The following is a 60,948-nucleotide window of genomic DNA, read 5'->3' as shown; positions in this document are numbered from 1 at the left end:
GAAAAGGCCAGCTCAAAAACACTATTTGTGGCTCTCGGCTAACATAATTTGTAACATAATTCAACTATTATTCAATGATATATATTTTTTCAATAAAATTTCATATATATGTTTTATTAATATTTAACATTTATTAATATTTACTCATCAACTTATTATTATCTATTACTCAATTTTATAATTATTTTCACAACACACAAGTGTATAAATGAGATATTTAAAATATAAGGATATAGAATGCTTATACAATTATTTTATAATATCCATTTTAATATAGACTTTTAGATCTACCATTCAACAATGTCAATGGATTATATTAACTAAAATACTGATGTTCAAATTTATTTACTGGAACATTTTAGATGCAACCAAAATTAATAGCGGTGAGGTTCATGTTGGTGGAAAAGTATTTAATTCATTTTGTGAAAATACCAAAATATGCTTATAGTAAACTTTTCTTTTAAGAATAATTTGGTTTAATTGTATTATAAACTAAAAATTTAAAAACAAAACGACTAATATACCCTTTAGTTGATTATTACACTAAAATGCTCCTTAAAACATTAACTTTAAAAATGCTATATTAGTATTTCTAAAATTAAATTCAAGTTAATTTAGAATAAAAATGAAACAACTTTAATCTTATAAGGTATATTTTAGTATTTTAAAATGAAACTCAAATTTTCGGTTAATAATTCAACTAAACAACATTAATCTTAAAAAGACATTTTAATTTTTTTAAGATTAACTAACCTTTTAGTGTTGACTTTTTAAGTTCAAATTGAAATGTCTGTCTAGTTTAGTTAAACAATCCTAACCCTAAAAGGTCATCGTTGTCTTTCTAAAATAACTAAAAAGATATTTTAATTTTCTCAATGCTAAATTCTAAATTCTAATTTTTAATACAAATTAAACGGTCTTTGTTCTAAAAATTATTATAATCTTCTTATAATTAATATTAAAATGAATTTTTGTCTTTCATAATCATCAGAAATGCTATTTTGGTTTTTTTATAATCAAATTTTAATTACTAATACAATTAACGAATCGTAATATTAAAAAAGATATTTTAGTCTTTTATAATTAACAAAAAAAGTATATTGGTCTTTCAAAAATGTTCTGACCTTTTAATTACCAATACAATTAAAGAATCTTAATAATTAAAAAGATATATTAGTCTTTTAAAATTTTATCGAATTCATCCTAACCCACCTTGTAATATTCACTTGCTAATTAGTATTAGTTGGAAGTCTAATAATTATAAACTATAATAATAAAAAACAAACAAGTTTATAAAATTAAACAAATAATAATGTGTATAAAATAAAATAAAAATAGAAGCTGAAGAAGGATAATTGAAAAATAAAATGAAGATAGCTTTGCATATAAAAAAGTTGACAATAAAAAGATTTGTTAAAAATAAAAATAACCGTGTACGTAGAAAAGAAAAAAAATGAAAAAGAATAATTGAGAGAACAAGTTTTTTAATCAATTCTCAACTGTAAAAATTGAAAGCAAAAGCTACAAATGTTACTTCTTGCTTTAAATAAATCTACTTTTGAAGATAAAAATCATGTTTAAAAAAAATCATTTAAACAAGTTTGGTCTAGCATTCAAGATTTGTTCATGCTCTAAACCAAACATAAACTACACTTCAGCAGTTAAGATGTTATCATCTGAAGATCAGCAATCTCCAGCATAGAATCGCTTACATGAACTATCTAATCTAATTAAAAAATGAAAAAATAAAAAGACAAGTTTTCTATATTTGTCTGCTGAAGACAAAAACAACAATTTGGTACACATTCCTAGTCATTTCATACCCAACCGTGGAGTAAGAAAAAGACAAGATTTAACGACCGTTGTTCTCTTTTTCCAGTGCTCTTTTCTGTTGGATTGGACTTCTGGCATCAAAAGCTTCAGCCTCCTTCTTACTGACAGATTCATCTTGCTTACTAGCATTCCTGTCACCCAATGGAATGCTGCCACCAATCGAAGGTGCTTGTTTTCGCATGGCCCGTGGTATTCTCAAAGGGATATCTGTCTCAATGAAGTTATTCTCTACCTTGGGGATCACTAAAGCATTTTCAGATCTGACTGAGTGCACTTTCTGGGGTATGTTGTTGGATACAATAGCTTCAATAATTACATTATTTTCTTTCTTAATGGCTTCAGAATTATCCGGTTGCGAGGATGTTGCCGGAACTGGAACAAGCTGTATTTTGGATTTCCGCCATTTCTTTCTCTGGGTATCCTTTTGTATGTTTGATTTGGCCTGCAAAAGTAACACAGTATTAATTTGTTAATAAGACTATCATTATCATAACCTTTTAGATTCAACAAAAGCGCAAGTAATGGCAGCTATACCAAGAAAACAAAATACTGAAACTAGTGGCAGTTTGAAGCAATTTTTACATTAAATTACAATCTAATTAATCGGGGAAAAAGAATTAAATGAATTTCCAATGTTGAGAGATTTTAAAAACATAAATCAAGCACCTGTGTGTTTCCAATGTCAGAGAGAGCCTTTCTTGAACCATGACCATTGTTGTTGGTCTCAGTAGGCCCATCAGTCAGTGCACCCTGCAGCAATTCAGCACCTTGAGTAGCAAGAATGCGGTCTTTCTCGGATTCCTCAGTACTAGAATCATTTCCAGTCCCTTGAACCAATCCCAAGTATGCCGGTTCTTCCGATGCAACTCTGTTGGCACACTTGCTTGCACGGCAACCACAAGAGCTCCCACAAGAGCTTCCCAGAGTTCTACACTTGCATTTTGATGTCTTGCAAAGTGAATTTTTACTGCACGAGCAGCAAACTTCCGGTGCAATGTTGCCAGATGCACCAGATCCTTCTATTGAATCATCTTTAACATCTTCTTGACTGGTATTTGATGGATTGCTTTCCACACTTCTTTTAGATTTTCTTTTTCTAACATGTAATTTTCCTGACTCTACCCATTCATCATCAGTTGCCTCTACCTCATAGCCATCTGATTCTGATTCTGATATATCCATGTCCTCAAATAAAAAGGTAGATCGTCGATTTTCCTAAATGATAACCAATTGATTAATAATTAAAAACATCCCCATAAAAAATAAATCAGACAACATATAATCCTTTGGAGGTGTCATCGCAGGAGAGCCAAATATGTGAAACTTACCGGCTTGCGCAGGTCATACTTATGCGCTCCAACACCTATGTCAGCATATTCTGACTCTCCTATGGATTCAGAATATCTCTTTGCACTCTGCATAAAGTTAAATTATTATTCATTTGAGAATGGAGAGACAAAGTAACATTAATAGATATATTTCTCCATTTGTTTTTGGTGCATCAAGGAAAATCAACATCCACATCAAACATTTTTTATAAAGTACGGTTAAATTTGGAAAAGAAAAAGGTTTCTTATTAGAAAGGAAAATACATGAGACACCTCAATTATACTAACCAACAAATTCAACCGATGAATGAGCTCAGCCTTCTGCATTTCCATCTGTCTAAGGGAACAACTTAGTCTTACTACTTTTTCTTTCAAGTCTCTTATCTCGATCTCCTTCTCTCTACAGGCAACTTCTTTATCTCTCACTACACATCTGATATAAAGAAAATCAATGAATAAGTCCACTAATATCCTCATTAAATAATTAAGGAAAGTTCAGATAACGCATTTCAGCAAAATGTCCCAAATTTTACTTCTCTAAAAGACATCTTCATCAGACTAAAAATGAGTAAATGACAAATTCCCTCAGAAGATGAGATAAGCTACCTTGACGAAGATGCTATATTGAACAGAAAATTCATTAAATTCTTGGCATCAGCAAGGGTTCGGACATGGTTCCAACGTCCCTTGCCACTAAATACCCGTTCACGCTCTTCGGCCTCTGATAACTGAGATGCCATAGTCACCAGGGTTGTAGAAGACGTTGAAAGCATATTTTCGAGAGCAAAAATCCTAGAATTTCTTGCACCAGGAGACATCGAGATGAGACCATCGCTGCATTAAATACCAGCCAATTAGTTTGCAAAGAAATAAGGAAAAGATGGTTTGTTAATTACATCCAGTATATAACTGAAGCCTTTTTCACCTTGTATTGTTTTGCTTCATCATCTCTGCCTCTTCTCTTAACCTGCTGATCTCCTTTGCCATTTTAGCCCTCCTGAATCAACCATTCAAAGAGTTTGTAAGCAAAGCTCTAATATGAGTAACAAACAGTGTGTGAGCTTGAGAAATATTTCAAACCCTCCAAGTGGCAAAGCTTTTCAAATTGTCATCCATGCATGCTCTTAAATACTCCCAAAATTCAAGCTAATATATGCACCAGAAGTTATTCTTAAAATATTTATGCATAACATGATAATTTGTAGAATGATCCAGATTTCTCATATTTTCAGTTCAATTCATACAGAGAAATGTAATCAAAATCTTCTTACATAATAAATAGAAGCTTGGACTTTGTACACTCTGTCTATTTCATGCATCATTTCTCTATTTAAAAATGGTGAATAAAATGAACTGAAAATTTTTAGAGTCGCTTCACATACAACCATTAACATGGTATCTACACTTCTGGATTTTAGAAGACACTATAAATAGAAATAACACATACTCTTCTATTTGACGCTCATATTCTGATCGTACTTCGTGTACTCGGACAGTGACTTCCAACTCATGTTCAATTGCCTGCATCAAAGCCTTCAAAGAGAAATAGATATGTTAGAGCAATAATTACACTGGAAGTCAAGTTAAATAGCCAGCAAAAGAAAGCAATAATTGGTGTTAGGGAGGAACAAAATAAATGAAACATAAACTTGGAACTGGGGAGTACCTGAATTCCAGGACCATTACCACCTGCGGCTTCACGCATGGACGTTTTTCGAGATTCCAAAAGTTCTTTTAGCCTTTTTGTAGCCAAGGAAGCTTCTTCTGTCTTTCTTTGCAATACCTGCACGTGAACACAAAATTAGTGGGAATAAACAGCATCCAAATTAGATTACGGCAGCAATTTGAACTGCAACATACCATCTTTTGCCTTTGATTCAATGCCAACAGCTTGTGCATCTCATATTCATTTCTCCTCCCTTCTTTTTTCAGCTGGTCATTTAGGAATTTTTGTATTAGAAGATTCACTTTCATAACTAATTCATTTGTTAAAACTAAAGTATAAACAAAGATAAAACTTTAATACCATTACTAAATTCTCCCGTATTACATTACCTGCATAACTTCTTTTTCACGGTTAGCTTTCCATAACCTAAATTGTTCAGATTCTTGTTTAATCTTATGCTGCAGTTGGACCTAAAGAAGAAATAAGCAATCAGTAATGACCTTTAAGAGGGTGGGGGTAAAACAAAACTGAATCGCTCTACTTCAAACTAAAAATACAAGTTTCATAAACAACCAACACCATTGCACCTTTTGAGATTTGATTCTATGGATCTCATCCTGAAGTCGTTTTGCAGCCTCATCACTTTTCTGTTTTTGCCTCAATAGTTGAGCCTGGGCATCTTGTTTCTTCTTCAGCTCAGAGACCTAAATGCCAAACAATCAGTTCAACGCATTGGATAACAATTAAGAATTATACATTGAAATAATAATTTCACCTGTGCTTCAAGAGCATTCAACTTTTGGAGATAATCTGCCTTTAACTTTTGAGCACCTTCATCCGAGGTGGATGAAATATTTGCAAGATTGCACCTAAGTTCCTCAATTTCTCTCTACGATAACATAGAAAAGGAATGGAATTATGCAGTAAGTTTCAAATGCAATACAACTAAAATATAATAACAAAAAACAATTACCTGCAGAACTTTCTTCTCTTGCTCCAACTCGAGTACTTTCTTTTCATAATGATGCTTAAGGACCGATGTATCAGCATTATTATAAAGTTTCATTTCAGCCTGCAACAGCGGGAAAAAATTACCCAGTCAAACATCTTACAAGATCAGAATGAAACATGTACTAATTGCATATCACACCTCACATGTGTTCTGAATCAGCTAATTCTAGTAAAGATACTAGCATACAAAAGACAAAATATTTAGTCTATATAGGATAAAAACTATATCCAGCAATTTTACCTCCTTTTGTTCAAGTTTCTTATCCAATTCTTTGAGTTCCCTATCAAATTTCTCTTGAAGAGAAGAGTGTTCTATCTCCTTAGCATGATCTTCCACATCATCTGCATTACCTGTACATGTACCATTTTAGAAACCATCTATTGATATATTTAGGATCAGATATGAATTCAAAATTAAAATGAAACTGCAAATGCAAATTTATAATCAATTTTTTTAAAGTGGTATTAAAAGATCAAAATGCATTGCAAGTCTAGCATTAACAATCAATTGTAATCTTTTAAACTTCAAATGCAGATTTGCCATCCGTGAGTATTAAAATATAAAAATTCTACTGTAAATCTAGCATTAACAATCAATTGTAATATTAAAGATTTGGTGCAACCCTAAACCCAAGATCAATTAAAAATACACTGCATACTGCACAATAATATTTCCATAGTCATTGCTACCTGTTATGTCCGCAGATTTGGCATCATCAGATGAGAACTCATTACCACAAGCAAACGAATTTTTTGAAGGGAAACCACTGTCAACCGAATCAACCCACTCAACCAAATGGTTTGGTGTTTTGCTTGAATTTTTCAAACGCAACAATTCACCTTCCAGATCTTGAATCTTTGACACATAAGATTTCACTAGGTCATAGTCCTACGAATAAGTTCAAACCATGAGTGAGTGATGGCTCTACTTCATTAGAAAAGAATAATTGTGCCTCAACAATGACTTGATTTATCGAAGTTCAAACCTGATTTGAATTTGAATCTATCTCATCCCAAGATTTACCATTTCGAAATGATTCTATTTTCATGACCAACTGGTCTTTTTCCACCTAAAAGCATTCACCACCTTGAGTGAGACCCAACAGCTTGATGCAAAATAAAATACAGTATCGTAATTGTAATATTTTATATGATACAAATAAGTATAGGAAAGTAGAAAGACCTGAGCAAGGCAAGCACGTTCAGCTAAACTCTCACAAGTTACTCGACGTTCTTGAAGCTCACGCTGTAGCTCTTTATTGCTTGCTTCAAGGATGGATATCTTGTGTTTAAGAATCTGGGAAGAAAACGACATTGGAACCTATAACTGACATATAAGGGTTCAACCATTTATGCTTTCTAAGATTAGTGAAGTACCTGAAGTTCCTCAAATGGTCTACCAGCATCACCTCGATAAAACAGCAGCTCAGCCTGCAATTGCTCAATCTGACTTCGCATTGTCTGTAATTGAGCTCCAACTGGATCACGATTAACCTAAAATACAAGAAAATTTCAAAAACACCAAAATATAAGAAATGTGATACAACACCACCCATATGAAAGTAAAAATTATACTATATTCATATTAGACAATAATTTAAATCACTTACAACTGCCTTATTTTGAATATTGCGAGCACGGTTTGCATACTTTAAAGTGTTCAATGTCTCTTCGGCATTGGTGTCAGCAGGACTAACACATGCTGCAACATTTCCAACCAAGTTAATTCATACATGTCTTAAGGAAAAGAATTTCAAACTGCAGTCATAACACACTAAGCATGAAGACTTTACCTATCATCACTGTTTTGCTGTTTCCCCCAAGAGAATCCTACATATTTATCGACCAATTACTTATCATGATAATATATTATACATTCATGGCATATGCACTTTAGCAGTATTGTTTAAAAGTTAAAATAATGTTGTACAAACCTGAAGTAACCGAGTTAATTTGCTATCACGATATGGTACGTGACCTCCTTCTTTTCGCTTTCTTTCATCTCCTAATGCACTTATTACATTCCCAAGAGCCAATAAACCCTTGTTGATATGAATACCTAAACCATGAAATGCCATAATTAATTAGTAAATAACATAATTCACAACTTACATTTATAGAAATCATCAAGCAGAAACAGAAAGAATTAGCTCAAATTTTGAAATTTTGTTACAGTTTGAGATAAGTTTAACATAATTATATTTTTTGTATAATTGCATATACTGTTAGTAGCAAATGAAAAAAATACCTTCTTTCAAGCGCATGCCATCTGCACCAGTTCTTTTTGCACGTTCAGAGCCAGCAAGGTCCACTAAATGGAGTTTGGCGCATAAGACATCATCGCCACTTTTTTGCTCCATTGTGATTGTGAAAATGGCATGCGATCGACTAGACAAAACACATAAAACCACATTGTCATCATCATCATACTATAATAATATGTTGGATTCAATTTTTATCAAATAAAAGAAACTAGCTTATTCATAAGAAAATCATTTTATGGCCGGTTACCTTGACTGACTGTTCATGTTTGTGCTTCCAGTAGCACGTGACAATGAACCACGTGAGAGATAAGATGACATCTCCTCTTTTGTCTTAACCTCAGCTTCAGTAACACCCGCCAGTGTAATTCCTCCATTCACTGTTTCTCTAATTTGTATGGGAACTCTAGCTGGCACGGTGACCTTGGCAGTGGATGCCACTTCTCCTCTAGATGAATTAATGTCAAGTAAATCAAACACCTCTTCTTTGAATATCTATCATTGTAAACAGTTTAAGTTTTAAAGTTAATTTCTCTTCAGTTAGAAAAATACATTTAAAGTAGAAAACAATAATTTTGTTACCTCAATAAATGACACTCGAATCAAAAACTCGGTTGATTCTTTCATCGTATGAACCCTCTTGAAAATCGTCCCCATCACCTTAGGGATAATTCCACCAGCGCTCTCTTCCCCTGTGTAATTGGTGCCCATTGTATATGTCTTTCCGGATCCAGTCTGAGAACCAAAAAAACCCAATGACAAACTATCAAAAAGTATATTAAAGTATAAAATGAAATAAAAACATGAATCATAAAAGCTTGAGTATCGTATTAGATACTAAACAATGGTTATGTATTTAGCATGCCACTTTGCTAAAGAGAGGGCTTGAAGCATAAATTATGCCCAGGTCTATTTTTGAAAATTCTATTCATATTTAGAAAAAATAGGATGATAAGAATCAAATCCTAACAGAAACAAGCTTCTAAATCATCATAGCCACTAATTCAAAACCATCTAATAATGAAAATTATACCTGACCGTATGCAAGAACTGTTGCATTGTATCCATGGAAGAGGGCATCAACAAGTGGAGCTACACAATCATCATATATTGAAGACGAGGGTGAACCATTGCTACCGTAAACATAATCATAGGTGAAAGCATGAGATCCAATTTGCACCTATCAGTTACAACCATTCCAATCAATTTCGATAGAAGATTTCATACCATTTCGCCATATATACATTAACATGAATTCAACATTGTTTAACAAGACACAGTAAACAACATATAAAGATAGATCATTTATACATATATATCTTCACAGATTCGTAAGCTTTCAATCGTAAAGTAAACTAATTATGAATTAAGAATTAAAAATTATAACCCAGCTTCCGAACATTCACCAAACAAAATGGTAAAGCTTCAAATTAGTGAGTATAATACAAATGTTCATAAGAAATCAGTAATTAATCAAATTATCAAATTAATTAGAACTAACAGCAAAAGGACCATCGGCTTTCCATATACCTGAGGCTCTCCGGGAACGACAGTGATGCAATCGGTGCATCCGAGAAGAAGCTCCGACGTGATCAGAGGGCGGATATTTACTGCTACTCTCACACACTGTGTTGAATCTGAATGCTCCATTCCGTAGTAGATAGATAGGTCAAAAATCAATGTTCAAAAGGAAATCAGAAAAAATAAGAACCCTAGAACCCAATATAAAACACTAGTGTCAACGACTCAGTGAAATTGGTCTTCAGATTCATTCCAATTTCGATCTATTACTGAACGTACTTAACGCAGGAGCTTGGAAGTTTCAAAACAGAATTTTTCGAACGATGTGAGAGAGAGAAAGAGAAAAAGGGGAAGAAGATGAAGAAGGAGGAAAAGAAAATGGAGGAACGAAAGGGTTCTGACTTCTGAAGTTTGGTGTGTGATTTGAAGAAACAAAGAGAGGGTGCGATTTTTTGAATGCGGACTTGAGGAGTTTGGATTAAACTGGATTTAAGAGAAAAGGCGCTCATGTCCGATTTCAAATGAAGGGTATGTCACGGGCGAGTCACGTGCAACAACGAATATTAGTGAAGTTATAACGGTACACTAGGCACATATGAGGAAAAAATTTGTCCCCACATGGAAACCCCACCAAAGCTAGCTTAGTTTGATTTCATCATTGCTTTTAAAATTTTAATTTAGAATTTCCGCTGATAAACTGGTAAACTTATATTTTTATGCCTATGTTTTACTTTGATAAACTTTTTTTTGGTTGTCTAAAAAATTAACAATTTTGATAAACTTTTGATGTAACCTGCAAGCTTTTTCTTATATATGTTAAATTAATTTATTTTGATGAACTTATGATGTAGATATACGTTTTTATTTCTTAGTTTTTTTTATTAGGCCTTTATTTCTTTGTTAAACAACATTTTTTGATAAAATATTATTTTGATTCTTAAAAGAATCGATTTTTTATATCCAAAAAAAAAAAATAATAACATTTTGGCTCCTTGATGAACTTGTGTTGTGGATATATATCTTTGTTTTCTTTGTTAAACTGTATTTTTATAATAATTTATTATTTTGATATTTAAAAGATTCAATTTTTGGAACAATGCAAAATGCACCAAATAAAAAACACATTTTAAAAAGTTTCTACAAATCAAAATTTGACAATTTATGTTATGAATGTAGCAAAAATTAAAAGGAAACTAAAAAGAGTCTAGAATCTAGATGTCGAATTTTATTTCAATTTTTTGATACATACCTTTTAAATAATTGTACGAATATTTTCATAAAATTTTGAATTAAATAAATAAGATATTTGCTACTTATAAAAAAGTACCTATGAAAATAGTTATTTTGTTTAATTTAAATCATCTTTTATTAGTCAAGATAGTGTTTTTCTTTTAAAAATTATTTTATCCAAAATGAAATATTTCGATCTCAAAATAATTATTTACTTTTGTCTTTTTTTAAGTATCTCAAGAGTATCTTTGATTATACCTATTTAATTCAATCAAACGCAAGACATATTATATTAAGGAATAGAAAAAAATTAAATAGAAATTTAGAGAGAAATTAGACTTTTTAATTATATCATGTATACTCATACTATTACATGATATTGTTATTTATAGTATAATTCTCTAATTGGATTATAAGTACAATACTAATTTTAAGGGCAATTTACATATTTAAATAAAATCATTGAATCCTTTATCCAAATACACAAAACAGATAGTTGTTATGTGCTTGTGCAAATTACATTATTAGGTAAACCGTGGGAGCCAACCACGATTTTTGAATTGTACATAAACCGTGGCTGGTAGGGACATTTTATACAGAGAAAAATATGGTTGTAAACCGTGGCCACCAACCACGGATTAGGAAGGAATAGTTTTAGGTATAAACCGTGGGTGGCTACCACGGTTTATGAGGATTTTGGCATTAAACGTAAAACCTCCTAGGCTCCCACGATTTACGTTTATATTAGTATATATACATAATCCGTTGATGCTCAACACGGATCATTTGGAAGGAAACAAAAATTTTGCAACCTTCATAGTTGAGAGAGTTTGAGAGAGAGGGTGGGAGGATTTGGTGAGGTTTGGGTGGTGGAGTCATGGAGGATGAAGCTCGCTTGTACCGACTAAATGGCGTTGCTCATGTGGCTGGATCCATCGATAATAAGGTTAGTCATTATTATTAATATAAGAGCAATGCTAGGGGGCCAGCAATATTTGTGATTGGTAGCCATCAACTAGCCATCAATGATGATTTGATGGTGTGAGATTGGTGTGAGATTTCATCCAATGACTCACTTTTCTCTGCTGGTTACATGCTGACCAAAATACAATAAAATTGTTGGCCCCTTAGACTTTTCATTAATGTTATTCTCATTATTTATATAATTAATATTATTTTATAATTATTAATGTAGTCAGTTTATTTTATTAGCATTATTTATATAATTAATTTATTATTTATATTATTATTTTTGTTACTATTATGATAGTCATAGTTATCAGTATTACCTTTATTTTTGTTAGTACCTGTAGCTGTTAGTATCATAAATGTTGTTATTCTTAGTGGAGTTATTATTGTTGGTATTGTTATAATTATTTTTCCCTTCGTGATCTTTCTTACTATAATCTAAAAGAAAATAGAAAACATATGTATGTATGTAATTAATTTTTTTTTAAATTTAATATGATTTGTTTAGTATTGGTCGTACGTTAAGGGGTTTCTTTACCTATATTTTGCAGTCCACTAGGGTTATTAGTGGCGTGAAGAGGCAACAGAATATGCCTTTACACGAGCGGATCATACTGTACCTGGAGACCGCGGGGTTGTATCATTTGGCTAGGCTGAACAGTCACTGGTTCTGGGTTGACGAGCCTCTACTTAGCGCATTTATTGAGCGGTGATGTCTTGAGACCCACACCTTCCACATGCCCTTTGGTGAGTGCACTATCACGTTGCAAGATGTGGCATATCAGCTTGGTTTGCCGATCGATGGGCAGCCTGTCAGTGGGTGCCTGACTGACTTTGAGAATCTGATGGAACACGGTAGACCGGCATGGGTCTAGTTTTGTGAGTTATTTGGGGAGTTACCTGCGCAGAATAAGGTAAAGCAGATGACAGTGTGCTACACATGGTTCCATGAGAGGTTCCGGGTTCTCCCAGCAGATGCTAGTGAAGAGACCGTGCGTATATACGCGCGTGCTTATATTCTGATGATGTTGTCCTCTCAGCTGTTCGCGGACAAGAACGCGAACCGGGTCCACCTTCGCTGGTTGCCTTATTTGGCATCGTTGGACGAGTTGAGGAGATATAGCTGGGGTTCGGCAGCACTGGCCTGGTTGTATAGATGTCTCTGTCGTGGGACAAACAGAACTTGAAGAAGAGCCCCCAACTGTGGGACCACCTTCCGCCTTGTCACCCAAAGCCTCCAAGTTTAAAGTCGAGAAGTGTGGAGGGTACTGCTAAGTGCCAGAACTTGAAGGCCCATGCTGTGTAGGTGGACTGGCAGCTATGTCACGCTGTCCCCAATGATATCTACAGGCTCCTGGTCAGACTCATCATCATACATTGCATTCTCTACTCGATCAGGTTCTCTAAATCCTTGCACATCAGGAATTAAGCCACCACCGGTGCCCACCTCATATGCCAGCCCACAGACCCCTGGATTCTGCAAAGGTGCAGAACCAACAGCCTCCGTTCGATCTAAATCAGCCGCGAATGATGGGTATGTGACCAGCGGAACGGATGGTGCTATCACAGGCATCAAACAAGATGAACCTCCCACGCCAGTCGAGTTATGAAATGGAGCTGATGCCCCAGAACTATCCACCCCAACATCCAACTTTGTGAATAACTCGTGTATTCTGACCTCTGGAAAACTTCTGACACAATGGAACAGAACCCTAATGTCTTCATCAGCCGCTAGCACAAAGGTATCATACTGAACCCGGGTCGAGACAACTGTGATGGGAATCTTGTAGAATAACTTCTTCACCCACTTGCTACCAGAAATCCCAAGCTTCTGCAAGATGCTGTTCTTTAGATCTGACAAAGTGCTTGATGAACTGATGAAAACACTCACCGGTTCTCTGTCAGTGAACTTCACACCATATCTTTTACTTTTTTGAATTTTTCCAGAGCAATGCACTAGGACAAGAACACTCTCTTCCTCAGTTGCCATTATGATAATGATCTCTCTCATGCAACTTGAATCTCACCCACATATATATAGATTTTCACTCCTCATAAACCGTTGGAGGCTACAAGGGTTTATGCCAATTCTCACTCCTTCATAAACCATTGCTGGTAGCAAGGTTTTATGAAGATTCTCTTGCATTCATAAACCGTGGTAGCCTCCCACAGTTTATGGTCATTTTCTTTCAACACGTAATCCGCCCCTGCCAGCCACAGTTTATGTACAATTCAGAAACCGTGGTTGGCTCCCACGGTTTACCTAATAATGTAATTTACACAAATACGTAACAACTTTCTGTTTTGTGTATTTGGGTAAAGGATTCAATGGTTTTATTTAAATATGTAAATTGTCCTAATTTTAACATTATATTTCCCTTCAAAACAACTTTACCCTCAAAGTTACAGAAAAAATTATAAATTCAAATTAAAATTGTAAATGCGAATTATAATAAATAAAAAAATAATTAATTCTAAAATAATATTTTTTATTCTACTGCTTAAAATAAAAATATGCCACCGTCTTATTATTTAAAATAATATCCACGAATTAAAAGATAACAAGCTTATTGAATCTTATCCAAAAACTTAAATAGATAACCCCTTAACAAACTTCAATATACCTTCAACAAAAATTGTCATTGAGTTTTGATCCATTAACAAAAACATTGTGCTGCCTTTAAGCTGATAGAATTGGGCTTGCCGTTGGCCCATTACAGACAACAAGGGTCTTCAATGCATATCCTCATTTATCACCTTTTAGAATTGCAACTTTTTCCTAACAAGTTATAACTCAAATTCAAATGCACAAAATCAAAATTACCTATATATAATTTCAACCCTTCAATATCGTTTTGCTCTTCACATCTCAACAAATCGGGAGTAGACAAACACTTTCCAACAACAAAATTCTCAATTAAAAATTCTAACAAACAATCCTCTTCCTCACTTCTCTCACTGGCCTCAAGAATTTGTAAGGGTTCCGAGCATCAATACAAAAGAAATTTTTCTATCATCTCACATCCAAATAAAAAGGATACACAGACTCCAAAGACCGGACCTTTACAAACATCGACTTAAAATTTTTAAAAGAAAATTTGTATAACAAAAATAGAGAGCGACCAGGGAAGTTACTAAAAAAAATTCACAGTCCTTTACGAACCCCCTTAGACTGAAATAAAGAAAAGAAAACATTTAACGAAGGAGAAAAATTCAAAAAACCCATCAAAACCTCAAACGCACACAAAAAGGCCCATGAATTTGGATGCAACTGTGACGGAGCACAGTTCAATTGGGTCAACACTTTGAACTCAAAATCTGAAAATAGAAACCTCACATGTCAAACAGAGAACGTACATGTAAAAATAATTCCAATCCCCCTCTCACAAACCCTCTCCTCACTAGAATAAGGGAGAAACTCAATTCGCAAACCAGAACCACTCTTAAACAAACATTGGGGGCTCTAAAACATGAAGCGACTCCTGATCACAATACGACGAAGCACGAGTTTTCACATCATTATGAACCCAATGATAGGGGTTCTCCTTATTTTCTTCGATAGATTTAACCTTTTCTTTCTCTTTTACCATTTTTACAGAAAACAGCAGAGGAAAAGAACTAAAAAAAATGCTAAGCAGATGAAAAGAGATACAAGGTGAGAAGACTAACCTTTGGAAGACATGTGTTCTCACTTATCAAAACCTTTTTGCAAAACTGAAGTCTTGTTTCATAAACGGCACAAGTTTAATTACAACTCACTATTTTAGTAGGAAGTTGAAATAGCAAAAATTACGCGTCCAAATGCAAAATGGTCCGGCTCTACACAGCTAAGTGTGACATTTATTACAGCCCAATTTGCAAAGCAAAAACTCCTTTTTCAAAAAACATAATTTTTACTTCTACCTTTATTTTGCAAAACCCATTTTTATTTTTGTTGTTTTAGCCCAAGCTTGAACCGCGCGTTGAGCTTGGGAGCTCCAGTACTTTACCTAAAAAACGCCGAGGTATAATCTCAGCAAAAAAGCTCAACTTGCTATAACAACATCAAGTCAAGCTTGGGGGCTGTATACTGTACCCCCAAAATCTCGGATTAAACCGAAGTATACCTCGGCGTAACGGCATAATTCCAACAATCCACTCACCAAAATCTTGAAACCGGTTTACTAACTAAAATCTTGGAGCCAGTTTTCTCACCAAAATCTCGGAAATAACTGACCATTAAGCCACAAACCAAGCTATAAAACAGATGAGGTCACCAAGAAAAACACACGAGACAAAAAGAATACTTCATCCTGAAAACAGCATACTTCGAAGATACATTTCAGTCCCATATATCCTTTGTACACCCTTATTTATTTATTTTATCTCCTTACTGACTTGGGCATTGGAGTCCTTTTTGCAGGTACCACGCTCGGGTCCTAGTTCGCAAGGATGTCATCAGCTCGGTCAAAGCTACCAGACAGCGAGATTGACAAGAGAGCCGACGTATAAATCAGACGAAGTATCCTTGCAAGAACACCTTTTAAATAATTGTAAGAATATTTTCATAAAACTTTGAATTAAATAAATGAGATATTTACTACTTATAAAAAAATACCAAGAAAAATAGTTATTTTGTCAAATTTAAATCATCTTTTATCAGTCAAGAAAGTTTTTTTTTTAAAACTATTTAATCCAAAATGAAATATTTCGATTTCAAAATAATGATGTAGATTAAATGCCCAAATTAGTTCATAAAAGATTACTCATTCTTTAAATTGGTCCCCAAAAGATTTTTTTAATCAAATTCATCTTTTAAAAATTTTAAATTAGTCATGTTAGTCCTTTTGTCACTTTATTTATTGATAGTGTCAAAATTTGCTAATGTACCATATTAAGTGACATCCCAATATACATCTAGGAGTCTTAATTGACTATCAATATGATTAGTTTATGAAATTAAATCAAATCAAAACCTAATTGAAGAGAAAACTTGAGGCATTGAAATTCCCTAATTTGTAGTTGATTTAATCTAATTTTATAAATTAATCATGTTAATAGTCAATTAAGATTCCTAGGTGTATATTAGAGTGTTATTTAACACGTTACATTAGCAAATTTTGACATTATCAACAAAGAAAGTGACGCAAAATGATATATATATATATATATATATATATATATATATATATATATAAATAAGTGACCAATAACTTTTAGCAAACATGTAGCTAATGATTTCATTTTCAATTAAAAAAATGATATTTATATCACCTTTTTGTATAGATATTTTTTCTACACTTTTTTTAAAAGAGAAAATTTTACTATATAGAATAATACAATCTTCAATCAAAAGAGTTTGTCTTTTTATTAAAGAAGTTGATTTTTTAGCAAAACTACGTTTTATGTAAAAAAGATGTGTAAAACAGTTTACACAAAAAGTAACCTAAATATATATTTTTTTTCACTTTCTACTTTCCATCCTTCAAAAACCGAGAACGATGATACTCATTGGTTTCCTTATGTTAGCTACAAAATTGTCTTATAACGATTCAGATTCCAGTCTTTGTGTGTTATGGGTGTCGAGAATCTAAAGAAACAAAGGAATCAATTAGCACAATAGCTCGTCCAAAATAATAGCATTCTCCATTAGGATGTGATAACAAACAATCCCGACTATAGTTACATGAATTCACCAATTAGATAGCATACTGAGCATCAATTTGCGCGTTTCATGTATCAGTTTATCTGCGTACCAAAACTTAATGTGTATATTTTTCACGTAACTCGTGGGTTACTGTAACTATGATCCCGACTGAACATTTGCTCGCGGTCGTTGTGACCTTGAGCTCCAAGCTGACCACCTTGTAGCAACCCCGACAGAGTGTTGATTGCCATCTTCTTTTCCTTTGCTTCCTCCTAAGAACCTGCTCATTCCCGTAACCTCTGAAAAACTCCTCAAATTCTTCAAACCGCCATTATTCTTATTCTCATTGCTAACGATGTGGTTATGAGTTGCTCTTCTTTCCCCAGGTACAGAAGAAGCAGCATCATTGATTATCATCTCAGAAGTCAAGTACAAAAGATCCGATTGTGGAACTTCACTCCATCTATGATGCGGATGTGATGATGATGACTCTCCTTTACCGTTAGAACTAACGAAAGAGGCCACTGGTGAATCAATAATAATTTGGTGCTGCAACCTATGGTGCTCTGCGTTACTACCTCTGTTGTTATTATTACTAAAATTACCTTCTTGCCCTTGCCTTGCCATTAACGTTTTGTCCTTTCTTGGGCGAACGAAGCCCCCGAAGCTTCTAGAAGAACTGTGAAATGACCTCGTGCTACTAGATGACTTCATTTTTTTATTCTTTTTCTCATTTGAATTATGTGTAATAATCTCCAAGAAGCCACCTTCTCTTTCCCCCAACACCGAAGAGTGCCTCCCCGAGACTCTCCGAAAGGTTCCTCTCTCAATATCCTCCACTAGTTCATCTCTTTCTCCTTGTTCTTGTAATTGTTCCCTCGGGACGATGTCTTTAAGCTCCACCCTATTGCGACAAAGAGGGCAAGTTGAATGCGCATCGAACCACTTGTCTACACAATCTACATGGAAAGCATGATTGCAGATTGGAAGCAAACGAAGAACATCTGTGTGCTCGAACCTGTTCAAGCAAACTGCACAATCCAACCCTTCTTTTTGTCCTCTTAGCGATCCAAATCGAAAAATCGGTAGCTTTTCCACAACACCACGATCAATGCCAGAGTCATTTCTCTGCAGTGGCTCACCTTCTTGATGGGATTGGTTTTCGTTATTCCTATGGATGCAATGCTTGATGTAAAGAAGGAAAATAAATGTAAGAGAGAACAAGGTGGTTAAGACACCAACCACGATAATCGTGCTTGGCTTTAATGGCTGTGATTTTCTGTTCAAATTGTTGGAGTTTCCTGTCGATATGCCGTTGGTGGATGGTACCCTATTCGTTGAGTTTTGGAAACTGGGGAATGAAGGGGGAGATTCTCTAGAATCGTCGTCGGCGTCGGCAACAATGAAAATTACGGTGGTGGTAATGGTGACGAGGAAAAAGGAAAATGTGAGGTTGAATATTGGATTGAATGAAAGGGTACCACCCATGTCATGTGCAAGAGTGAAGCTAGTGGTTTTTCTAATTATTATTTCTGTTGTTGGCATTAGAAAAGTAGTATAAGATGGTAAAGGGGAAAGAAAAGGCACATTGTTATTGTGAGTGCATATTTATGTGGATGAGGAAAACTAGAGGATGGAGGCTATTTTGGGAGAGATTCTATGGTAGGAATTTACGGAAAAATTAAAAAGTAAACATTTCAGAGCTTGAGACAACACAAACACCTAAAACTTGCCAAGCTTTCATTGAATAATGAAAAAGCTTATAATTTGGTTCGTAAAATTTGCATTTTGCATTGTGTGACCTTAATTGGTCCCTCAAAATAAAGTTTGTATGTGTGTGCACTCTTTATATTGTTTGTATTAGACAAAAATTTTCACATCTAATCCTACTTCGTCAATAGTAATTTACTGATTTACCCTTAATATTACTGACTCTCTATTAAAAATTGTTCTAAATTCTGAGTGCTTAAAGACCACCCACTAAAATAACCCTCGTATCAACAACAATAATGGAACTTTGACATATGTAGAATTCAAATGCATTGTTCACAGACTATACCTACTATCTTTGACCATAGTTGTTAAATCCCAAAGTTTTAAAAATCGATTCGAATTGCCGGTCAAATTGTAAATCGATGAAAATTACGGTTTAGTCATATGTCAAAATTATAAAAATAAAAAACATGAGTTGAACCGTTAAATCAGTCGAGAATCGATTAGTTGGATTAAACTGAAACTTGGTCAATTTTCTGTATTTGACCAAAAACGCTGTCGTTTTATGAGCTGATCCACTAAGCCCTTAACCATTACCAACCCAGCAACCCTAACTCACTCTAACGGCACAGTAGCAACACATACTCCCTCCTTCCCATCATCCTCGAACTTGTCGTTTCTCTTAATGCCAGCTCACTCACTCCTTCACTTCTGATTATCCGTCGGACTGCTCCTGCCACCGTCGCAAGTTGAAGCTTCGAAGCTCACTCCCTCACTCTTGCTCATGCAGCTAACGTTTCAGGAGTGGAACCACAGTCGCCGGGCTCGCCTCCTGCCTCCGTGGTGAAGCTCTATTCTACTGTCGTCAGTGCCATCTTTGTTCCACCGTCGTCGGCGCCATCTTTATTCCATCGGTCAGCGTTGCTCCCCCTCTTGCTCAAGATCTACTCTATTCTATGCTTCTAGCTTCAAGGTATTTTTTAAAATAATAATTGTTGAATAATCTGTGAACTTGTTATGGGTTGAATAAATGTTAATTAATTTGTGAACCTTGCTGTTGTTACTGGGTTGAATAATTGTTGAATAATTCTTCTTAATTAATCTGTGAACCTTTCTGTTCTTACCGGATTGAATAATTATTGTTAGTTAGTCTATGAATCTTGCTTGTGTTACTTGTTTCAGGGTTTTCTATAATATTATCTCTGTATTCTTAATTTACTTTGGTGAATTTGTTAATTGTTATAGCATTGTTCTGATTTTTGTGATTTATTTTAATTATAATTTATATTTCTGATTTTGTTTATTCTTGAGATTTTGTTTTTGTTCATTATAATTTATATTTCTAGATTGTTTATGATTTGATTTTGTGATTTCTTTGAAATTTTGTTATTCCTGTGACAAGCTTCAATTCAAGATGGTATGGTATCATTTCTGTGAATTAATCTTATTAGGGTTTGGTTTATTGATTCTTTCACTCTGCTCCCAGGAGGTGGTGGATTGGATTATTGTTGACAAGATTTTATGACTTGTTTCTGTAGATGGTATTGTGATCAATATGATTGTTGGTGGGGAAGTGGTCGAAATGCAAAGCAATTTTCATTACTAAAAAGCTTAAATTAGAGAATCTGTATGTTACTTCGTTATCCTTTTTCTTTCGATGTGTACTAGTAATTTTTGGTTCAAGGAAGGTAGGTTGCTTAGAACCTTCATTAGCCTAGGCATTAGTAGCATTATTTTGTTTCAGTAAACTAGTAATGTCTCTTTTGTAACTGTCTATTGATTCTAAAATTCTTACTTTACAAGAAACTAGAACCAAGATCAAGGAGCTTATTTTGCTGGAAAGCATCAAGAGCAACCCATCAGAAAGTAATCATATTTTTTATGATCTAAATTTAATGTTAGAATTCATAGATGAACCTTTTTTCCTTGGAAGTAATTGAAAATAATAATATTTTCTCCACCATCAAGAATATATTCAAACTTGTCAAGTAAGACTGTTAACTAGAAATATAGCAGTATTGATGTATATGTTTGTAGTTTTTATGCTTCCGTTCATATGCTATGATTGTGTTGGTTTGTCTGTTATTTGACTTTTGAGTTTGTATTTGAATGAGATTATAACATTATGGTTTATGTAGTACTTTTAATTTGGATGATATTTTAAAATTTATATTAGACTATAATTATGTTTTAATGTGTTAATCATATTTTATTTATTATTTTATTATAAAACAATTTTTTGATTGAACTACGATCGAACCGATTGAACCAATAAATCAATGAACCAATAACTAGAATGGTTCGATGACTGCTTCGATTTTCAGAACCTTGTTAAATCCACATGGCTACATTCGAATAGGTCAAACTCAAAAAATCAATTCGATTTAGTATTTCGATCAATTCGCATGTTGCTAATGTCAGCCTACGGTTTTAGCCAATTATAAAAAATCGCTCCCTTTCAACTCTTGGATTCAAACAAGGAACTCCTAATTGCATACTGGCTTGACCAAGGTAGTCAGAATCATGTTTTCACTTGTAAAAACGCATGATTTTATACTTTTGCTCTATCTTTCCGTTGTGCTTTTGCTTATCATCCAAAACCAAGCTGTACCATGCGGAATCGCTACTCAAAAATGCAGAGCCACCGAAATCATCGATTCTGCTGTGGTGTTGTGTTCCAGGTTGAAAAAGCTCTTTTCTTGGCTCTGATTGCATGCCAACCCAACTCAATGGCCCAATATGAATAGAAGACTATGGAAGAGGAGCCCTAGCAGACTAACAATCCCTAATATCTTAATCTCCCCACGTTTATTGTTTATCTCTAATTCTCTATGGCTAAAATTTCAAATTTTCACCTCTCTCAAGTATTAATCTCTGATTCTCTCTGACTCTATCTCTCTATCTCTCCCTCTGAAATTTAAATTTCGCACGACCGGAATCCCCAATTTGGAGCGTCGCCAACTCGGCGTGAGGTTTTCCGCTGGTGTTGTCGAATCGGACTGGTAGTGGCTAGACTGCATGAGCATCTCTTTGCGATTGTAACTTGCGAGACTCTTTGCCTTTGCCCCTCTATCTCTGGTTCTCTGACTCTGCCTCTCTAACTCTAGAATCAGGATCACTGCTCTTCTCCTCCCCTTTGCTGCTAGTTCATTAGGTAAATTAAGACTTCTTTATCCTCTTCAGTCTTCAGTCTTCAATGTTTAATCTACTAATTGAATCTTTTCAATTGAAAAGTCTAATTAATTAAATTTTAAAGTAAATATTTCTACCATTTATTGCAAGCAATAGCATTGAACAGGATTCAAAGCCTTTCTATTCCTTTTGGCTTTGTCACGCCTTTGTCACTACTGTTAACAATTATTATTATTTTTGTTTTGGTGAAAATTGCTATTATTTTGATTTATTATTTTAGATGTTAATTGTTGTGAATCTTTGTTTTATCTTCTCCTTCTATGTTTATACATGCTTAATCTTTGAGCATCATGTCTTACCTTAATATATTATGCTCAATGATGTTTAACACAAAATTTATTGAGACAGAAGTTGTCTATGATTAAAAATTTCATAATCTTGTTGGGATGGAGGCTTTGATGCACACCATTGGTTTAGTAGCTGTCTATGAGCATTAAATTTTATAAGCCATGAGATTTGAGGGCACTCTACATTTTTACCCACTTATACTTGGAACTTTACGTGACAAGGTTTATTGGTTTTGATATGATGTTGTGACTAAAATAGTACTTTAGTTATCTTAGTGGCTTAAATTTGTTTTACTCTATTTTGTTCTGAATTACTTAAAAAGTTAAATGCTTTGTTGAATTTTTTTTTGTTGAATTTCTTTTAACTGAATGGTTGAATTGTTGTTATGGCATTGAATATAATTCTGGAATTATTGTTATACTGATAGTTTTTGTTCAAATTGGATTGTTAAACTTTTGTTGTTGAACTTGGATGGTTGTAATTGGCATTGAACACAATTCTATAATTTTTTATTAAATTGTTGAATTTTTGCTATGATATTGAATTGATTTGTTGAATATTTATTGTTTTAATTTTTTTTAAATAGAAATGACATCGAGTCAAGGTAATGTAAGTGAAAATCCGACTAACATTCTAACTTCTCAGTCAAAAAATATAGTTGGAATTGCTAGTAAAAGAAAAGTTGTTAAGAATGCTCTTGGAAGTAGAATTGATGTAGGATGGGAGCACGGGATATCTATTGGAGAAGATGGAAAGAAGATACAATGTAAATATTGTCATAAAATTTTTTTAGGAGGAGTTTATACATTAAAACACCACTTAGCAGGGACTTAAAAAGATGTCGGGCTTGTTCAGTTGTTACTGATGAAGTTAAAAAGCAAATGTAGAATGTTGTGGGTGGGTTGTGTAACACCCTACCATACAGAGTCTTATGCTTAAGTCATAATTCAGAGATGGCAAGGTATTACGACCTCTAAAATAAAAAAATTTAGTACATATAGTAGTAGGAATGATTGATATAACTAGGAGCCTTTGTAGAAAAAGGGGTAAACAAAAACCGCAACTCAAGAGGGCAACACTCCGATCGATAACGTAACGAACAAGGATAAACCAACGTGAGATTATATATATACAAAGGAGTGTCAAAAACAGGAATATCAAGACTCAAGATCCGGCTGTGAAGATAACCGATCCGAGCATAACAATATATACATATGATATAATAAGGACAACCCCAAAGGAAACCCAAAGGGACACAAATACATAAGACCTATTCTCCAAAATCTCCCATAAGAGGAGTCATCACAGTTTGTATTATTTAATGGAGATAAAAGTATCTAAACAAAACATATAAACCAAAACATAGCCCCGAGGACAAAGGATCTTCGCAAATCAAGAAGTCTCCAGCATGCCTCAGCGGGAAACCTCACGTCCTGCATCTGAAAACCACAAAATCCGCATGGGTGAGAACCAGAGGTCCCCAGCATGGTAACAGCTTCCACATATATAATACATAATAATGGAGGAAAGCCAAAGGCAATCCTAGAACTTCCTTCAAATAATATCAAAGCTTATAAACAAGCTAAACTATAAAGGGCATCTGACTAAAGATTCTTCAGTCTAACTAATACTTCCCTTTCCAATTCCTTCAAACCTCCCAACCACCAGTAGGAGTATAATGTAGCAAACACAGTTAAATCAAACGAAGAATATGCAAATAGGAACAGTTAAGGCATTTAGACAATTAGCAAATATTATGCAGTCAAATAGGCAATCTCAAACAATTCATATAGTATGCATATGATGAATGCCTGTCCCTAGTGGCTGATGATATCATCTGTCGGTTATAGAGCCAACCCGACAAGTCCTGGTAGCTAACCATTGGACTGTCCCTCTGTCATGCATCCCCAACTCGAGTCATACTCGTCATAAACTTGATCATAATCATGATCTATATCCATCACCTTCACTGGTGAATATTTACGGGGGCGAGCTCATCCGGGTCTTTCACAGTGCCCGGCCACACTTATGACATAGGGTCAAAAGAGCTTCGAGTCTCAACCTGGAGCACGTGGTGGCTAGCCACTGCTACTGCCCAGGGAAACTCGTATCTCCGATAGTGGAAGTGCAAATCACAATTATCAATAATTCAGCATAAACATGCATGAATTCTCATCCATGGATCAACATCCATATCAGCCATCCGGCTCACGGTTAAATCCATAACCAGCCAATATTCATAGCATACACAGCTATTCCGGCTCACGGTTCAATCCAGAACCAGCCAATATTCATAAACAATTACGGCCCTTCGGCCAATGGCATACAAGCACTTCCACCACCATCCTCCACATCTCACATAATCATCAATGATCCTCATTGATCATTCATTTTCCCTTGCTTCACTCGCAAGTTACCACATTCACTAGCCTTTCTTCTCATAGCTAGACAAATCATAATGATTTAAGATATAAGTGGTGAGATCGGAGGCTTAGAAGTATGAGATTTGGCTTTTAAAACTCAAAAATCAACTTTGGGATGAAAATAGGGCCACGCGTACGCGCACTCCACGCGCACGCGTGGATGGCCTCAAAAACTCATCGACGCGCAAGCGTCATGCACGCTAACACGTGGATTAAAAATTTGCCAATCGGCACGTACGCGTCAACCACGCGTACGCGTGGGTGTTCTTGTGCCCCAGGCACAGCACTGGCACAGTTATGGCATAACTCTCTGGAAAATGGCTGGGCATTAGGTGCAGCACAATCGGCGCGCCCGCGCACATCACGCTCACGCGTGGATGGCATTTTCGGGAAGAACGGCGCGCACGCGCCAAGTGCGCCCACGCGCAAGGGGTCATTCTGCTAAAAATTTTCTAAGTTAAAAGCTGCAGAATTCACCAATTTAAACCCCAATCTTCCAACGGACATAACTTTCTCATTTTAAATTGTTTTTCACCCGTTCTTCGAACGGCATGGACATCCTGGATCCAATTTCATTTCTAAACAGATTTGGCACAAAACAGAGATCCGTAGTCCAAGTTATGTCCCATTAAAGTATGCCCAAAAACCAGATTTTTCATAAAAACCACAAAGTGCCATTTTCAAACAAGCCATTTCCAACTCTTTTCAAAATCAATCAAAACATGCCATTTTCATCCCTTTCTTTGAAATCAATCAAAATATATCAAATTCAACATCAAGTCTCCTCAACTCACACATTGACACTTTACCACAAATTACAAAATCACTATCTCATCATTTTAACCCACTTCACCCAAGTGGCTCAAACTCAAACATATTGACATATCATATACTCTTTCTCATGCCAATTATCAACAACACCAATTCCACTAAATCATCATGGTATACAATCAACATCATACTCACCATCAACATGGTTTAACCCACAATTCAACCATAACCAATAATCAAGCATATATCACAACATGCATATTTCTCATACATCATACCACCAAGGCATCAATAATCATCATCACATATATGACCACATCATATATCTCAATCATTCAACAACATCAACCATTCAATGCCTATCTTAGGGCCTCTAGCCTAAGTATTTCCTACCACATTACATATTAGATACGGGAAACCGAAACCATACCTTAGCCGATTTTCCCAAGCTCCACCGGAGCACTTCCAAATCACTTATCTACAAGCTCTCAAGGCCTCAACACCTCCAAGAACAGATTTTTCACCACCAAACCCTTTCCAAGCTTTTCAAAATCACCAATCAAGCTCCAATATTCACATATACACAACCTAAGCCACAACCATCATACCCATACACAACATCTCAAAACCCAAACATCATAAAACAACAAAATACACTAGGGTTGAGAATCTTACCACACCCAAGGTCCAAGGAGACAAGATTAACCTTCTCCTTCAAGAGAGTTGGGTCCTATAACATCAAAGAACCCAAAATCTCAACATTTCACCCATGAAACTCGAAAATAAGGGCTGAGATTTCGAACAGCAACACGTGGCTTACCTCAAGATTGGTTGTATGGGTTTTGTAGAGCTCTCTGCGGTGAACGCGTGGCCGCAAACGGAGCGGCAATCGGAGCTCTAGATCAAAAGTTATGGTGGTTTGAAGATCAACCAAGGGAGAGAACTTGAGAGAGTGTTCTTCCTCCCTTTCTCTCTAATTTCAGCTTGTGTGTGTAACAAATGAGGAGAGAGAGTGCTGAAAACTAGGGTTTTGGTTAAGTTATGTTGGGCCAAGGGCCCACTTTGGGTCCAATTGGCCCGGTTTGGCCCGTTCGGTCCAATCTTGGTCCGAATTCTATAAAATTGGTACCGAAATTCTCGTCTCAATCTCCTCTATCACATTTAGCCACAAAAATCACATTTTGGGCTTTCTAGAATAAATTCTCATTTATGGGTTAATTAGCCGTTAATTAACCGGGTTTTACATTCTACCCACCTAATTGGGAATTTTGCCCACAAAATTCAAATGCAATTACCTGAGAATAAATGCGGATAGTCCGTTCGCATCTCCGACTCAAGTTCCCAAGTGTGTTCCTCAACACCGCCTCGACTCCATGCCACTTTGACTAATGAAACCTCTTTTCCACGCAACCGTTTGATACTAGTATCATCAATTCTGACTGGAGCCACTGGAAGCGTCAAATCTTCCCTTAACTGAACCGACTCAGGTTCCAACACATGGCTAGCATCAGGAGTGTACTTCCGAAGCTGCGACACGTGAAACACATCGTGCAGATTCGAAAGATGAGGTGGTAGAGCCATCCGATACGCCACCGGTCCAATCCTCTCCAGGATTTGAAATGGACCAATGTATCGAGGATTCAACTTCTTTGCCTTAATTGCCCTACCTACTCCCGTAGTCGGAGTAACCTTAAGGAAAGCATGATCTCCTTCCTCAAATTCTAAGGGCTTTCGCCTCTGATCGGCGTAACTCTTTTGACGACTCTGCGCCGTAAGCATCCTATCACGGATTTTCTTGACTTGTTCAGTAGTCTCAGCTATCATTTCCGGCCCTAACAAGCTTTTCTCTCCAGCTTCATACCAACATAGCGGAGATTGACATTTCCTCCCATACAAGGCCTCATACGGAGCCATTCCAATGCTCGCATGGTAGCTATTATTGTATGCAAACTCCACCAATGGCATATACCGATCCCAACTCGCCGGTTGGTCCAAAACACAAGCTCTCAACATATCTTCTAGTGTTTGGATCGTCCTCTCAGATTGACCATCTATTTGAGGATGGTAAGCCGTGCTCAGGCTTAATCGGGTTCCAAAAGCTTTCTGAAATGCACCCCAAAACCTTGAAGTGAAGCGAGGATCTCTATCAGAGATTATAGTAGCAGGTACACCATGAAGTCTCACAATCTCCTTTATATATAACCGTGCTAGCTCCTCAAGGGTGTAAGTCATCCGAATGGGCAAAAAGTGAGCTGACTTCGTTAGTCGGTCCACAATCACCCAAATAGCATCAAAACCAGCCCTAGTCCTTGGCAATCCTGACACAAAGTCCATTGCAATACTTTCCCACTTCCATTGTGGAATCTCTAAAGGTTGCAACATCCCGGAAGGTCTTTGATGTTCAATCTTTACCTTTTGACAAGTTAAGCACTTTGAAACATATTCTGCCACATCATTCTTCATACCCGGCCACCAAAACATCGCCTTTAAATCATGGTACATCTTAGTACTTCCCGGGTGAATGGAGAATCCACTTTTGTGTGCCTCCTTTAAAATATCTTGTCTCAAAGTGCCAACATCCGGCACAATGATCCTACCCTTGAATCTCCATAACCCATCTTTTTCTTCCGACACTCTCCATTGTTTTCCTTGCTCAATAGCTGGTAACACCTTCCATAACGCTTCATCATTTTGATGAGCCTTTAGGAGTTCGGACTTAAAATCACTTGAGATCTCTAATCGGCTCAAACACGAAGTTCCGGATACTTCTCGAGCACCAATTTTCAGACTCTCGAATCCCTTGAGCAACTTCTCCTCTTGAAGCATCATCCAAGCCGCATATAACGACTTCCGACTTAACGCATCCGCCACTACGTTCGCCTTTCCCGGATGGTAATGCAACTCAAAGTCGTAGTCCTTCAACAATTCCATCCACCTTCTCTGCCTCATATTAAGCTCTTTTTGATCAAAGAGGTACTTCAAGCTCTTATGATCAGAGAAAACTTGGAACTTAACCCCATAGAGATAATGCCTCCACACCTTCAAGGCAAACACAACCGCAGCGAGTTCCAAATCGTGCGTAGGGTAACTAACTTCATGAGGTCTCAACTGTCGTGAGGCATACGCCACCACATTATGATGTTGCATCAGCACGCACCCTAGACCCTTCAATGAGGCATCACAATACACCTCAAATGGCTCATTCGGCTCGGGTAACACTAACACAGGCGCGGTGGTCAACTTTTTCTTCAATGTCTGAAAGCTCTCCTCGCACTCAGGAGTCCAAACAAACGGAGTGTCTTTGCGGGTTAACTTTGTCATTGGCAAAGCTATCTGTGAAAAGCCCTTGATAAACCTTCGGTAATAGCCAGCTAAACCCAGAAAACTCCTTACCTCTGTTACGGTGGTTGGTTGCTTCCAATCCATCACAGCCTCCACCTTAGTTGGATCTACGGCTATTCCCTTCTTACTCACCATGTGACCCAAAAACTTCACCTCACTCTTCCAAAACTCACACTTAGACAGTTTTGCATAGAGTTTCTTCTCCTTTAGAATCTGCAACACGGTCCTCAAGTGTTCCGCATTCTCTTCTTCAGTCTTGGAATAAATCAGTATGTCATCAATGAAGACAACAACAAATTTATCCAGAAACGGACGGAAAACTCTATTCATGTAATCCATGAACACTGCTGGAGCGTTCGTCAACCCGAAAGACATTACAGTGTACTCGTAATGACCATAACGAGTCCTGAAAGCGGTCTTAGGGATATCCTCACCCCTCACCCTTATCTGGTGATAACCGGATCGTAAATCGATCTTGGAGAAAACTCTAGCTCCTTGTAACTGATCCATGAGATCATCAATTCTCGGCAATGGGTACTTATTCTTTATTGTAACCTTGTTCAGTTGCCTGTAATCCACACAGAGCCGCATACTCCCATCCTTCTTCTTTACCAGTAATACTGGAGCACCCCACGGAGATACACTTGGTCGTATAAAATTCTTTCCCAACAAATCCTCTAACTGAGACTTTAACTCGTTCATCTCTAACGGTGACATCCTATAAGGAGCACTTGAGATTGGTCCCGCCCCTGGCACCAATTCAATGGCAAACTCAACCTCTCGGTTAGGTGGAAACTCATCAATATCATCGGGAAACACTTCCGGAAACTCACACACAACCGGAATCTGTTCCAACCTTTGATCATCACCCGAAACGCCCGCGGTTAACAACAGGATACCCTGACATTCAACACCAGAACAGTTCACCATCATCGAATTCAAATAATAATTATTCACCACGACCGGCCCTTCAATATCTTTCGGCATAAAGTACACCGACTTTGTAGAACAATCAAGCAGGACATGGTTCTTAGATAACCAGTCCAAACCCAAGATAAGATCAAGACCAATCATCGGTAAGCAGACTAAATTATGAACAAAATCACGCTGCTTGAACCTAAAGGAAACTTCCGGGCATCCTAGCCTAGTTACCATGGCTTCGTGGGTAGCATTGTACACTCTTAGATCATAACCTAAAGTTACAATCTTCAGTCCTAACTCATGGGCTTTCTCAAATGCAATGAATGAATGTGATGCTCCCGAATCAAATAAAGCATTTAAAGTTTGACCAGCCATTTCACAGTTACCTCGAATAAGTGTCTCAGATCCCTCAGCTCCTACAGCTGAAGTGGTGAACACCCGACCAGTCTGTTGTGCTTTTCCAGCACCTTGTTTCTGCTTCTCAGGACAATTTACGGCTTTATGTCCCGCCTTTCCACAAGTGTAGCACAAACCCCATCTGGCCTTGCATGGTGCTCCCGGATGGTGACTCCCACATCTAGTACAAGTTTGATCATTCTGAGGCTGCTTCCCAAACTTCTTCCCTTGGAAATTGTTGTTGTTGCTGGGCCTCCTGAAAGAGCTTCCCCTCTTGAAAGACGGGCCTCTAGGTGCAAAGCTCTTCCTTCGATTCTGTGGGAATGAACCTTTGTGAATCCCTTTCTCAGCGGTTGCCCTTTTCACACACTCTTCAGCAACCCTACACTTGTTTACCAACTCGGAGAAAGTCCTAATCTTCATTGGTCCCCCTGAACTGAAAATATCACTCCGGAGTCCTCCTTCATACTTAACACACTTCCATTCCTCATATTCCACCGGAGTCCCTTGGCACATACGAGAGAACCTGAACAGCTCCTCAAACTTGTCAGTATACTCTGATATGGACATGGTACCCTACTTCAGCTGTAACAATTCAAGTTCCTTAGCCGTCCTAGCAGAAGTCGGAAAGTACTTCTTATAGAACTCTTCTTGGAAGACATTCCAGGTGATATAGTCATCACCCTGCTGCAGAAGACGTCGGATACCTTGCCACCAATGCGACGCTTCACCGACAAGCATATAGGTAGCAAACTCGACACGCTGTCCTTCAGGCACCACTTGCGCTTGCAGCACTCGCTCTATAGCCTGAAACCATGTATCAGCCTCAGTCGGGCTAGTAGTCCCCTTGAACTTAGGTGGATTAACCTTCAAAAAGTTTGCCAGCGTTATCGGGCCATGAACTCCACCTCCATCATTACCATGGTTGTTCATCTGTTGACCAAGAGCCTCAGCAGTGGCTTGCATAGCAGCAGCCATGTTCTCCAACGCAGTCATAAAGTTCACCGGGTCGTGAGGGTTATTCTCCGGCGCACGAGCATTCGTACGACCTCTCACACTACCTCTACCGCGTCCACGAGGCGCCATCTGGTTCCTATACATACCAAACAATCGATATTAAGTTGATCAGTCTCAATATCGGAAGTCTAGTACTTCAAAGTCCCAAATGCATGCTCATGAACATTTATGCCAATTATATCAAGCAGATATACTAATAGCACATGACACACATACAGAGAATGCATAGAAGCATAGTCAGTCCATCCCTCAGGCTCTACAGGAACGAACTGCTCTGATACCATAATGTAACACCCTACCATACAGAGTCTTATGCTTAAGTCATAATTCAGAGATGGCAAGGTATTATGACCTCTAAAATAAAAAAATTTAGTACATATAGTAGTATGAATGATTGATATAACTAGGAGCCTTTGTAGAAAAAGGGGTAAACAAACACCGCAACTCAAGAGCGCAACACTCCGATCGATAACGTAACGAACAAGGATAAACCAACGTGAGATTATATATATACAAAGGAGTGTCAAAAACAGGAATATCAAGACTCAAGATCCGGCTGCGAAGATAACCGATCCGAGCATAACAATATATACATATGATATAATAAGGACAACCCCAAAGGAAACCCAAAGGGACACAAATACATAAGACCTATTCTCCAAAATCTCCCATAAGAGGAGTCATCACAGTTTGTATTATTTAATGGAGATAAAAGTATCTAAACAAAACATATAAACCAAAACATAGCCCCGAGGACAAAGGATCTTCGCAAATCAAGAAGTCTCCAGCATGCCTCAGCGGGAAACCTCACGTCCTGCATCTGAAAACCACAAAATCCGCATGGGTGAGAACCAGAGGTCCCCAGCATGGTAACAGCTTCCACATATATAATACATAATAATGGAGGAAAGCCAAAGGCAATCCTAGAACTTCCTTCAAATAATATCAAAGCTTATAAACAAGCTAAACTATAAAGGGCATCTGACTAAAGATTCTTCAGTCTAACTAATACTTCCCTTTCCAATTCCTTCAAACCTCCCAACCACCAGTAGGAGTATAATGTAGCAAACACAGTTAAATCAAACGAAGAATATGCAAATAGGAACAGTTAAGGCATTTAGACAATTAGCAAATATTATGCAGTCAAATAGGCAATCTCAAACAATTCATATAGTATGCATATGATGAATGCCTGTCCCTAGTGGCTGATGATATCATCTGTCGGTTATAGAGCCAACCCGACAAGTCCTGGTAGCTAACCATTGGACTGTCCCTCTGTCATGCATCCCCAACTCGAGTCATACTCGTCATAAACTTGATCATAATCATGATCTATATCCATCACCTTCACTGGTGAATATTTACGGGGGCGAGCTCATCCGGGTCTTTCACAGTGCCCGGCCACACTTATGACATAGGGTCAAAAGAGCTTCGAGTCTCAACCTGGAGCACGTGGTGGCTAGCCACTGCTACTGCCCAGGGAAACTCGTATCTCCGATAGTGGAAGTGCAAATCACAATTATCAATAATTCAGCATAAACATGCATGAATTCTCATCCATGGATCAACATCCATATCAGCCATCCGGCTCACGGTTAAATCCATAACCAGCCAATATTCATAGCATACACAGCTATTCCGGCTCACGGTTCAATCCAGAACCAGCCAATATTCATAAACAATTACGGCCCTTCGGCCAATGGCATACAAGCACTTCCACCACCATCCTCCACATCTCACATAATCATCAATGATCCTCATTGATCATTCATTTTCCCTTGCTTCACTCGCAAGTTACCACATTCACTAGCCTTTCTTCTCATAGCTAGACATATCATAATGATTTAAGATATAAGTGGTGAGATCGGAGGCTTAGAAGTATGAGATTTGGCTTTTAAAACTCAAAAATCAACTTTGGGATGAAAATAGGGCCATGCGTACGCGCACTCCACGCGCACGCGTGGATGGCCTCAAAAACTCATCGACGCGCAAGCGTCATGCACGCTAACACGTGGATTAAAAATTTGCCAATCGGCGCGTACGCGTCAACCACGCGTACGCGTGGGTGTTCTTGTGCCCCAGGCACAGCACTGGCACAGTTATGGCATAACTCTCTGGAAAATGGCTGGGCATTAGGTGCAGCACAATCGGCGCGCCCGCGCACATCACGCTCACGCGTGGATGGCATTTTCGGGAAGAACGGCGCGCACACGCCAAGTGCGCCCACGCGCAAGGGGTCATTCTGCTAAAAATTTTCTAAGTTAAAAGCTGCAGAATTCACCAATTTAAACCCCAATCTTCCAACGGACATAACTTTCTCATTTTAAATTGTTTTTCACCCGTTCTTCGAACGGCATGGACATCCTGGATCCAATTTCATTTCTAAACAGATTTGGCACAAAACAGAGATCCGTAGTCCAAGTTATGTCCCATTAAAGTATGCCCAAAAACCAGATTTTTCATAAAAACCACAAAGTGCCATTTTCAAACAAGCCATTTCCAACTCTTTTCAAAATCAATCAAAACATGCCATTTTCATCACTTTCTTTGAAATCAATCAAAATATATCAAATTCAACATCAAGTCTCCTCAACTCACACATTGACACTTTACCACAAATTACAAAATCACTATCTCATCATTTTAACCCACTTCACCCAAGTGGCTCAAACTCAAACATATTGACATATCATATACTCTTTCTCATGCCAATTATCAACAACACCAATTCCACTAAATCATCATGGTATACAATCAACATCATACTCACCATCAACATGGTTCAACCCACAATTCAACCATAACCAATAATCAAGCATATATCACAACATGCATATTTCTCATACATCATACCACCAAGGCATCAATAATCATCATCACATATATGACCACATCATATATCTCAATCATTCAACAACATCAACCATTCAATGCCTATCTTAGGGCCTCTAGCCTAAGTATTTCCTACCACATTACATATTAGATACGGGAAACCGAAACCATACCTTAGCCGATTTTCCCAAGCTCCACCGGAGCACTTCCAAATCACTTATCTACAAGCTCTCAAGGCCTCAACACCTCCAAGAACAGATTTTTCACCACCAAACCCTTTCCAAGCTTTTCAAAATCACCAATCAAGCTCCAATATTTACATATACACAACCTAAGCCACAACCATCATACCCATACACAACATCTCAAAACCCAAACATCATAAAACAACAAAATACACTAGGGTTGAGAATCTTACCACACCCAAGGTCTAAGGAGACAAGATTAACCTTCTCCTTCAAGAGAGTTGGGTCCTATAACATCAAAGAACCCAAAATCTCAACATTTCACCCATGAAACTCGAAAATAAGGGCTGAGATTTCGAACAGAAACACGTGGCTTACCTCAAGATTGGTTGTATGGGTTTTGTAGAGCTCTCCGCGGTGAACGCGTGGCCGCAAACGGAGCGGCAATCGGAGCTCTAGATCAAAAGTTATGGTGGTTTGAAGATCAACCAAGGGAGAGAACTTGAGAGAGTGTTCTTCCTCCCTTTCTCTCTAATTTCAGCTTGTGTGTGTAACAAATGAGGAGAGAGAGTGCTGAAAACTAGGGTTTTGGTTAAGTTATGTTGGGCCAAGGGCCCACTTTGGGTCCAATTGGCCCGGTTTGGCCCGTTCGGTCCAATCTTGGTCCGAATTCTATAAAATTGGTACCGAAATTCTCGTTTCAATCTCCTCTATCACATTTAGCCACAAAAATCACATTTTGGGCTTTCTAGAATAAATTCTCATTTATGGGTTAATTAGCCGTTAATTAACCGGGTTTTACAGGTTGCAAGTGAATTTGATGAAGAAAACAACAAGCATGGGTGAGGCAAGTGATAAACCCCATTTTTAGGGTTTATCTTGTGCTTAATTTAGTAGGTTTTATCCATTATTCTCATACTTATTCATATAATTCTCATATTTTATATTTTCCTTCCTAATTTTGTACTATGAGTGAAAACATACTTATTTGGCCTTAAATTAGCTAATTTTAATCCCATGTTGTTACCATTCGATGCCGTGATATGTTTGCTGAGTGTTTTCAGGACAGGAATGGCTTGGAGAATGGAAATGAAGCATGCAAAAGTGGAAGAAACACAAGAAATTAAGGTTTTGAGAAGCTGTCAGCGACGCGTACGCGTGACAAAGTGTCACATGCTGCAGATATCAGAAAATGCTGGGGCAATTTCTAGGCTGGTTTTGGCCCAGTTCTAAGCCCGAAAACACAGATTAGAGGCTGCAGAGTGGGGGAATCAAGGATTCACTACTCATTATTCACACATTAGGTTTTAGATGTAGTTCTCTAGAGAGAGAGAGAGGCTCTATCCTCTCTCTAGGTTTTAGGATTTTTAGCTTTAGTTCTCAATTTCTGAATTCTATCTTATTTCAATTTAGTTTCTCTTCTACTTTTATTTGTTATAGCATTCTAGTTTATTTATTTTCCTTGTTGATTACTTTATGTTGCCAATTTAGTTTATGAATGTTTGATGTTAGATTCAATTTCCATATTAATGTAATTTATGTTTTCTATGGTTATTGTTGCTTTCTTTAATTTGTGTTATTGATGCTTGCAATTGGTTGTTTAAATTTAATATTCCTTGTTACTCTTCTATATTTTTATGTTATGCCTTCCAAGTGTTTGATAAAATGTTTGGTTTATTGGATTTTAAATTAGCCTTTTATATTCTTGACTTGGATTGATTAGTTGAGACTATAGAGTTATCAAATTTTCTTGTTGAAGGATGATTGAAAATAGCTGATTGACTTAGACTTTACTAAATCTAGTCTTTGATTAGGATTTGTGAACCTAAGTTGATTTTGCTCACTTTACTTACCTTCATTGTAGAGGTTAACTAAGTGAAAGTGAAATACAATTACCATCACAATTGATGATGATAACAAGGACATAACTTCTAATTCTCAATTCTAGTTAAGAGTTTTCTTAGTTATTAATTTAATTTCTTGCCATTTTATTTCCTTGTTCCTTATTTCAAAAACCCAAAAAGATACTTTTCCATAACCAATAGTAAAAAAACTTCCATGCAATTCCTTGAGAGATGACCCGAGGTTTAATACTTCGGTTAATTTTATTGGGTTTGCTTAAGTGAAAAAACAAATTAAATTTGATTAAGGTTTGATTGTCAGTTTAGAACTGTACTTGCAACGCGATTATTTTTGTGAAAATCTTTACCGACGATTTTCCTCCCATCAATTTTTGGCGCCGTTGCCGGGGAATTACAAACGTGTGCCTTATTATTGGTTATTGTAAATATTTGCTTTTGCTTGTTTGCTAGTTTTTGTTAGTTTTAGGACTTTGTTGCTTATTTTTATTAGTTTTTGTTTTTATTTGTTACCATGAATTCTCACCCCTTTGGCTACGAGTGTGGTTATAATTATGTTGTAGGAAGTGGAGATTACAATGAAGGTTTGCATCAAGGATGGGACAATCAAAGATGGGAGGAGCCACACGGATTTGATCAACCCTCTTGGCAACAACCTCCACCAACATACTATGACGAGCAACCATTCGAAGATGTATATCAATCCAATAGCTATGGTGGACTCCCTTGTAGTTACCAACAAGCCCCACCATATGCCTATGAACCCCCTTCTCAGTATAACTTCGAGCCACCTTACTCACAAGCCCCAAGTTACCAAACACCCCCATATGACCCTAATCCTTACCCACCATACCAAGAGCCTTATGAGCCTTACAAGCCATACTTAGAACCACCTCCATTCCAACACAATTACTCCCAAGAAGCACCACCTCAATATACACCACCTCCATAACCCTATCAAAATGAACCATCTCCATATCCTTATCAAGATGAACCACTCTCTTATCATGAACCATTTCTCTCAAATAATGAACCCTCCTATCCACCCCAAGCCCCCCTAGGGATGATTATCTCGCCTTATTACTTCAAGTGCAATGTGAAACTCAAAGGATGACACTAGAATTCGTGGCTACCTTGACTGAGGTAGTAAACACTTTGGCCTCCCATTACTCCTACACTCAAAGAACTTCCATTGCTAATTGTGGAGAATCAATAGAAGAGTGTAGCATGAAGGAGAGATTAAAAACTCTAGTGGAGAATAAGGAGTAGGATTTTGTATTGGAACAACTGGAGGAAGCTATAATCGTTGAAGAGGAAGAAGTGGTTGAAGACTTAGGAGATGCTGAACCTCCATGGGAATCTAGAATGGTAGAGAATTCCTCCGAGAAGCTTGAAATTGATGTTGAGGAGGATAGTGCACAACCTCCAAGGCATGTTCTCCATGAGGAATTGGATGGAATAGAACAAGAAACAAGTCCCTTTGGTGATGAAGATCCTACATCACATCCTCTTAGTGATGAACTTGCATCTGCAAGTGAACCCCTTGAGTTTGAAGAACTTTCTCCGAGTGAATCTGAAGGAAATGCTGAGGTAGACTTTTCTCAACCTCCAACTTATGACTTGAGTTATGGGAAAGAATTAGAAGAACTTGATAAGGGAGCGGTTGAAGTTGAAGAAGCTTGCAAAGAGGTAGAAGAATTCAAAGAAGAGTACAAGGGAGTGGAGCTTGCAAGATCATTAGAAACACCTCTCCCAAAACCATTACCATCCAATATAACATTCAAGTGGGTAAATTCCTATCCTTAACCTTTACTTTCCCACTTGAATATGGTTTACTTGAGACAGATGGTCAACTTAGAGCTCTTTGTGGCTTTAAGAATAAGAGGGAGATGGTTAGTGGTTGGAGTTGTCATGCAATGTTCAATATGGTTGCATGCTCCAAGTTGAAGTGCCAGGATTGGTGTAGAGCTCGATTGAATGGGTTTAGGAAGTTGTTTGGATGTCTCAGTGAGAATTCAGATTGCTTGCCACCCGGTTCGAACAATGATGATCAACACAAAGACGGGTGCAAAAGTAATATTTGGGACCCCAGAATTCATTCTATCAATCAACACTCTTTGGGCCTTGTCACTTGCTTTAACTTGCTTGTAGGCCTAATGCGCCTAGTTTGGGATCCCGGAGGATATTGGAATTACAAACATTGGTGGAAGTTTCAAGACGAGTTCAAGCACAAGCCACCATGACAAGGAGCTCGCCAAATGTCCAACTTAAGGACTTTAACTAAAAGTGCTAGGTGGGAGACATACCACCATGGTAAACTCTTCCTATTTTATCTTTTATTTATGTTGGTAATAAATTGAATTTTTATTTTTAGTTAGAATTATTTGGTTTAAGTTCTAGTTTTACTGGTTTAATAATGTTTGGATTTATTTTTGGTAGCTTGTTAGTTTATTTATATAAAAAAAGAAGTGCATATGACGTGCACACGTCATGTAAAGGTTAGCGCTGAACAGAAAGTTGCGCTGGAACTGTGTGGGAGGGGTGCCTGGCACACAAGCCACCCATGCATACGCATCACCTGCAATTTTGACAATCCACGCGTAAGTGTCTGCGACGCATACACATGGGATGAAAATCGGCGCAATTTGATAACTTGAACAGAAAGTTAGGCTGCCACTGTGTTGGAATCGCGCGTTTAGCACGCGAGTAGTCACGCGTACGCGTGACCAATGCTCACGCGTCAGTGTTCATTTTTGGCAATCCACGCATACGCGTGGACGACGCTTACACGTTGCATGGCTGTTTCTGTTTTCACGCGCACGCGTGACCTGCATGTGCGCGCTTCGCGTTCTGTTTATCAGTTCTTTTCTTCTTTCTTCTCTCCTATCTCCTTCTTTCTTCCACCTTTTTTACTTTCTTCTTCTTCTTCATTTCTTTAGCTTCTCATCCTTATTCTCTTTTATTCTCTTTTACTTCTTGCATTCACATACTTTATTTCATTGCATTTTAATTTTGTGCATGTTTTTATTTTCTTTTCTAAGTTTATTATTTTTTCTTTGGTGTTACATGTTCTTATTCAACTATTGCATCTTTTCTTGCATTATTTTGCTGCTTAGTGACTTGCTTTATATTGTTGGGTATTATTATTCATATCAATGATAATTTTTTATGACACTTGTATTCCATTTGCATTGATATGTGCTTATACTGTCTTTCATGGCCTACTCTCTCTCCCCTATTGTTATAATTTTTTCACTATTGATATGCCATTTACACAAACTATTAGCCCACCCATATTTTATTTGTTTGCATATCTTTATTTGTGGGTTATTCTTCTTCCTTTTCTCTTCTTTCAGGATGGCTGATGCGTGAGCATCTTTCTTATCTTTTCCTAATGAATTTGCATTTAAATTGTTGAGTTTAATCAAGAATTAATTATCTTTTAGCCACTATAGATGCTACTTTGAGTCTCATGTAATTTCGTTTATTTTAGGTAGTATTTGGCTGGGTTTGATGGAGAGGAAGCTTGCACAAATGGAAGGAGCACAAGAATTAAAGGAGATGATCAGCGAGGAGCGACGCGTGCGTGTACTTGACACGTACACGTGATTTGGAGATTTGTGTAGCGACGCGTGCGCATACCTGACGCGTCCGCGTGACACCCGAAGAAGACCATCGACGCATACGCGTGACTGACGCGTACGCGTGACATGTGCCACGTGCAGAAAATGCAGAAAATGCTGGGGGTGATTTCTGGGCCATATTCTGGCACTCAAGTAAGGCGCAGCTCTTTGCCAAGTTAGGCGTGGATCCAGTGAAGGCAAGTGGTCCCTACATTACAAGGCGCGGATTATTTAATTAATTTTGATTTAAATTTAATTAGAACTAATATTTAAATTTTACTGTAGTATTTTTGAAAAAAAAATTAACTTTTCTAGTAATTTTTGAATTTTAGTGGTTGTTTGTTTTATTCAATATTTTTATCTCTTTATTCAGGTTACCTCACTGGGAATTCTCTGCACTCTGACGTAGAAAATTCCATCTTTTTTTGTTTTCTGTCTGTTTATGCACAGGAACAAAGACAAGGAACCTCTCTTAGACTTTGATCCTGAACCTGAAAGGACTTTCAAGCAACGTTTCCAACAAGCAAGACTTTACAAGGCTGTAGAATCCACTATGGATCCTAACAATGCTGTTAATGCCAATGTGGCAAATCCGAATGGGAATGAGCAACAAAGGAGAGTGCTTGGCTCTTACTCCGTTCCTACTACAAATCTTTATGGAAAACGCATTGTGGTGCCTCCTATAGCTGCAAACAACTTTGAGTTGAAGCCATAATTGGTCACCCTGGTGTAACAAAACTGCCAGTATCATGGTCTTCCCCACGAAGACCCAAATCAATTTATTTCCAATTTTCTGCAAATTTGTGATACTGTGAAGACAAATGGAGTGAATCCAGAGGTGTACAAACTTATGCTCTTCCCGTTTGCTCTGAAGGGTGGAGTAAAGCTATGGCTAGATTCCCAACCCAAGGAGAGTCTAGATACTTGGGACAAGGTTGTTACTGAGTTTCTTACTAAATTTTTCCCACCAAAGAAGCTGACTAAGTTTAGGATGGAGGTTCAGACCTTCAGGCAGAAGGATGGTGAAACTCTTTATAAAGCTTGGGAGAGATACAAGCTACTAACTAGGCAATGTCCTCCAGACATGTTCTCCAAGTGGACCCAACTAGATATCTTTTATGAAGGTTTGGGTGAAATATCCAAGATGTGCTTAGATAATTCTGCTGGTGGTTCACTGCACAAGAAGAAGACACCAGAGGAGACTATTGAGCTTATTGAATTGGTTGCTAGCAACCAATATTTATACTCATCTAACAGGAATTCTGTGAACTATGAGACTCCTCAAAAGAAGGGTGTTATGGAAGTAGAAGCTCTAAATGCTATTCTTGCTCAAAACAAGCTTATGTCTCAGCAAATAAGTCTACTTACTCAACACATGGGTGGCATGCAAGTCTCAGCTATCAACACCCAAAATCCACCTCAAGAGATCTCTTATGACATGACAGGTAATTTTGTGCAAAATGATAATTATGATTATGCTCAATCCTCTTCTGAACAGGTCAATTACATGGGGAGTAGTCCTAGAAATTCCAATAATGACTCATATTCTAAGACATACAATCAGAGGTGGAGAAATTACCCAAATTTTGGGTGGAGGGACCAACCTTAGAGACATCAGAATTTCAACAATAATTCTCAGGGTGGCTTCTAACAGAACAATTATAATAACCGCCAATTTTAGTCTCAGCAACAACAACCACCTCAGTAAGCAAGCTCTAAACCCCAAGAAAATTCTAATTGGGAGACGATGAGGAGTTTTATGCAAGAAACCAGAGCCTCTATTAGAAACTTGGAAGTACAAATGGGCCAACTGAGCCAGCAAATACCTGAGAGGTCTGCAAGTACATTTCCAGGTGATACAGTGGTGAACCTAAGAGAAGACTGCAAGGTTATTCAATTGAGAAGTGGTAAAGTAGCTGGCTCCGAGACCAAGGTCAATGAAGAGTTAGTCCAAAAAGAAGCTCCAGAGGAGAAGAAGGAAGAAGTAGAACGCACCCCTCCTAAGCGTGCAGACAACCCATTCCCTGATTCTCTTGACACTTATCCCACATTGCCAAAGGCTCCTGAATACAAGCCAAAAATGCCATATCCTCAGAGGCTTCAGAAGGCTTCCAAAGAATAGCAGTTTTCTAAATTTTTAGATGTCTTCAAGAAGCTACAGATCAACATTCCTTTTGCAAAGGCTCTTGAGCAAATGCCTCTCTATGATAAATTTATGAAAGAATTGTTGACCCACAAGAGGAATTGGAAGGAACAAGAAACAGTGGTGTTAACCAAGGAATGCAGTGCCATTATTCAACACAACCTTCTTGAGAAGATGCCAGATCCAGGGAGCTTTGTCATTCCTTGCACCATTGGAGATCACCATTTAGAGAGCTTTATGTGATCTTAGAGCTAGCAAGCATCAATCTAATGCCACTTTCAATGATGAAAAAGCTTCAAATTGAGGAGGTAAAATCCACTCCTATTTCTCTTCAACTTGCTGATCTTTCTATTAAATTACCTGTGGGTGTTGTTGAGGATTTACTTGTGAAAGTAGGACCATTTATTTTTCCTATTGATTTTGTTATATTAGACATAGAATATGAGGTAAAATCCTCTATTATACTTGGTAGACCCTTTTTAGCTACATGTAGAGCTCTGATTGATGTACAAAAGGGTGAATTAACCCTGAGGGTCAATGAAGAACAGGTTGTCCTCAATGTTTTTGAAGCTCTCAAGCACCCTAATGATTCTGAAGGGTGTATAAAAATAGATGTTATTGAATCACTTGTTCAAGAAGTACTGAAAGCTGAGGTACTTGATGACATTCTGGATCCTATTTCTGAGTATGAATTAGTGGAAGTTGATGATTCACCACCCCAGAAGGCTATGGTTCACACGCCTAAAGTAGAGGAGGAAACCCCCAAGCTTGAGCTCAAACCTTTACCTCCTTCTCTGAAATATGTGTTCTTGGGTGAAAATGATTCATATCCGGTGATTATTAGCTCTTCCCTGAAGCTTGAAGAGGAAGATGAGCTTATTCAGTGCTCAGGAGCCATACAACAGCTCTTGGGTGGACCATTAGTGACTTGAAGAGGATTAGTCCAACCAAATGTATGCACAAGATCCTCCTTGAAGATGATGCTAAACCAGTTGTGTAACCAGAAAGGAGACTCAATCCAACCATAAAAGAGGTGGTCCAAAAAGAGGTAATGAAATTATGGGAAGCATGTATTATTTACACTATTTCTGACAGTTCTTAGGTAAGTCCTGTGCAGGTAGTTCCCAAGAAAGGAGGGATGACAATGATCAAGAATGAAAAGAATGAGCTTATTCCTACAAGGACAGTCACAGGATGGAGAATGTGTATAGACTACAGGAGGCTCAACACTGCTACAAGGAAGGATCACTTCCCCTGTCTTTCATTGATCAAATGCTTGAGAGGTTAACTGGTCATGCTTTTTCTTATTTTCTGGATGGATATTCTGGATATAATCAAATTGCAGTGGACCCTCAAGATCAAGAGAAGATATCATTCACATGCCCCTTTGGAGTATTTGCTTACAGGAGGATGCCATTTGGACTTTGTAATGCTCCATCAACTTTTCACAGGTGTATGCTCTCAATTTTTTCTGATATGGTTGAAAAGTTCATTGAGGTATTTATGGATGATTTTTCTATTTTTGGTAATTCTTTTGAATCATGCCTTAAGCATTTATCTCTTGTCTTGAAACGGTGTCAAGAATCAAACCTTTATTTATGGATGTTCATTTTGTGTTTGATGCTGAATGTCTGCATGCTTTTGAAACTCTGAGAGTAAACCTTACCTCTGCTCCCATTATAGCTCCCTAGTGCACGAATTTGTGATCCTAATAATGGCATTCAACATTAGTATACGCATTTATAACTCAGCACTTTCTTCACAACTTCGCACAACTAACCAGCAAGTGCACTGGGTCGTCCAAGTAATAAACCTTACGTGAGTAAGGGTCGATCCCACAGAGATTGTTGGTATGAAGCAAGCTATGGTCATCTTGTAAATTCTCAGTTAGGCGAATAATATATGGTTATGGAGTTTTCGAATAATAATAATAAATAAACAGAAAATAAAGATAGAAATACTTATGTAAATCATTGGTGGGAATTTCAGATAGGCGTGTGAAGATGCTGTGCTCCTTTTGAATCTCTGCTCCTACTGCCTTCATCCAATCCTTCCTACTCCTTTCCATGGGAAGCTGTATGTAGGGCATCACCGTTGTCAATGGCTACATCCCATCCTCTCAGTGAAAATGGTCCAAATGCTCTGTCACAGCACGGCTAATTAGCTTTCGATTCTCGATCATGTTGGAATAGAATCCATTGATTCTTTTGCACTTGTCATCACGCCCAACAATCGCGAGTTTGAAGCTCGTCACAGTCATTATATCCCTGAATCCTACTCGGAATACCACAGACAAGGTTTAGAGTTTTCGGATTCTCATGAATACCGCCATCAATTCTAGCTTATACCACAAAGATTCTGATTAAGGAATCCAAGAGATATGCACCCGGTCTAAGGTAGAACAGAAGTGGTTGTCAGTCACGCGTTCATAAGTGAGAATGATGATGAGTGTCACGGATCATCACATTCATCATGGTGAAGTACAACGAATATCTTAGAATAGGAATAAACTGAATTGAATAGAAAATAGTAGTAATTGCATTAAAACTTGAGGTACAACAGAGCTCCACACCCTTAATCTATGGTATGTAGAAACTCCACCGTTGAAAATACATAAGTGATGGTGGTCCAGGCATGGCCGAATGGCTAGCCCCCATGAACGTGATCAAAGGATCATAAATACAATCCAGGATCCAGGATGTGGTCAAAAGACGTCTAATACAATAGTAAAATATCCTATTTATACTAGACTAGCTACTAGGGTTTACAAAAGTAAGTAATTAATGCAGAAATTCACTTCCGGGGCCCACTTGGTGTGTGCTTGGGCTGAGCTTGAGCTTTCCACGTGCAGAGGCTTCTTTTGGAGTTGAACGCCAAGTTGTAACGTGTTTCTGGCGTTCAACTCTGGTTCGTGGCATTTTTTTGGCGTTTGACTCCAGAATGCAGCATGGAACTGGCGTTGAGCACTAGTTTACATCGTCTAATCTCGAATAAAGTATATAAACTATTATATATTGCTGGAGAGCTCTGGATGTCGACTTTCCAAGCCGTTGAGAGCGCACTATTTGGAGTTCTGTAGCTCCAAAAAATCCATTTCGAGTGCAGGGAGGTCAGAATCCAACAACATCAGCTGTCCTTTGTCAACCTTCTTATCAATGTTTTGCTCAGGTCCCTAAATTTCAGCCAGAAAATACCTGAAATCACAGAAAAACACATAAACTCATAGTAAAGTCTAGAAATGTGAATTTAGCATAAAAACTAATGAAAACATCCCTAAAAGTAGCTAGATCCTACTAAAAACTACCTAAAAATAATGCCAAAAAGCGTATAAATTATCCGCTCATCACTCCCCCTGACTGGGATTTACCATTTGAATTGATGTGTGATGCCAGTGACTTTGCTATAGGAGCTGTTTTAGGACAGAGGCATGGTAAGCTTATACATGTCATTTACTATGCCAGTCGTGTGTTAAATGATGCCCAAAAGAATTACACAACTACAGAAAAAGAATTATTAGCTATTGTGTATGCTGTTGATAAGTTTAGGTCCTATTTAATCGGTTCTAAGGTTATTATTTATACTGATCATGCTGCTTTGAAGTATCTTCTAACCAAACAGGATTCTAAACCAAGATTAATCAGATGGGTGTTACTCTTTCAGGAGTTTGATATTGAGATAAAAGACAGGAAAGGGTCAGAAAATCAAGTAGTTGACCATCTCTCCAGAATTAAGCCTGAAGCAGGAGTACAACCACCTACAGCTGTGACTGAGACACTTCCAGATGAGCAATTGTTCCTCATTCAACAAGCTCCATGGTTTGCAGACATTGCCAATTACAAAGCCATGAATTATATTCCAAGGGAGTACAGTAGGTAACAAGTAAAGAAGCTATTGATTGATGCAAAGTATTACATTTGGGAAGAACCATACCTTTTTAAAAGGTGCTTAGATGGTATAATCCGGAGATGTGTCCCAGATGAAGAAACACAGCAGATTCTTTGGCACTGTCATGGTTCTGATTATGGAGGCCACTTTGGTGGTGAAAGGACAGCTACAAAGGTCTTTCAAAGCGGGTTTTACTGGCCGACTCTCTTCAGGGATGCAAGAGCATTTGTGAAGCACTGTGACAGATGTGAAAAAAGCCATGAATCTCCCTGCCAACCATGAAATGCCACAATAGGGGATTCTTGAGGTTGAGTTGTTTGATGTGTGGGGTATGATTTCATGGGACCTTTCCTACCCTCACATTCAAACAACTATATTCTAGTGGCGGTTGACTATGTGTCCAAGTGGGTGGAAGTTGTGGCTCTACCAACCAATGATGCCAAGGTGGTAATGAGTTTTCTTCAGAGATATATCTTTAGCCGGTTTGGTGTCCCAAAGACATTCATTAGTGATGGAGGAAGCCACTTCTGTAACAGACAGCTGGACTCTCTTCTGCAGAGATATGGAGTCCATCATAAAGTGGCAACCCCCTATCACCCTCAGACAAGCGGACGGGTTAAAGTTTTCAACATGGAACTCAAGAGGATTCTACAGAAGACCGTCAGTGTTTCAAGAAATGACTGGTCTAGGAAGCTTGGTGATGCTATCTGGGCATATTAGACAGCGTACAAGACTCCCATTGGCATGTCTCCTTACGAGTTGGTCTATGGCAAAGCCTGTCACTTGCCAGTTGAGTTGGAGCATAAAGCTTACTGGGCAGTCAGGTATCTAAATCTTGATTCAGAAGCTGCAGGAATTAAGCGAATGCTTCAGTTGAATGAGCTTGAAGAATTCAGATACTTAGCCTATGAGAATGCCAAGCTCTATAAGGAGAGAACCAAGTTATTGCATGACAAAAAGATTGCCATCAGAGTCTTTGAGCCAAGACAGAGAGTGTTTCTGTATAAATCAAGGCTCAAATTCTTTCCCGAGAAGCAGAAATCCCGGTGGTCAAGACCGTTTGTTGTTACTAGAGCTTCACCATATGGTCATGTGGAAATATAGGAAGAGAATTCTGACAGGAAATTTACAGTGAATGGCCAGAGGTTGAAGCACTATCTTGGAGGTGAGATCGATCGCCAGAGGTCCGCTCATCTGCTGTATTAGCAGAACTGACCGTCAAGCTAGTGATGTTAAAGAAACGCTTGTCGGGAGGCAACCAAATAATTTCGTATCCTTAGTTATTTTTCGTAGTAGAAGCTTTCTTATTTATTTGATTTTTATTGAGTCTTCACTGCTTTTTCCTTCGTTTTACGTGTGTTCTGATCATGCAGCTATTTGAGGATAGAAACCGAACACTCCAAAAAAAAGAAAAAAAGAAAAAGAAGAAGAAAATTCACCCAAGAGATAGGCCAGAGTGGTGCTGGAAGCATGCCTTGCGCACAAGCAGAACCACGCGTACGCGTCCATGACTCGTGTGCGTCACTTGCGCATTTGTCAGATCACGCGTAAGCATCCCTGACGCGTATGCGTGACCTTGGAAATTGGCGTAAATAGGTGTTTAGCCAGCGAGTTGTGATGGCTTGGGGTTGGAATTGTGCTAAACGCACAATCTCCATCATGCGTACACGTCCCTGACGCGTGCCGTCACTTTCACTTTGTCCCCATCGACGCATGCGCATACCTGACGCGCACGCGTTGTTTGTCTATCTGGCCCACATGCGCATCAACCCGAGAGTTGTGTGTGTGCAGAGCTACCTTTGCGCTATTCGCACAAAACTGAAAGCACGCTGACGCGTCCCGGACGCTTACGTGTCGCTTGAACTTTATGCAAACCACGGGTGCGTATACCTGACGCGCACGCGTCGATCACACTGCATCACTTACCCAGCGTGCCGCCCTATTTTCATTCTCTCTCCCTCCCCCAAATCCTAATTCTCTCTCGTTCTTTTCCCCTTTTATTCTTCTTTTATCATACTAATTGCTTTTATGTCCCTCTCTGTTTTCAGTTCTTCTTTGCTTGAGGATAAACAAACCTTTAAGTTTATTGTTGACGCTTCGTGGTGGACGAAACTGTGATTCATACTTAAATTGTTGTTCGAAATTGATTCCCAGGTAATGGCCCCAAAAACTTGGTGCTCAATACCATGGTCTAAACATAATTTCACAACTTCGCTCAACTAACTAGCAAGTGTACTGGGTCGTTCAAGTAATAAACCTTACGTGAGTAAGGGTCGATTCCACAGAGATTGTTAGTATGAAGCAAGCTATGGTCATCTTGTAAATCTCAGTCAGGTGGATAATAAATGGTGATAGAGTTTTCAAATGATAATCGTAAATAAACAAAAAATAAAGATAAAAATACTTATGTAGATCATCGATGGGAATTTCAGATAGGCGTATGAAGATGCTGTGCTGTATGTAGGGCATCACCGTTGTCAATGGCTACATCCCATCCTCTCAATGAAAAAGGTCCAAATGCTCTGTCACGGCACGACTAATCATCTATCGGTTCTCGATCATGTTGGAATAGAATCCCTTGATTCTTTTGCGTTTGTCATCACGCCCAGCAATTGCGAGTTTGAAGCTCGTCACAGTCATTCAATCCCGGAATCCTACTCGAAATACCACAGACAAGGTTTAGACTTTCTGGATTCTCATGAATGCCGCCATCAATTCTAGCTTATACCACGAAGACTCTGATTTCACGGAATGGAAGGCTCGGTTGTCAGGCGAGGGCAATCATGCGTCGTGCATCAGGAATCCAAGAGATACGCACTCTAGCTTTCGCTTGTAAAACGGAAGTGGTTGTCAGGCACGCGTTCATAGGGACGGATGATGATGAGTGTCATGGATCATCACATCCATCAGGTTGAAGAACGTGTAGTATCGTAGAACATAAATAAGATTGAATTTGAATAAAAGATAGTAGTAATTGCTCGAGGTACAGCAGAGCTCCACACCCTTAATTTATGGTGTGTAGAAACTCCACCGTTGAAAATACATAAGTGATGAAGGTTCAGGCATGGCCGATTGGCCAGCCCTGCCAAAACGTGATCAATAGTCTCCTAAGATGAATAATGGAATAAAACCGAGACCAAAGATGTAACGTGGTCAAAAGACACTGAATACAATAGTAAATTGTTCTATTTATACTAGACTAGCCACTATGGTTTACAGAAGAAAGTAATTGATGTAGAAATCCACTTCTGGGGCCCACTTGGTGTGTGCTTGGGCTGAGCTTGAGCTTTACACATGCAGAGGCTTCTTTTGGAGTTGAACTCCAAGTTGTAACGTGTTTTTGGAGTTCAACTCTGGTTCGTGACGTGTTTCTGGCGTTTGACTCCAGAATGCAGCATGGAACTGGCGTTGAGTGCCAGTTTGCATCGTCTAATCCCGAATAAAGTATGAACTATTATATATTTCTGAAAATCTCTGGACGTCTACTTTTCAACGCCATTGGGAGTGCGCCATTTGGAGTTCTGTAGCTCCAGAAAATCCATTTCGAGTGCAGGGAGGTCAGAATCCAACAGCATCAGCAGTCCTTTGTCAGCCTTCTCATCAGAGTTTTGCTCAGGTCCCTCAATTTCAGTCAGAAATTACCTGAAATCACAGAAAAACACACAAACTCATAGTAAAGTTCAGAAATGTGAATTTAGCATAAAAACTATTGAAAACATCCCTAAAAGTAGCTAAATCCTACTAAAAACTACCTAAAAACAATGCCAAAAGCGTATAAATTATCCGCTCATCACAACACCAAACTTAAGTTGTTGCTTGTCCCCAAGCAACTGAAAATTAAATAGGATAAAAAGAAGAGAACATACTATAAATCCCAAAATATCAATGAATATTAGTTCTAATTAGATGAGCGGGACTTGTAGCTTTTTGCTTCTGAACAGTTTTGGCATATCACTTTATCCTTTGAAGCTTAGAATGATTGGCATCTCTAGGAACTTAGAATTTCAGATAGTGTTATTGATTCTCCTAGTTAAGTATGTTGATTCTTGAACACAGCTACATTTATGAGTCTTGGCCGTGGCCTTAAGCACTTTGTTTTCCAGTATTACCATCGGATACATAAATGCCACAGACACATGACTGGGTGAACCTTTTTAGATATTGACTCAGCTTTGCTAAAGTCCCCAGTTAGAGGTGTCCAGAGCTCTTAAGCAGACTCTTTTTTCTTTGGATCACGACTTTAACCACTCAGTCTCAAGCTTTTTACTTGGACCTGCATGCCATAAGCACATGGTTAGGGACGGCTTGATTTAGTCGCTTAGGCCTGGATTTTATTTCCTTGGGCCCTCCTATCCATTGGTGCTCAAAGCCTTGGATCCTTTTTACCCTTGCCTTAGGGCTATTGGCTTTTTCTGCTTTCTTTTTCTTTTTTTTTCTATTATTAAATTTTTTTTGCCACTTTTTTTTTTCGCAAGCTTTTGCTATTCACTGCTTTTTCTTGCTTCAAGAATCAATTTCATGATTTTTCAGATTATCAATAGCATTTCTCTTTGTTCATCATTCTTTCAGAGCCAATAATTTTAACATTCATAAACAACAAGATAAAAAATATGTACTGTTCAAGCATTCATTCAGAAAAAAAAAGTATTGTCACCACATCAATATAATTAAACTAAATTCAAGGATAAATTTGAAAGTCATGTACTTCTTGTTCTTTTGTATTAAAAACATGTTTCATTTAAGAAAGGTGAAGGATTCATGGAATTATTCATAGCTTTAAGACATAGTTACTACATACTAATGATCATGAAGTAAAGACACAAACATAGACAAACATGAAGCATAAAAATCGAAAAATAGAGATAAAAACAAGGAAGTTAAGGAATGAGTCCACCTTAGTGAGGGTAGCGCCTTTTTGAAGGACTAATGGTACTTTTTGAGCTCCTTTATGTCTCTTCCTTGCCTCTGTTGCTTGATCCCTAGTGATTTTGGTGCTCCTATCCTTAGTTGCTCCCAATAGTTGTGTGGAGGAAAATGTATCCCCTGAGGTATCTCAGGGATTTCTTGATAAGGGAATTCCTCATGCTCTCTTGATGTGCAGTCAAATGCTCTTCTACTGAGCTATGGACCCTTGAGATGAATCTCTCCATCTCTCATGATTCGGAGGTGGAAAAATTTGTTTGTCTTCCCTTTTCTCTTTTTTTTTGAGGTTTCTCTGGCCTTAGGTGCCATCAATGGTTATGGAAAAACAAAAAAGCTATGCTTTTACCACACCAAACTTAGAATGTTGCTCGCTCTCGAGCAAATAAGAAAGAATGGAAGGAGAAGAAGATATGGAGGAGATGGGGAGATGTGTATGTTTCGGCCATATGGGTGGGATTGGGTGGGGAAGAGTTGGATGGATGTGAGTGGTGAAGAGGTGATGGGGAAGAGAGATTGAGGTGATTGGTGAAGAAGAGAGAAGGTGAGTTGAGGTAGGTGGGGATCCTGTGGGGTCCACAGATCCTGAGGTGTCAAGAATTTACATCCCTGCACCAATGAGGCGTGTAAAATGCCCTCTGCATGCAATCCTGGCGTTTAACGCCAGATTGATGCTTGTTTCTGGCGTTAAACGCCAGCTCTAAGCTTATTCTGGGCGTTCAACGCCCATCTGTAGCATGTTTCTGGCGTTGAACGCCAGCTTTCTTCAGTGTGCAATCCTGGCGTTTAAACACCAGATTGCTGCATGTTTCTGGCATTCAACGCCAGATCCATGCTCTATTCTGGCATTGAACGCCAGCCAGATGCTCCTTACTGGCGTTTAAACGCCAATAAGACCTTCCTCCAGGGTGTGCTTTTTCTTCTGCTGTTTTTGGTTCTGTTTTTAATTTTTGTAGTTATTTTGTGACTCCACATGATCATGATCCTAATAAAACATAAAAGAAAAATAAAAATAAAAATTGGGTTGCCTCCCAATAAGCGCTTCTTTAATGTCAATAGCTTGACAGTAGGCTCTCATGGAGCCACACAGGTACTCAGGTCAATGTTGTAGACTCCCAACACCAAACTTAGAGTTTGGTTGTGGGGATTCAACACCAAACTTAGAGTTTGATTGTGGGGGCTTTGTTTGACTCTGTACTGAGAGAAGCTTTTCATGCTTCCTCTCCATTGTTAAAGAAGAAGATCCTTGAGCCTTAAACACAAGGTAGTCCCCATTCAATTGAATGACTAATTCTCTTCTGTTAACATCTATCATAGCTCCTGCTGTGGCTAGGAAAGGTCTTCCAAGGATGATGCATTCATCCTCCTCCTTCCTAGTGTCTAAGATTATGAAATCAGCAGGGATGTAAAGGCCTTTAACCTTCACTAACACGTCCTCTACTAATCCATAAGCTTGTCTTACTGACTTGTCTGCCATTTGTAATGAGAATATGGCAGGTTGTACCTCAATGATCCCCAGCTTCTCCATTACAGAGAGTGGCATAAGATTTATACCTGACCCCAGGTCACACAGAGCTTTTTTAAAGATCATGGTGCCTATGGTGCAGGGTATTATGAATTTACCAGGATCTTGTTTCTTTTGAGGTAAAGTTTGCTGAACCCATGTAACTAGTTCACCAATGAGCAAGGGAAGTTCACCGTCCCAAGTCTCATTACCAAACAACTTGGCATTCAGCTTCATGATAGCTCCTAGATATTGAGCAACTTGCTCTCCAGTTACATCTTCATCCTCTTCAGAGGAAGAATAGTCTTCAGAGCTCATGAATGGCAGAAGGAGATTTAGTGGAATCTCTATGTTCTCTATATGAGCTTCAGATTCCTTTGGGTCCTCAATAGGGAACTCCTTCTTACTTGAGAGACGTCCCATGAGGTCTTCCTCATTGGGATTCACGTCCTCTCCTTCCTCCCTAGGTTCGGCCATTTTGATTATGTCAATGGCCTTGCACTCTCTTTTTGGATTCTCTTCAGTATTGCTTGGGAGAGTACTAGGAGGAGTTTCAGTCACTTTCTTACTCAGCTGGCCCACTTGTGCCTCCAAATTTCTGATGGAGGACTTTATCTCACTCATGAAACTTAAAGTGGCCTTAGACAGATCAGAGATTAAATTTGCTAAGTTAGAGGTACTCTGCTCAGAATTCTCTGTCTGTTGCTGAGAAGATGATGGATAAGGTTTGATATTGCTGAGCCTATTTCTTCCACCATTATTAAAGCCTTGTTAAGGCTTTTGTTGATCCTTCCATGAGAAATTTGGATGATTTCTCCATGAAGAATTATAGGTATTTTCATAAGGTTCACCCATGTAATTTACCTCTGCCATTGCAGGGTTTTCAGGATCATAAGCTTCTTCTTTAGAAGATGCCTCTTTAGTACTGTTGGATGCATTTTGCCATCCATTCAGACTTTGAGAAATCATGTTGACTTGCTGAGTCAACATTTTATTCTGAGCCAATATGGCATTCAGAGCATCAATTTCATGAACTCCCTTCCTTTGAGGCGTCCCATTATTCACGGAATTCCTCTCAGAAGTGTACATGAACTGGTTATTTGCAACCATGTCAATAAGTTCTTGAGCTTCTGCAGGAATTTTCTTTAGGTGAATGGATCCACCTGTAGAATGGTTCAATGACATCTTAGAGAACTCAGATAGACCATAATAGAGTATATCTATCATGGTCCATTCTGAAAACATGTCAGAAGGACATCTTTTGGTCATCTGCTTGTATCTTTCCCAATCTTCATAGAAGGATTCACCATCTTTTTGTTTGAAGGTCTGAACATCCACTCTAAGCTTGCTCAGCTTTTAAGGAGGAAAGAACTTAGCCAAGAAGGCCGTGACCAGCTTATCCCAGGAGTCCAGGCTATCTTTAGGTTGAAAGTCTAACCATGTTCTAGCTCTGTCTCTTATAGCAAAAGGGAAAAGCATGAGCCTGTAGACTTCAGGATCTACTCCATTAGTCTTAACAGTCTCACAGATCTGCAAGAACTCAGTCAAGAAATGGTAGGGATCTTTTGGTGGAAGTCTATGAAACTTGTAGTTCTGTTGCATTAGAGCAACTAATTGAGGTTTCAGCTCAAAATTGTTTGCTCCAATGACAGGAATTGAGATGCTTCTTCCATCAAACTTGGACGTAGGTGCAGTATAATCACCAAGCATCCTTCTTGCATTATTGTTGTTGGGTTCGGCTGCCATCTCCTTTTCTTGTTCGAAAATTTTAGCAAGGTTGTCTCTGGATTGTTGTAATTTAGCTTCTCTTAGTTTCCTCTTCAGAGTCCTTTCAAGTTCTGGATCAGCTTCAACAAGAATGCCTTTTTCCTTGTTCCTGCTCATATGAAGGAGAAGAGAACAGAAAAAGAAGAGGAATCCTCTATGTCACAGTAAAGAGGTTCCTTATTGTTAGTAGAAGAATAAAGGGAATAAAGAAAGGAGAATCCAAACACAAGGGTGAGGATAGGGGCAGTGATTTGAGATGAAGAGAAGTGTTAGTAAATGAATGAATAAATAGAATAAGATAGGAGAGAAGTTTTCGAAAACAATTATGAAAAGGAGTTAATGATTTTCGAAAATTAAGATAAGAAATAAAATTAAAATTAAAATTTAAAACAATTAGTTAATTAAAAAAAGAATTTTTGAAAAAGAGGGAAGTATTTTCGAAAATTAGAGAGGGAAGAGTAGTTAGGTGGTTTTGAAAAAGATAAGAAACAAACAAAAAGTCAAATAGTTAGTTGAAAAAGATTTGAAAATTAATTTTGAAAAGATAAGAAGATAAGAAGTTAGAAAAGATATTTTAAAATCAAATTTTTGAAAAAGATAAAATTTTGAAAAAGATAAGATAAAAAGATATGATTAAAATTAAAATTGATTACTTTACTAACAAGAAACTAAAAGATAAGATTCTAGAATTTAAAGATTGAACCTTTCTTAATAAGAAAGTAACAAACTTCAAATTTTTGAATCATATTAATTGTTAGCATAATTTTCGAAAATAAAGATAAAACTAAGAAAAAGATTTTTGAAAAATATTTTTAAGGATTTTCGTAAATTAATAAGAAAAATGAAAAAGATTTAATTTTTGAAAAAGTTTTTAAAAAGATAAGATTTTTAAAATTTGAAAATTTGATTTGACTTACAAGAAACAACTAATTTTAAAAATTTTTGACTAAGTCAACCCAAATTTTCGAAATTTTGAGAGAAAAAAGGAAAAGATATTTTTTTGATTTTTGAATTTTTAATTATGAGAGAGAAAAATACAAATATGACCCAAAACATGGAAATTTTGGATCAAAACCAATGATGCATGCAAGAACACTATGAATGTCAAGATGAACACCAAGAACACCTTGAAGATCAAGATGAACATCAAGACTTATTTTTGAAGAATTTTCAAGAAAAGAAAACATGCATGACACCAAACTTAGAAATCTTTAATGCTTGGACTATAACAAACGAAAAATGCATATGGAAAACAAGAAAAGACACAAAACAAGAAAACATCAAGATCAAACAAATAGACTTACCAAGAACCACTTGAAGATCATGAAGAACACTATGAATACATGGATTTTTCGAAAAATGCAAGAACAATATGAATATGCAATTGACTCCAAACTTAAAACATGACACAAGACTCAAACAAGAAACACGAAATTTTTTTTTTGATTTTATTATTTTTTTGGATTTTATTTTATATTTTTAGAAAAATATATAGGAAAAAGAAAATAAGAAATTCAAAATTTTTTAAGAAGAATTTCAGGAATCTTTCAATGTTAGCCTAAAACTCCAATCCAAGAGTTGGACATGGCTTAATAGCCAGCCAGCTTTAGGATGGCATTACATGCATTGAGGTGATTAGTTGAAGTCTCATTCCAAAAGGATTTGGATATGGCTTTACAGCCAGCTAGGATTCAACATGCTTCATGAAACTCTAGAATCCATTCTTAAAAATTCTGAAGCCATAGAATAATTTATTTTTAATTAAAATATAATTTTTTTCGAAAATAGGGAAAAAAATTTTGAAAATTATTTGAAAATAAAACAAAAAGAAAATTACCTAATCTGAGTAACAAGATGAACTGTCAGTTGTCCAAACTCGAACAATCCACGACAACGGTGCCAAAAACTTGGTGGACGAAATTGTGATTCATACTTAAATTGTTGTTCAAAATTGATTCCCAGGTAATGGCCCCAAAAACTTGGTGCTCAATACCATGGTCTAAACATAATTTCACAACTTCGCTCAACTAACCAGCAAGTGTACTGGGTCGTCCAAGTAATAAACCTTACGTGAGTAAGGGTCGATCCCACAGAGATTGTTGGTATGAAGCAAGCTATGGTCATCTTGTAAATCTCAGTCAGGCGGATAATAAATGGTGATAGAGTTTTCAAATGATAATAGTAAATAAATAGAAAATAAAGATAAAATACTTATGTAGATCATCGATGGAAATTTCAGATAGGCGTATGAAGATGCTGTGCTCCTTCTGAATCTCTGCTTTCCTACTACCTTCATCCAATCCTTCTTACTCCTTTCCATGGCAAGCTGTATGTAGGGCATCACCATTGTCAATGGCTACATCCCATCCTCTCAGTGAAAAAGGTCCAAATGCTCTGTCACGGCACGGCTAATCATCTGTCGGTTCTCGATCATGTTGGAATAGAATCCCTTGATTCTTTTGCGTTTGTCATCACGCCCAGCAATCGCGAGTTTGAAGCTCGTCACAGTCATTCAATCCCGGAATCCTACTCGGAATACCACAGACAAGGTTTAGACTTTCTAGATTCTCATGAATGCCGCCATCAATTCTAGCTTATACCACGAAGACTCTGATTTCAAGAAATGGAAGGCTCGGTTGTCAGGCGAGGGCAACCATGCGTCGTGCATCAGGAATCCAAGAGACACGCACTCTAGCTTTCGCTTGTAGAACGGAAGTGGTTGTCAGGCACGCGTTCATAGGGACGGATGATGATGAGTGTCACGGATCATCACATCCATCAGGTTGAAGAACGAGTAGTATCTTTGAACAGAAATAAGATTGAATTTGAATAAAAGATAGTAGTAATTGCATTAAAACTCGAGGTACAGCAGGGCTCCACACCCTTAATCTATGGTGTGTAGAAACTCCACAGTTGAAAATACATAAGTGATGAATGTTCATGCATGGCCGAATGGCCAGCCCCCGTCCCCCAAAAACGTGATCAATAGTCTCCTAAGATGAATAATGGAATAAAACCGAGACCAAAGATGTAACGTGGTCAAAAGACACTGAATACAATAGTAAAGTGTTCTATTTATACTAGACTAGCCACTAGGGTTTACAGAAGTAAGTAATTGATGTAAAAATCTACTTCCGGGACCCACTTGGTGTGTGCTTAGGCTGAGCTTGAGCTTTACACGTGCAGAGGCTTCTTTTGGAGTTGAACGCCAAGTTGTAACGTGTTTTTGGCGTTCAACTCTGGTTCGTGACGTGTTTCTGGCGTTTGACTCCAGAATGCAGCATGGAACTGGCGTTGAGCGCCAGTTTGCGTCATCTAATCCCGAATAAAGTATGAACTATTATATATTGTTGGAAATCTCTGGATGTCTAATTTCCAACGCCATTGGGAGCGCACCATTTGGAGTTCTGTAGCTCCAGAAAATCCATTTTGAGTGCAGGGAGGTCAGAATCCAACATCATCAGCAGTCCTTTGTCAGCCTTCTCATCAGAGTTTTGCTCAGGTCCCTCAATTTCAGTCAGAAATTACCTGAAATCACAGAAAAACACACAAACTCATAGTAAAGTCCAGAAATGTGAATTTAGCATAAAAACTATTGAAAACATCCCTAAAAGTAGCTAAATCCTACTAAAAACTACCTAAAAACAATGCCAAAAAGCGTTAAATTATCCGCTCATCACTTCGCTTATGGCTTTTCTGTTTAGCACCAAAGGGAGATGAATTTTCTTCATGAAGGAATGAGATGACCACCAGCATAACTGAGGTGGTTGAATTTCTTTCATTCTATTTCTCTTCCGTTCTTATTTTGTTGTCTTCTGTTTTCTGTTGCTTTGATTGCTTGCATGATCTTTAGTACTTTTAGTTAAAAAATTTTTTTGCCTCATGTAAACCCACTGAGCTTGAATTAAAAAGAAAAGAAAATAAGTGATGTATTTCTTGAGAAATTGAGTTTAATTTTAAGAGTAGTCTTATTTACTTAAATGTGGTAGTATTATTTGTGATTTTGAATGCATGACATAAACGGTGCATATTTGAATTTGAATCAAAGGATGTTTATGTATAAGGAACAGGAATTTAGAGAATTATTATGACTTCTCTGATTAAAAGCAAGGTCCAAGGCTTTGAGCATCAATGACTAGGGAGATTAGACATGATTAAAAGCTCAAAGAGTTGTTTCCCTAGTCATATGCTTGTGGTATTTTTGTGTCAAATAATCCTTGAGACAAAACACTTAGAGTCGAGACCAAGTGCGTTTAACAGAGTATGCCAAAGGCTTTGAGCACCACTATCTGGGAGTAACTGAAAGAAAAATCAGAACTTAAAGGAAGTTCTCTAGTTAAGTGCTTGTGGTGTTTCTGTGTCAAGTAACCCTTGAGACAAAACATTTAAAGTCACGGCTAGGCTCAAGGTGCAAAGCACCAAAGGAAAATAAAAAAAAGAAAATTATGCTATGTTCAAGGATTAAACTGGAGTATAAAGATAAGAGAATTCATAATATGATCTGGATTCTAATTTCGAATGACACTAATATTCTTCTGATTCAAAGGAGAGTGAGATGCCAAAACTGTTCAAAATTACAATGAATAAACCCCATTTTAATAATAGACTTCAGCATGACTAAACTCTCACTTCTCATGTGATGAGCGGAAAATTTATACACTTTTTGGCATTGTTTTTAGGTAGTTTTTAGTAAGTTTTAGTTACTTTTTAGTATATTTTTATTAGTTTTTATGAAAAAATCACGTTTCTGGAATTTACTATGATTTTGTGTATTTTTCTGTGATTTCAGGTATTTTCTGGCTGAAATTGAGGGACTTGAGCAAAAATCTTATTCAGAGGCTGAGAAAGGACTGCAGATGCTGTTGGATTCTGACCCTCCTGAACTCAAAGTGTATTTTCCGGCGATACAGAAGCCCAATTGGCGTGCTCTCAATTGCGTTGGAAAGTAGACATCTTGGGCTTTCCAGAAATATATAATAGTCCATACTTTTCTCAATATTTGATGGCCCAAATTGGCGTTCAAACGCCCACCAGAGACCCTTTTCTGGCGTAAAACGCCAGAACTGGCACCAAAGCTGGAGTTAAACGCCCAAACTGGCACCCAAGCTGGCGTTTAACTCCAAGAAGAGCCTATGCACGTGAAAGCTTCAATGCTCAGTCTAATCACACACCAAGTGGGCCTCGGAAGTGGATTTCTGCACTTAGTTACTCATTTTCTGTAAATCTAGTTTACTAGTTTAGTATAAATAGCACTTTTTACTATTGTATTCAGATCTTTGGATAATCTTTGGACCACTTTTTGATCCTTTGATCAGGTCTTCTTCCCCTATTTTCAAATTCTTATGCCATTTGGGAGGCTGGCCATTCGGCCATGCCTAGACCTTTTCTCTTATGTATTTTCAACGGTGGAGTTTCTATACCTCATAAATTAAGGTGAGGAGCTCTGCTGTTGCTCATGAATTAATGAAAGTACTATTGTTTTTCCTTCAATTCATACCTACTTCTTTTCCAAGATATATTCTTGTACTTAATTCAGTTAAGTCAGACTGAAGGGGTGACCCGTGACAATCACCCACTATCTTCAGTACTCACTTAGCCAAGATCCGCGTGCCTGAAAACAACAAGCGGTCTACATGATGTTCAACGTAGTCATTGGACGCCAGTTAGAGTATATTCTCATGGGTCTCTGATCCATGCGTTTGACTAGCATCTCCTGACAACAGATCATTCAAATCAGTGAGATTAGAACCTTCGTGGTATAGGCTAGAAACAATTGGCAGCATTCCTGAGATCCTGAAAGTCTAAACCTTGTCTGTGGTATTTCGAGTAGGATCTGGGAGGAGATTACTGTGACGAGCTTCAAACTTGTGACTGTTGGGTGCAGTGACAGTGCGCAAAAGGATCAATGGATCTTGTTCCGATACAAGTGAGAACCGACAGATAATTAGACCTGCGGTGAGAACCGTATGGAAACACCTATAATCCTTCATGGAGAAATCATCCAAATTTCTCATGGAAGGATCAACAGAAGCCTCAACAAGGCTTCAACAACAATCATGGTGGGAGAAATAAGTTTGGCAATAACAAACCTTTCCCATCATATTCTCATCAACAGACAGAGAATTCTGAGCAGAGCCTCTCTGGCTTAGCAAACATAGTCTTTGATCTATCTAAGACCACTCTCAGTTTCATGAATGAAACAAGGTCTTCCATCAAAAATTTGGAGGCACAAGTGGGTCAGCTGAGTAAAAGAGTTACTGAAACTCCTCCTAGTACTCTTCCAAGCAATACAGAAGAGAATCCCAAAACAGAGTGCAAGGCCATAACCACATCCAAAGTGGCTGAACCTGGAGAGAGTGAAAAGGCAGTGATTCCCAGTGAGGAAGACCTTAAGGGACGTCTATTGGCCAATAAGGAGTTCCCTAATAAGGAACCAAAGGAATCCGAGACTCATATAGAGACCATAGAGATTCCACTGAACTTACTATTGTCATTCATGAGCTCTAATGAATATTCTTCCTCTAAAGAGGACAAAGACACTATTAAAGAGCAAGTTACTCAGTATCTAGGAGCAATCATGAAGCTGAATGCCAGGTTATTTGGTAATGAAACTTGGGAGGATGAACCTCAATTGCTCATCAATGAACTGAATACATGGATTCAACAGACATTGCCTCAAAAGAAACCGGATCCCAGGAAGTTCTTAATACCTTGCACCATAG

At 37.8% G+C, this 60,948-nt stretch overlaps 2 protein-coding genes and 1 non-coding gene across 3 annotated transcripts; 1 reads left to right on the top strand and 2 right to left on the bottom strand.

Moving 5' to 3' along the window:
* Positions 1-1,574: 1,574 nt before the first annotated feature.
* On the bottom strand, positions 1,575-10,084 carry LOC112703264 (kinesin-like protein KIN-4C). The gene is made up of 26 exons (XM_025754643.3): positions 9,630-10,084; positions 9,133-9,279; positions 8,682-8,834; positions 8,350-8,594; positions 8,087-8,226; positions 7,773-7,897; positions 7,632-7,668; positions 7,449-7,540; positions 7,216-7,332; positions 7,022-7,135; positions 6,825-6,908; positions 6,529-6,727; positions 6,080-6,189; positions 5,801-5,899; positions 5,603-5,716; positions 5,415-5,531; positions 5,217-5,297; positions 5,022-5,093; positions 4,828-4,944; positions 4,609-4,694; positions 4,087-4,158; positions 3,768-3,995; positions 3,450-3,594; positions 3,162-3,248; positions 2,500-3,048; positions 1,575-2,275 (listed from the first exon to the last, which is right to left on the bottom strand). Exons 1-26 carry the CDS (start codon positions 9,747-9,749, stop codon positions 1,853-1,855), a joined length of 3,873 nt encoding a protein of 1,290 aa, XP_025610428.1. The 5' UTR covers positions 9,750-10,084; the 3' UTR covers positions 1,575-1,852.
* A 7,517-nt stretch (positions 10,085-17,601) lies between these two features.
* On the bottom strand, positions 17,602-18,933 carry LOC112701542 (RING-H2 finger protein ATL43-like). The gene has a single exon (XM_025752287.1). It carries the CDS (start codon positions 18,931-18,933, stop codon positions 17,602-17,604), a length of 1,332 nt encoding a protein of 443 aa, XP_025608072.1.
* Positions 18,934-53,702: 34,769 nt separating this feature from the next.
* Positions 53,703-53,806, top strand: LOC112704752 (small nucleolar RNA R71). The gene has a single exon (XR_003155360.1). It is a non-coding gene; the product is annotated as a small nucleolar RNA R71 (small nucleolar RNA).
* Positions 53,807-60,948: the final 7,142 nt, after the last annotated feature.

Source organism: Arachis hypogaea, chromosome 7, assembly GCF_003086295.3.
Source record: "Arachis hypogaea cultivar Tifrunner chromosome 7, arahy.Tifrunner.gnm2.J5K5, whole genome shotgun sequence".
NCBI lineage: Eukaryota > Viridiplantae > Streptophyta > Magnoliopsida > Fabales > Fabaceae > Arachis > Arachis hypogaea.
This window is presented reverse-complemented; position numbering and strand designations above follow the sequence as displayed.

Excerpts from the sequence above, each read along its gene's own strand:
- LOC112703264 (XM_025754643.3), bottom strand. The coding sequence starts at position 9,749 with ATGGAGCATTCAGATTCAACACAGTGTGTGAGAGTAGCAGTAAATATC. Across the intron at positions 6,909-7,021 it reads AACGTGCTTGCCTTGCTCAG|GTGGAAAAAGACCAGTTGGT; the intron begins GTCTTTCTACTT and ends GAATGCTTTTAG. Across the intron at positions 5,717-5,800 it reads AAGAGAAGAAAGTTCTGCAG|AGAGAAATTGAGGAACTTAG; the intron begins GTAATTGTTTTT and ends ATGTTATCGTAG.
- LOC112701542 (XM_025752287.1), bottom strand. The coding sequence starts at position 18,933 with ATGGGTGGTACCCTTTCATTCAATCCAATATTCAACCTCACATTTTCC.